The sequence below is a fragment of the Lacerta agilis genome, chromosome 12 (genome assembly GCF_009819535.1).
Source record: "Lacerta agilis isolate rLacAgi1 chromosome 12, rLacAgi1.pri, whole genome shotgun sequence".
NCBI classification, from domain to species: Eukaryota; Metazoa; Chordata; class Lepidosauria; order Squamata; family Lacertidae; genus Lacerta; species Lacerta agilis.
This window is the reverse complement of record NC_046323.1, coordinates 2,762,586-2,834,674: the sequence shown is the minus strand read 5'-3', so window position 1 is coordinate 2,834,674 and position 72,089 is coordinate 2,762,586. Positions and strand designations below refer to the sequence as shown.

The 72,089-nt window shown below is 42.6% G+C and overlaps 1 protein-coding gene across 1 annotated transcript; it reads left to right on the top strand.

Moving 5' to 3' along the window:
- The first annotated feature begins 22,550 nt into the window (after nucleotides 1-22,550).
- VOPP1 (VOPP1 WW domain binding protein) lies at nucleotides 22,551-58,345 on the top strand. Its single transcript, XM_033165511.1, has 5 exons — nucleotides 22,551-22,626; nucleotides 50,637-50,695; nucleotides 54,111-54,188; nucleotides 56,516-56,652; nucleotides 57,340-58,345. The coding sequence occupies exons 1-5, from the start codon at nucleotides 22,576-22,578 to the stop codon at nucleotides 57,513-57,515; spliced, it is 501 nt and encodes a 166-aa protein (XP_033021402.1). The 5' UTR covers nucleotides 22,551-22,575; the 3' UTR covers nucleotides 57,516-58,345.
- Nucleotides 58,346-72,089: the final 13,744 nt, after the last annotated feature.

Below are 72,089 nucleotides of genomic sequence, written 5' to 3'. Positions count from 1 at the left end.
TCTGTTTCAGATGCAATGGCCCCAATACCAATCCTACTGTGTAGGATAGTAAATATGTGAGTTGCTGCATGCTCTGTCTACATTCTCTCTACAGCAAAAGAAAGGGGAAGGCATTCTAGGAAAATATGAACTAAGTTTAATATGAGTTGATGCACTTTGTTTCTGAAGGCCTGAAATACAAGTGAATCATTTCTCCAAAGGCCAAAAATGGTTCTTTGCAATATAGCACTGGGTCAGCAGAAGTCATTCAGAATTATGAGAGATGAATGCCTTCCTTTCCCATGGGCAGAACCAGCAAAATTCATATTCCATTCCATTAAATGCTAGGGAGATGAGGGTGATAGTGCATTAGCTTTTAGAGTATTACTTATTCATTTCATACTCATCATATTTTAAACTAGTTAATGAGCCTCTCGGAATTTATGCAACAAATGGGTCACATACTTTTCAAAAACTGCCTAAGTGTGTCTTAAAAGTTGTTTTCTGAATGTTCTGCGCCAGCAACATTTAAAATAGGTCCATATTAGAATCGTTTGGGAGGGCTCAGAGATAACCTCAAGTGTTGCTTCTCAGTCTTCCTTTCATTATGAGCATCTCCCTAACTGGCTTAATTCCTAAACTCTATTATATCTGGGGAGATAAACTAAGCTTAGGGAACCAGCACATACAGCATCAACAATGCAAAGAGGCGCGTGCAAACCCTTAAAAAACCCAAATACTTTCCTCCCTACAGTGTCCTTAGTGCACTCAAACCATCCAAGGCCGTTTACTGGTGGGCCACCGCAGAGCCTTGACAAAAGGAAGCTCCACGCTGGAAGCCATGAGAAACATTCTATACGTACCAGCAGTACCTTGCCATGTACCTGCTTAGCCAGTGTCTCCAGGCTCCTGTATGTGCGTGCATGGCCCCCCCCTCCATTACCTCCATAAAGGCTGCAAAACTGCACAAGCTGGCAGAGCAATACACGCACCTGAGCAGGAAGCAACTACTTGAAGCAGAACTGCAGCCTCTTCTTCATTTTTTAAGGAAGAGCAGTCAGATAGCCTGAGGTGCCTATGGGGTGGGGTGTAAGACAAGACCCCGGAAGTTCCTCACTTTCTGCCATCAAGGTTGTATCATCAGCATATCTGAGGTTGTTGATATTTTTTCCGGCAATCTTAATTCCGGTTTGGGATTCATCCAGCCCAGCCTTTCACATGATGAATTCTGCATATAAGTTAAATAAGCAGGGAGACAATATACAGCCTTGTCGTACTCCTTTCCCAATTTTGAACCAATCAGTTATTCCATATCCAGTTCTAACTGTAGCTTCTTGTCCCACATAGAGATTTCTCAGGAGACAGATGAGGTGATCAGGCAATCCCATTTCTTTAAGAACTTGCCATAGCCTTTTATTTGTGCAATCAACTGCTCATTTGATTACTCCTGGTCTTGTTACTAACTTTCCCATACTAGAAAAGTCCACTTCTCCCTACAGTGCATTGTGACCATTGGCTCAAGCTTGTTTCTCTTGGCAGGTGGGAACACAGCATAACCTTTTGAGGACAACTTTTGAGGGGATTCTGCATATCCAATGCAGGGCTCTATTGTTTCTAATGAAGGCCACAGGAATAAAACTGCAGGAGACCCAGGGCAGTTCTACACTCATGGTTTTTAATGTTAAGAAAGGGTAAAGGAATGGTTTTGATAACTATATGGACACATGACATCCTACTTTTAATATTCATAATGCATTACAGTGGTACTTCGGGTTACAAACACTTCAGGTTACAAACGCTTCAGGTTACAAACTCCACTAACCCGGAAGTAGTTGCTCCGGTTGCGAACTTTGCCCCAGGATGAGAATGGAAATTGTGCACCAGCGGCGCGGCGGCAGCGGGAGGCCCCATTAGCGAAAGTGCGCCTCAGGTTAAGAACAGACCTCCGGAACGAATTAAGTTCGTAACCCGAGGTACCACTGTATTAAAATGTGACACCAGAGGATGCTGCAGAGCAACTAGCAACCAGCAGTAGGGAGACAATATTTTGATAGGAAGAAAGGTAAAAAAAACAAACCCCACTTTAATTTACAAGTATGCCCCCTAAAATACCTTTAGAGCTGAAATGCACAATACAATATACCACATTGCACTACTCCGTGATGGTGAACATTTAGAACAGGGGTCAGCAAAGTTTTTCAGCAGGGGGCTGGTCCACTGTCCCTCAGACCTTGTAGGGGGGCAGACTATATTTTTTTTGGGGGGGGGATGAACGAATTCCTATGCCCCACAAATAACCCAGAGATGCATTTTAAATAAAAGCGCACATTCTACTCATGTAAAAACATGCCAATTCCCAGACGGTCTGCGGGCCAGATTGAGAAGGCGATTGGGCCGGATCCGGCCTCGGGCCTTAGTTTGCCTACCCATGATTTAGAATGCAGTTGGGATAGGAAATATTTGGATGCCGTCTATATTAAAAAACAACAACACTCTGCATATAGAAAGCTAGCACTTCCAGGGGAAGGCTTTCATTTCGTCTTCTTTCTGATATGCTAGTCATGAACATTCATGGAGTTCTTTATCAGAAGGAAATTCAAATATTCAACCACACACACCCTGCCATGGTACAACACAGAGGTTTTCAACCTTTTTGAGTCCATGGCTCCCTTCTTTCAGCGGCTCCCTGCAGGGTCAAGAGCCCAGTTATGCCACTCCTTGCCTGCTGAGTTGGCAGCCCCTCGCAGCTTTTCCAACATCCTTGTAAAGTGTTCCCTCAGCCTCCTCTCCTCTCCTCTCCTCTCCCCACTCCTTGGGAGTCCTCCGGGCAGCTGCTGCCACCGCCCTGGTCTCTGAAATGACAAAGAGAGATGCCTCCTCACTCACACTGGGATGCCCCCAGCCTTAGTGGCGCAACAGAGTCCTGCCAAAGGCCAGCACCTTGGGAGGCAGCAGCAGGCACTGCCAGGACAGCATGGCGGAAAGGCTCCCCTTCAGCACCAGACACTCAGCTCCCAGGCAGGCAGCACATGAAAGGCCAGCACAGCGCCTCCCTGCCGGCCTGCCCTCCCACTTGTCCATCCATTCCCAACAACAAGGTATGGTAGACTGGCTGGCTGGGCTCCCTCACCCGCTTGCTTGCTCTGAGGCTGCCTCAGCTCCTGGCAACCAGCTCCCCTGGCCAGCCCCAGAGGCATCATTCGCTGGCGGAGCTTGTTAGCCAGGGCTGCTGCAACAGCTGTGTGTGCAAGCCTTCGGGAAGCAGAAATGTGAGAGGGCATCAGAGGAGGGAAGGAAAGAGGAACAGAGGCCAGTGTTGCCCGTGGCACACCTGGACTATCATTCAAGGCACCCCAGGGTGCCATGGCATACTGGTTGAAAATCACTGCAGTAACAGATACTGGCTCTGCCAGTCAAAGGAGAAGACCTGGGTGTTGAATGTGATTGGGAAAGAGGGTATCCCCAGTTCTCAACTGATTTCTTAGGCCAGAGATATCAATGTTTCTGTTGCCCAAGCCAGTGAAAGGGATTGAGAGAAGTTATTTGTTTGTAGCGTGTGAGTAGACAAGGCTCTAGAATTAAAAGGAACAGAGAGTAACAGCTTTAGATTAATTTACAGTACAATCCTATGTCTACTCAGAGGCAAGTCCCATGAAATTCAATGGGGTTACTGGACTGTAGCCTAAATTGCTTAGATAAAACAGAAGTAAAGTCATTATCAAGGAAACTACCCTGGGAGCAGAATCAAATGAAATTGTTCCAGTGGAAAAGAGTCAGAAAATACGAATGGAATCTCCACTTAAATTGCAGTCCAATCAGCTCTTGTTTTTCATCCTCTGTCCCTGCTGGATGAAAAGTAGAGATGGTTCTGTGCCAGTTTAAAAAATGGCAGCTCATATTTTGGGAGCAAATGTTAGATCAGATTATATATAAACGTCTTTCTATTACAGAGAGAGGAGATGGGATGATTAATGTCACTCAGGTGGCTAATTGAAAGCATCTGAAAAGCATGACATGAAGGGGGATCATTCTCGATCCTGGCTGAGTCAGAAACACAGCTGTTCACCACACATTAGTTGCCTGGCAATTGATGTGAAACCTCCTCCTTCTGTGTTTGCCTACAGCATCCTCCGATCTAAGGGAGATGACAACAATTAGCACTCATGTAGAACTAAGTGTCTTTCCAAGGAAGGACAATGCCCTTTTCTTTGCTTCTTTTGTGCCTCTGCAATGAGTGTCCCAGATCTTACTTGGAAAAACTGGACACCTTCCACATTCTGAAGGCAATGAGTGGTGGAGCCACTTCCTCCTCCTGCCTGCCTGCCTGCCTTTCGGATCTTAAAAGTGACAGTTTGAGGTCTGGCAGGGTGTGCAAGGTCCTGCATATTGTGCTGGTGCTACTGTAGTCATTGCCTCCAGGGCCAGCACAACCCCATGGAAAAGCTCTCTAAATGCCTGCCTGAAATGTTAGAATTCACAAGGGCGATTAAGAAAGCCTACTGGAGAGAGAGTTTTGGGGAAAAGATCCTTACTCTTTCATAGCAGCAAAATGGTGATTGCTCCAAGCACATTAATACTTGGTTAGAATTTGCATCTGCCCTCATCCACCTTTAAATAAATGTTCCCTGTGAAAATACTTAGGCTAGAATAAATCAGACACTTAGCTTTGCAAATAAGTGAATGGTTTTACCAACAGTTTCCAAAAGTTACAGTAAACAAGTCTCCATCTGCTGGCAGTACAATAAAGATAAAAAACGATTTCAAATGACTAAAAGGGGGGGAAATTTGGTTTCCTTTCAAAAAGGATCATGCAATATTTGGGTTAGCAAAGATGCAGGCTATAAAACCACCTTTTCACTTGCAAGGAGCCATGAATTGTTCAAGTTAATACAAAGAGAAGAATGAGAAAGGGGGAGCAGAGGCTGCTGAGAGCTTACAAAGCCACACCCACTTGCAACCTAAGGTCTGGGATCATGTTAACTCTTTAATTCAGTTACTGTATATTACAATAAAGCTTTCATGGGCAGGGGGATATAATGTGTCCCTCCACATTCCAGGCCTTAGGAACAAAACACCCTTGAGCAAAAACATGCTCCACATGCCCTCCAAACACTGTTTCCCTGGTGGTGAATTCTGTGACCTGTATAAATTAAACGGAACAATTCCGTATAATTCCCTTATTTTGCATAATTTACTTTGTGATTTATTTATTCATTTATTTACTTATTATACTGCATAGTGATGGGGGGCAGGACACTGAATCCCAAGGACAAAATTATTCTCCAAGCATTAGAAGTATTATTCACCCACCCTTATCCAGCCACTTTGGCACAGGTTTTCCGTACATTTTCAATTTCAAGCATATAAGGATTTTTCAGTACTCCAGCTTACCGGTAATCAGTCCACACACAGTCCTTATTATTGTTAAATTTATCTTTCCTACAGATCTGTGTCAATACTTTTCATCCTGCTCCAACCCGCCATGAGTCTTGTGGTAAGGATTTCTTTCATCTGCTACCTTTAAAATGATGAGTTAAAAATCTGTGGGATTTCATGATAGAAAGGTCACAAGACACTGAGCTTTTCAGTCCTCCAAAATGCTTTCATTTCTTTTTTATGCCGTTTTCCATTTTAATCAAAGCTTAGAGGGTTTTTTCCAGAGTTCACGTGATTTCTTCCCTCCCTTCTAGGTAGAAACACAACCATCTGCTGATGGGGAGATAAAGAGCTTAACTGGAATTTGTCAGAAATGTATTCCCAATTTGATTGTTGCCATGAATTATTTAGAACAAACAGAGGGATGGCTTCATTTCTTTCTTTAATTTGATAATTATGTCAATATGTCCAGGCCAATGACATTGTGCAAAACCACTCCAATCTGGTTGATGTACTAAAATCAATGGCACCAAGTGACTTAAATAAGGTCTCAGTTTAAATAAATCATTGCTGCTGGAGTCAGACAGTACCGTAATTTTGTTCAAGGAGCAGAAGATAAGGGAATGGAAAACACCACTGCTCATGTGCGCACAGTGAAAAGTTGATGGCAGCTGAAGGAGGGCCAACCATTTACAGTACTGGGATCCAGAGATGGTTGAGAGACCCACCACCAGACCCTGCTACCATGTTCCTGCCATTATCTTTCTGGCTAGTGTTGCCACATGGACAGTGATTTCCCATGCACACTAGGGCAAATTAGGTAGGCACCTAAAGAAACTGCGAGTGAAGGAAGAGACATTAAGTACAGAAGAACAACTCAATGCAGTTAGAGCACCTGGCTAACCCTAAGTATATTCAGAACTGTAGTTTGTTAAGGGTGCTGGGAATTGTATTTCTGTGAGGAAGCAAACTACAGTTCCCATGATTATTTGGGGGAAGCCATGTGCTTTGAATGTGTGGTGTAGATGCAATGGTAGTAGTAATTCATAGCAGAAGCTTTAAAATGTAAAGACAAACTAGCACTGCTATAACTAGGATATCATGTTTTTGCAGCACTCATGATGCAATATTGATTTCCTGGGGAAATGTAGCTTTCCCCAACAAAACAGCAACAGTGAATGATGTTTGCATTAGTGCTGTAAGAACATATTGGTTGGCATCAATGTTGCCACAATCCATGCAGGTTTGATCAGTGTCATTCCAGCCACATTAAAAAACATCTTGTGGTTGTTTTGAGATAGTATGGGACCTGGAAAGGAGCCTTCTCCAAATATCTTAAGGCATGAGCTGGCTAGTATTATAGGGCGGGGCTAGATAGTCCAAGCTATCACATTGGCTGAGCAAGCAGTATCCAATGCTTCACTGCCTCAAGCACAATACAGTAAGATCCAGTGTGGTGTAATGGTTAGAGCATTGGTTGACCTGGGAGACCAGGGTTCGAATCCCCATTCAGCCATGAAGCTCACTGAGTGACCCTAGGCCAGTATCCATCTCTCAGAACAATCTACCTCACATGGTTATTGTGAAAATGAACTGGGGAGGAAGAGAACCATGTACACCAACTTGAGTTCCTTTGAAGAAAAATGGTTAATTAATTAAGCAAGCAAGCACGCATAGAGTGGCTAAAGGGAATAATAGAAGGTAGGTGCAAGGATTGTGAACAAGGTCACCCCCTCCTGCTCTCATGACAGACTAACTTTCTGTTTTGTTTACAGGTGGGTAGCCGTGCTGGTCTGCCATAGTCGAAACAAAATAGAAAATTCTTTCCAGTAGCACCTTAGAGACCAACTGAGTTTGTTCTTGGTATGAGCTTTCGTGTGCATGCACACTTCTTCAGATACACTGGAAGTGTGCATGCACACGAAAGTGTGCATGCACACAAAAGCTCATACCAAGAACAAATTCAGTTGGTCTCGAAGGTGCTACTGGAAAGAATTTTCTATTTTGTTTCTGTTTTGTGCTCAAGACAGGTGCTGTAGTTCCAGCTCATTAGTCAAAGGTTGAATTCAGAATCAATCTTTTTCTCTTGTTTTCTCTCACACATGTAGAACTGATTACACTTAAGCTGGATCTACACAGACATTAAAAAACACTATGAAAATGCTATAAAATATATTTGAAATTTGCCATTAAGCTCTACAGCGCCAGCTGGTGTCACATTTTTATAACACACTTATAATGTTATAATTGCAGCTGTGCAGATGAGTCCTTAGGCAATCTTTTGCTGCTAGAATAATTAGCTAAATGAGAGAGAAAACTCAAAGCGGGTTTAAGTGCAACAGCTGAATACACTCCAGTATGTTTCACAAAACAACAAGCAAATGTTGGAGAAAGCACTGGAGCACAGTGCACGGAAGGAGAAGCTGACGTAATAGCCAAAGGTGTGTTCTGCCCTGGTTCTAGCAGCAGGAGCTTCACATGTTATGTAATTGAATTATAAGTTGTCTAGCTCTGTTACCGTTTACATTTCTGCACAAAAGCCAGGAGCAAAAATTCTTGCCAGGATTCATAATGGTAATGGCACTGAACTAGACAGTGGCATGTTGAATGACACGGCTCATTCAATTCAGGAAAAAACAGTTTAATAAAAAGCACTGGAAGTTAAATGCAATGCATCCTCATTTTTGCTTTAGGATTCATGGAAATCCACTGGATATAAACACAGTTGAAACCCCACATCTGAATCAAAAAACAATGGGAGCATGACATAGGTTATGAAATAAACTCTACCCAATGAACTAAACTGTGATCTAAACCATCCTTAAAATCCATCTCAGCCGAAAAGAAGGGAAATCACTTTGAAGCTAATCTATAGGTGGTACCTAACCTCATGGAAGTGGGTGCTGATACACCCAGCAACCTCACCAAAATGCCGAGGATGTTGCACCTCTACAGGCACATACCTCCACATGTGGTGGGATTGTCCAAAAATTCAACCCTTTTGGACATCAATCCTACAATAAACATTCAAAGTAACAAAACAGGTACCAGACGCCACTCCAGAACTGTCCTTACTAAATATCTTCCAAGACAATAACACATGCGCTCACACTGCAAATAACACATACGCCACCTACTCTCAGTAACCAGCATCATAACTAGACACTTGAGAGACCTGTCAGGAGTAAACATTGACCACTGGTACCAAACTGTATGGAAAACAGCCCTCCTAGAAAAGCTAACCAACAAATTGAAACTAGCACAGGGAAAACCAAATAGGACACTTTCACACTATAGGCAGGCAACCATGCCCTAGGCCCCCCAATCTCCCTCACTGCCAATGAAAACTAATAAAGAGAACCTACCCATGTGATGCTGACACAAAACCTTACAACCTACGTAGAAGAATGAAAGTTTACTATCCCCTTCTCTCCCCTCCCACTCTCTCTCCCCTCTTCTCTTCCCCCACAACTTTATACTGTCTATAACATTATTGTCTCACATCAAATATGAACAATTTGTAGAAATAATTCTATTAACCGAAAGCAGAGACACTGTGTGTACTTTTATAACCCAAGAAAATTTTTAATACATTTTAATTTTAAAAGTTGAATAAAATGAATAATACATTCAACAGATGAACCACCTGTTTTTACTACTACTATTACTATTTATTAAATTTAAATACTGCCCTTCATCATAAGATCTCAGGGTGGTTCACAGAATAAAAAGCCTTGTTTCTGTACCCGGGCACACAGAAAGTTAGTCCCACTCATAACTCCACTCACTGCCTAACAAGACCTGCGACCAATTTTCTGCAGTTCTATTTTTGATCTGAAAAAGTCCCAAGGTAGAACTAAGAAAAGTGTGAAGGTTATGTAATTAAAACATTACTTAAGTAATTAAAACACAATGAACTTTGACAATGCTTAACTTTTTCTTTCTTTCTATGCTGCCATTTCAAAGTGCCCACTCCCCCTATGTTTTCCCCCAAAAGACAATAGTGTCACACCCCATGCCAGGAAAGAAAGTTCCTAAGCCCCACTAGCTTCAGACAAAACAAGTGACAGCTGACAGCCCCTGCGTCAGTTAGAGAACTGGAGTCACTCAGTGGTTGTAAGACAGGATGAAAATGCTGTAAAAGCAAGTAAGGGCACCTTCTAGCTACTATTAAAAAGAAACTAGCAAGTATATCTCTTCCTGCCACATCCTTGAATTCAAAGCAACTCTTTGATATTTGCTTAGTGCTTTGAAATTCATATTAAATTACCATCATACTCATCAGCACACTAATTTATGAATTCAAGCTCTGAATATATAATTTAGTATATTGTTATGTCAATTATCTGTTACATATGTATGCATTCTTATGTTAATTAATTGCTTTATTAACAGCCCAGTCCAACACACATTTAATAATAGTAAATGAATACACTTAACAAGGATACAATAATAATTAGCATAGATATTTAGGGTACAAATACGTTTATTACAGAGTGGGTGGCAAAATGTCAGAATGTTGTCATGTCCCTTAGATCAGCGATGACTGTTAGTTTGGAATTTGTTTGGGGCAACTGGGTTCATAGAAGCTGTGCTTCTGTATTTTATACATTGGTCAGCTTGCTGTAATAAACATCTGACTGACAGAGTGAGTGTTCAAAGCCCCTCGCATAGGAGCCCACAGTGGTCTTTACAGGAAAACACGTAAGACAATATGGCTGTGTTGCACATGGCAGGCTCTGAGGATGAAAGACAGTGACTTGGCCAACACCAGTGCTCCAGACAAAGTACACAGGAGTCCTGCTGGACTAGGCCAACGGCCCATCTATCCTAGCATCCAGCAGGAAGCCTGGAAGCAGGTCCCCGAGTGCAACAGCATCTCCCTGCTTACAATTCTTAGCAACTGGCATTCAGAGACATGCTGTTCAGAGCTATGAGGGGGACAAGAAAGTTCTGCTCCTCTTTTGGGTCAGCCTTCTAAATTACTGTTGTTACAGCAGCAGCCGTGGTTTGGCTAAAACTGGAAGAGTGTTTGTAGATTTTATTAAGCCTCCTCAAAGTTCCCCCATAATTAATGTAATCTAGTGTGGTGAGATTTGAACCAGACATTGTATAGGCTCAGTCTATTAGCAGCTGCACCAAATCATACCTCTTCCTCTGAATTCAATGGCACGGAACTCCCACCCTATTGTTAAGAGGGACTCAGGTATTATGTTTCTGTTAATTCACAGGATAGGTTCCCAGGTATGAGCAGCCCTCAGCAAAGCATTATTGGGTCCATTCATCCCTGGCGCCAGTAGCCTTCCTTTGGGCAGGCTTACTGGTGGCAGGGGGCAGCACTGCCATGTTATCCATGTTGAGCCACCCACCATTTCCATTACTAACAAGGCCTGGACATCGTGTTACTCCAGGAAATCTTAAATGAGGAGTGGCTTCCCAGATGCTGCTTCCAGATAGGCTCAAGCCTAGAGGAATGGACAAATAAAGGACCAGACATCTGTGCTGGTGAGCCATTCAAGGCCTCCAGCTACTGACATGGGCTTTGTTCACTCACCAGCAGCCTGAATCCCGGCCTTCAAAACAACTCCCAGGGTGAAGGCTTGGTTAAAATTAAGTTCTGCTACTATTCCTTGTTTATATTGGGCTGTCAGATCCAGACCTTGAGATGTCTTCCATACTTCCAAGATGGGCATCACAGACAAAAACAGGAGGGAGATTTACTGGTGAGTTTAAAGGTAAAATGCACACCCCTGGGTTTCAACCTGACAGCCCAACTCCTGACCTACAAGCCCGTGAAACACTTCTGCATTCTTCAAACATAGAGTCAGGGCAAGCCCATGATGTTTTGCCGCTTGAGGCAAAGCAGAAAATGGCAGACCTCTCATGTCTGCCATGCCACCCACTGCTGCTGCCTGAGGCAACTGGAGGTGGCCTGGGAGAGCCTTGGCACACTGAAGGAGGCCAGAGAGGAGCAGGCGGCGCTGGGGGTGGCAGTGGCAGAGTGGGCAGTCAGTGGCATGCTCTTTGGGGCGCAGATCTGCTGCCCCTCACAGTTGTGCCCAGTCTGCCGCCTGAGGTGACTGCCTCACCACACCTCATAGGTGGGCCAGCGCTGTGTGGAGTGCTATGAAAAGGGTTTCTGCCCTGAATACCTCACTGGTGACTGGCTGAGTACTAAGATGAGAAGTATGCTTCCCCAAATCAGATCACTCCCTCTAAAAGTGGACTCAGGTGGTGAGGAGCGACAGGCACCCTTGCAAAAAGCACTCAGAACCAATGCTCCCCCCCCCTCCGAAATATAGGTGCTGGTACTCACCATGAAGTTGTTACAGTAAGCGTCACACTTTTTTAACAACAGAAAATAGGTGCTGGTACTGTGTCCCCTTGAGTACTCCCTGAAAAAAGCACTGCTTAGAACCAAGACAGAAGTACCATCATGGTTGGAAGAACCAGTTTTTCATAAATACAAAAAAAAACCTTTAGAGAAAAATCAAAGCTGGGTAGGGGGCATTATGTACAGTTCCCCCCCCCCCCAAGTTGGGTAGAAAACAATAATACGTGGCATTTAAGATACTTGTCAGCAAAGCTGTACTCTATTGTCTCTGTCCATCACCAGTGACTGCATTTACCGGTAGATTGTATATTTCTCATGAAGGGACCTATATTTTACTTACATTATTCTGCAATTGTCCATGTATGCTGATTTCACAATAAAGTAACAGTAGCAAGCACTCTGGTTGATTACTGCAGATTTTGTTGGCATTTTCCTAAAACCTGCCCTGTCTGCTTTAATAATGCTAGCATATTATGTTATCTTGACTTGGCAGAGTGATTTTTGGCCATGATTTCATAACTGTGCTGACCTGATTAAAAGTAAAGGTCATCAGCCCAGAGCAGATTAATTTGGTCTGGTTATCTGATGAAGATTCATTTTGCATGCTGTGCTCTGTGTGTGTGTGTGTGTGTGTGTTGAACATCCATTTGTAACAATGGCTAAGAGAACATGCTAACATTTATAAATATAGGGTTTAAGATATATAATTACACCCCCCTTTGTTTATTAAAGTGCAAGGGAGACTGGTTATTTCTGTTAGAGTGGTTATAAAGAGGAGTTTCAAAATATCACATATCAGGCTTTTGAATTCATTCCAGTGGAAGAATATTAAGACATTCAACTTGGAGCCAATAACCTATCTTACTTACATTTCATAAAGTTATTCCCACCACCACTTGCCCCATACTCTTGTAGTTTTGAGATGACCATATCAGGCCAAATTTCAAGCAGGCAAAAGCCTTTTTTTCTCCCCTCCTGCCCAAACCCAAGAAAAAAATCAGCTGCTAAAGTTACTGCCTGTCATGCAGCTGTTTAATACTGTGGCCTGGTTCACATGACATGGGTCATGGCCTGATCCAAGGTGGGTTGCAACAGGCATACTTACCACCATGCAAGTACAGTGGTGCCCTGCTAGACGAAAATAATTCGTTCCATGAATTTTTTCGTCTAGCGGTTTTTTCGTCTAGCGAAGCGGCAATGACAGCCGTGCTCCGCTAAACGGAAAAAAAGACGAAAATTTTTCGTCTTGCGAAGCAGCCCCATTGACTTTTTCGTCTTGCGGGGCAGCTTCCGCTAGACGAATGCCGTTCGTCTAGCGAGTTTTTCGTCTAGCGAGGCATTCGTCTAGCGGGGCACCACTGTATATGGTAAAAGATAAAGAAGTGGGTCCCCAAGTGCATGTTTGGGTAAGTGAGTCCTGGGTATGAAAAGATTGGAGACTACCTGTTTAGTGAGACTGTGGAAACATGCTGTTGCCTAGAGAGGAGCTTGCAACCACTTCACACCTTGCTGGTCCTTTTTTTACTGCCACACCACATTGAGCCATGCCAGGGTCGGCTACAAGGTTGAGTAATTTGCCTATCCTGGATGGGGTCGTGCTCTCAATGAAAAAGCAGGTGTGTAGTTTGGAGATGTTCCTGGATTAGGATTGAGATCATGGCAGAGATGGAGGCAAGTCTAACCTTGCCCCTCACTGTGCTACGATCTCAATGAAAAACACCTGTCATTTGCTGCTTGCTTGGAGGCAGGTATTCTCTCCAGGACAGGAGTGGCAAAAAGAGTTAACTCTCTCCCTGTGAGCTACAATCCTGAACCTGATCAAGCCTGACCACCCCACATCTCAGCTACTTAAAAAAAGCCAACACATTTAATGTGATTATGCATGTAACGTGTCTAAGACTGTAAACACTACACTTTTAAAGGACATTCAAAGCATATACTTTCCCTCAAAGAATTATGCACACTGTAGCCTAGTCTGGTCCTCAGGAATTAACAATTTCAACTTTGGGGTTTTCATCAGCAGTACGCCATAATCATCACAATTATAACAAACAAAGGCTTGACATATCTCACTTTGCATGTCACGAGTCTATCTCATATATTAAACTCCAGTAGCTAATGAAAACAATTGCTTACATAAATGGACTTTTCCACGATATTCTTATTTTTTGAGTTTCACCTGTATATTGTGGAGTGATTCACAGAGGACTGTAGCCTAAAGTCCTTTTTTCCTTGCCAGAATTGATGTCTGAGATTACATGTAATTATTCATATTAGGGACATTCTTGAAGCAATAAATAAGAGGGGAGAATGATACATAATTCACATTATCAGAGAGCACATTTCACAACAGCCTCTACAAAACGCTTTACAGTAGTGGCCAGAAGAGAAAAATCTACAATCCTGACAAGTCTGTATATTGATATTCACCCAGCAGCTGCAAAGGGATTCAACACACTTTCATTTGCCATGTTACGCAATTTTAAAAAGAGTTTCAAAATAATCTATTACTACCATGCAGTCAGTTACAATGACCCAAGTGGCTGTTCACTGTAAGAAGTAGACAGCAACTTTAATTCTAGGGAAATTGCAACTGTGATCAAGGGGTTTGCTAACCAAGTTAAAGTAGCGCCTGATCATAGTTGCAACTTCCCACAAACTGAAGTTGTCTTATTTTTGTTTTACAAATCCAAAGCTTTTCAGCAATTTCATGTGCTGGTTTCTGTGTTGCCAGCTTTGTATCTTCAGATGTTGAGGCACCATGAATTCATTTCTTCAGTTCACTTCTATCTTCTGGTTCAATAAATTTAAAAAAGTTGCAGTTTCCTTGGAGACATGAGCTAAGGTATTGGCTTCCAACATCCAGAAAACTGATGAATTTTCCAACCGTATTTTTGGTGCAATCTTAAACTTGCTTACCTGAGAGTACTACTAAACTCAGTGGCACACACATGCTTTTCAGGTGTCATGTACAGTATCAGATTGCACTACTGTATACAATAGCTAAAGGACCTAGAGGAGATTTTGTGGAGGATACCTAGATGGCAAGAGACAATGAGACTCATGATAAATCGGAGGAAATCAGCCCTATTTTAAATGAGGAGCTGTCTAATTAGAAAGTTTACTTTAAAAGAAAGAGGCAGGGATTGAGATCTAGATGTTCCTCTCATGCCTTTTTTATTCCTCTTGCAGCTTCATTGATTCCATTTGGGTTAATGGTGATTTACTGCAGTGTGAAAAGAAACAAGCCCTGAATCTAATTGCACCACTCCATAATTGAAAGTCTTGTAGGCTGCTGCATTTTACAATTGTGCATGGGCTTACAAAACTGATATAAAGTGAAAACCAGGAGAAATGTGGTAGAATAATGAGATTTCTCTGTCTCTTCCTATACATGCTCCCTGTAAGACTAGCTCTGCTGCTACATAGTGCAAATCTATAATCCCTTTTCTAGCAGAATTATGTTTCAAGGGTTTTCCAATTTCATTCTGTTTCTTTGCTATATTAAAGGAGTGCGCACACATCTTCTCACACATAGGAAGGGAGTTGCGTGTCAAGGGGTCTGGCTGGTTAACCCCACCGTGTTTGCAGTTATGTCCTCCACCAACCACATATTTAGCAGGTATGTGACATGCCCCTCTGCATGTCCTGATGCAGCTGTGCAGGATTCTTTCATGTGGGGGTAATTCTGAGCCACTTAAGATTCCCCATCACACAGGGCAGCCAGCCTACACCTGTGCTTCATGCAGCTGCCATTTGAACAGTCAGCAGGGGGCATGGCCAGTGGACATGTTGTCATAGCAGGAGGGGCTAAGCTGGTGTGACCCTGCAACCTCTGACGTATGCATTCAGTGTTGAGGGAGGTTGTGTGAATCTATTTAATTCTAAGCTAAAACCCACCTCACTATGCATATCAGAGAAATTATTATTAGTATTATCACTAGAATTATAATTAGAATTTATATACCGCCCTATACCTGGAGGTCTCAGGGCAATTCACAGAAATGTTCAGCTGATCATATTTGCCACTACATGGTACATATTTAGGGGGAAATCAATCAATGGTTATTTAAAATTGAGGGTGATTTTAATCGGTGGATATGGCTTGTGAAGCGTACACGTATCTCACATTTGCATCTGGTAAGGTTTCGGTACAGTTGCCGTACACAGGCCTATGCTCCAACTGCCCTTATTTACCAGGGGCAGACCACGTTATTTGGAAGCCTAAATCACTTTCCCTGTCTGGAATACAGTAATGTTTGTAAATTGCAGTTGCTCCAAAATATAACAGCTTGATTACTGACTGCAACCAGGCATATTACGACACCATTGAAACAGCTACAGTGGCATCCAGCACATTTATGGGGACAATCAAAAGTGTTGACCTATGCATCTTAAGACTCAATCACCTCAGGGATGCCCGCCTCGCCTCCCATGTAAACCTGTCCACAGTTTACCCTAAGGTTTCCAGATTTTTTTCAACGAATCTGGGGACACTTTTCAACTTCCTACTAAACAGATGGATTTTGTCAGGGGACTGATTTGTAAATCCGGGGACTGTCCCTGGGAAATGGGGGTGTCTGGTAACCTTAGTTTATCCTTTTCAGAGACTCACTTCCGTGACCAACTGCTATCAGTTGAGGTGCATGGCGGTGCCCAGAGACAGGGCCTATTTTGTGGTAGCATCTTGGCTTTGCAAGTTCTCACCAGAACTCACTTAGGGCTGAGTTTGTTGTCTTTTTGACTTACTCATTTTCCCAGCTCTTTTAGATTGTAGAGGTTTTTTTCAAACAAACAAAAACCACAAGTTTTTATGTTATTATGCTTTGCCTATTATTTATTAGTTCTTAACTTCGTTGCTCTTTTTAATTTTATTCTGAAAGCCACACTCAGAAATTATATTGAAGAGTGGGATATTAAATATCACAAATAAATAAAAGGTCCCCTAATCGCAAAATGTGAGAAAGGAGGACCCATGTCGGGTACAAACAATATTGAAAGGCAGACTTATCAGGAAACATCATCCAGCATGTCATGGAGCAAGTTCCAAGTTTAGATTTCCCCCTCTGTATTACACATAGCTTGGAAAGGGAACTAACAGCACTGAACAAACAGCATTTACTTTTCAATATCTATCAGGTTGTTACTTACTTATTCAATTTATCAACCAACAAACAAAAAAGTTATCTGGGTGACATAAAAGCAAAAACAAATTAGAATTGCAATGAGACAAGTAAGGAAACTATAAAATCAAAACAAATCACTTTATCACAGAGATCAAGAGATTAAAACATTGCAGCAACCATCAGTTAGATCAGAGCTGCGGAGTGGGAGAGGAAATATAAATTTCGCAGAAGTAAGTAATTATGGTAAAATCAAACCAAGGTTCCAATAAAGCAACACTTAGGTATTTATGAGTCATGGGCAATGGAAGGTATCCTTTTTCTTACAGTGCCATATTTATTCAGCTCCCCGGAGACTACTGTTGTGAAGTCTGCTGGTGGAGACTCGAGGACAGTAAGATACCGGTTGTGCAGTCATTATAAATCGACTACCAACAGGATAGTTCAGTCAGTTTATGGCATTATCAGAGCTGAGATATGCATTTATAACAGAAAACCTTTCTAATAATTGCACTGTGATTACTTTTTAATTAGTATTATTTTTGCCTTTGTAATTATAATTGTTTGTAATTTTGCAAACCATAGTTATTAATATTATTATTGGATTAGAGGTCCAACTATTCAGTTTCTGTCTGCATGGGGCACTTGAGAGGTAGAATCTCTTGAGATTTTTTACTTGTTGGAGCACTTCTGCCTTTTTAAAATGTGGCTTTATTTTTAAATGCCTTTGGAGACTGAAATCAGGAATAGAGGACCAAGATGAGCTGGGGAAGTGTATTGCAGGTGCTTGATCTTTCTTGGTTGCCCTCTCCCAGGTACTTGACCCCATACTCTTCCTTCTTTTGACTGAAAAAGCAGCCTCTTTCTGATCAGGATTTTCTGGGATGGTTTTTGTTTTCTATCATTGGAATAGTGTTGGATATTCACAGTGATAGAATTATATTTCAGGCTTAGTTGAGTGGTGGGTTTTCTCCCCTAGTTTTTATGTTCATAACATAAGCTTGCATATGCATTTCTTTTTTTAAAAAAAATGCAAGTCACATAAAGAGATTCCTTATGTATTACCAAAGCATTAGATATTCCACTGACAATGAGATTCAATGTCCTTTTGCCCAGATTGAATTGATGTAATAAAAACTGGTTGAACAAGAAGTTTAAAATAATGAATTATTAAGGTTGAAGCCTTCCTAGACACACATACCAAAGCATACGGCTGAGAGCCAACTGTGATGAATTAATATTTACTTTTATATATATATTCCACCTAACATCAAGGAACCCAAGGTTGATATACATCTGATTCTAGAAGATTCTGCATACAGGCCTGCTCAGGTGATGGTTGCCTTCAGGCCATACTTTAGAATCCTGCAGATGCCAGTAGTGAAACATATTCAGAGTACTAGTTTTGAGCCCTGTCTAAAGCAGAACCTTCCTTTATTACCTTGTTAAAACTGGTCCAGGGCATTTTATTCTGCTGTCTTTTTCACTCTGTTCTCAAGCTTGCTAGCTTACTTACTTACTTCGCCAAACCTTTATTAGGCATTACAAATATAGGCCATCATGACTTCCGGCTTCCGGCAATGAGATATGGTGGCCTCCCAAGGGATCGGACATCCAGTCGTGCCAGTAATTCAGGGTTAAATGAGGGTAATTAACCCTGTTCACCCCCCCCCCCGAGTGGGGGGGGGCTGCACCACCTGCAGATTGTCTGTTTTCTACGCTCCGCAACAAGGTGTGGAGGCAGGGACACTGGGTGATGTCCAAGGCATGAATTTGGCAACTCTCCAAAGTCAGTCTCATCAGCCAGGAGTCCCTGTTTTCTAAAAATTAAAAAGATTTGGTAAAAAAACAGGCATGTTCTGGACAGAAGGAGTTAAAAGAAAAATCTGCTAAACTACACAGTCACTGGAGGCCAAGTTTCGGACTTCAAAAAGACTTCAAAATCTTGTCATCTTGGTGAATGAGGTGAGAGGCTCCCGTGTTTTTGTATTCGTTATATCTGCTATTTCATGATTTGGCAAACCTCACCAAGAAAGAATTAATTACCCAAAGGAAATGCAGGAGGCATAAATTAAATGGACGTATTGGCATCATCGCAGTCCTCGGCGGAGAGCCCTGATCAAAATTGGCATAGTAAGATCAGATATGATCAAATCAGCTCGGGCTGATGAGGGAGGGTGGCCAGGGCCATCTTAAGTAAATCCGGTGCCCTGGCGCGAAGATCCTTCCATTGCCCCTCACGCTCCGCTGGGCAAGGCCAGGTGCAGCGGGCAGCCAGAGGGCGCAGAGGGGCGGGTGGGGACGCTGCCAGCTGTGCTCTGCCACTGCCTGCTCGGCCAAAGTGGTGGTGCGTGCTGCTGTCCAGGGAGCCCTGGCTGCAGCGCTGACGGGAGGCTCGCTGACGGCCTCCCCACATCTGTAGCCCGAGAACAGGTGGGCGAGAGCGGCGCTGCAGCCGGGCTGGAGGGTGCAGGCGCCCTCCTCAGGCTGTGGCGCCATGGCGCCTCGCGCCAGTAGCCTCAATGGCTAAGATGTCCCTGAAGGTGGCGACGGTAAAAGCTCTGATGCAGAAAGAAAAAGGATATGATCAGGAAAAGTCTCCTTTAATGGGGGGGGGAGAGAGATTGGAGATTTTTTAATTGGAATTACGAAAGGGAATTACGAAAGGAATTACTCTACAGAGGATGCATTTGCTTGCATGAAATATTATCATAGTGACGGTAAACTTGGGATGCCTGCCAACTGTCCGAGGGCCCTGGAGAGCTGGCGTGGGTTTTTATGGGGAAACTGAAACAATCTTTGTGTAGCTTACTGATTGTCAAGTACACCCCTACAGTACATTTGAAACAACGGCTGGTTTGGAAAGATCAAAGACAGTGTGAAGTCGCTCATTAACTTCAACTTTGGATGGAAGCCCGGAGCCTATTAGAGCAACAATCAGCAGAAAAAGGAGGGGTCATCGAAGGAGGACTGTGCTTCAAAATATTAAGACTGAGAACAATATGGAAAAAGCACCCTGCGTGATTATGGAAATAAGGAATGGTTAAATAAAACAAGATAGAGAGTTATACCAGCGACTGACTGACTGATTGAGGAGATTGTCAATATCATGATTAGAAAATTGTGAAGTAACAAAGAAGATAACAGGAAGATAAAGGATGGACATTTAGCTCTTGAAATCCAGAACATGGGAAGTCTCATTGAAATTAATTAATTCAGACTCTATAACTGGCTGTATTGTTTTTTGTTTTTGAATGTGGTAAGATTTTGCTTGATTTGTTATTAATATGAATGTGTGTTTTTTTTCTTTATTGGAAAATGAATAAAAATTATTAACATCACAAATATAGGCCATCATGAAACATCCACATATTTTTAAAAAATATGTATACACATAAACAGCTATGTAAAATATGTAATAACAAGGATTTTCAATGGAATTTCTTCCTGCTAAATAGTGCTATTCGCCACTGTAATAGATACTATTGACAAAAACTCAGTCAACCTTGCAGTTACTTCCAGGTTAATGTCAGACAGATAGAATCTGAAATTTTCATTGTGCTGTGATGTTAGGCTACTCAAAAAAGGGGATAGCACAACACATTTGCGTAGCTGTTGTGGACAGTAGAAAAGAATATGTTCTACAGCATCCGGCACATTCGAATAACATTCACAATGTCTAACATTTCTGGGGATGTTTAAATATCTGCCCTTGACAAAAGCTGAGGGGAAAACGTTCAGTCAGGCTATCTGTTCCCAAGCATCTGTTTGATCATAGCTGTATTTAGGAAGCCTACATCTATACTTGCAAGCATAACACTGCAACAGAGATGAAGGTTACCAGTTTTGAATGTATACCTATATAAACAAACAACGCTTCCTGAAAGTAGAAAATAAAGATACTAGCGGGGCACCACTGTACTAAGAGTGGGCTTGTCCCCCCCCCCCCCCCCGCTTTTCTTTTTAAAGAACAGTTTATTAGGACTAACAACAACAACAACAATTTGCACCACACCCATCTGACTGGGTTGCCCCAGCCACTCTGGATGGCTTTCAGCATATAGAAAAAACATTATTATTATTATTATTATTATTAAACATTAAAAACTTCCCTATACAGGGCTGCCTTCAGATGTCTTCTAAAGGTTGTATAAATGTATCAAACTTATATCAAAGAGAAGCTGTCAAAGAAAAAATAAAAACTTGAAGCACGCACATAGACATGTGATTATAGCAGACATAAGAACAAAACAAGCAGACAAGAGAAAATCTCCCACAAATATACAGTTCAATCATGCTCTTTGACCCAAACATATTTAGAAAACCATTTCACTGGAAATATATTTCTCTCTCTCCTTGGAATCTTTCTTTCCTTCAATTGACAACCAAGTTTTTCCATAAGGGCCATGAACCAAATCCGAGAATACAATTCCTCGATCAAATTAGGGGTGACTAATTTCCAGCTTCAGGCTACATTCTAAAATGTACCTACCTTCCAGAGCCCCTCCAGTAATTTGGGCTAGTACTGTGAGTTTCGCTACTCAAGAGTGTGCACAGACACTTTATGCTCGATGTGCTAGCCTTCACTTTGCAAGATGTCTTCTTCTCAGTGGAAGGCCGTTCAAACATAACAAGAAACTCTTGCTTTACAGCCAACGCTGCAACCTCATTCTTACTGATAAATAGATAGATAGATATTATTATGGCCATTGGCCCATCACTGCAACCTCATTCTTACTGCTGTATGTGTTGACAAGCAGGAGAAGATACTCTGCTGCTTACCTACACATACAGTATAGCAATAAGAATGAGTAACCTCTTCCTCACAGTTTCTGTAGCCTGTGTGTTGTTGAAATAGGCAGCTCATGCCCATTTGTAATTAAAGACGTCCTGGAAGGCTGTACAGAATTCAGGCTTTAATTTATTTATTTTTAACCCACCTTTTCAAGCGAGTTAGGACGTGGCTGCTTCATTTCTTACTAGAATTAAACCATGTTAGGAATCCTGTAGCAGCAGCAGCTCCCAGTCCTCACTAGACTGGAGCTGCTTATAGGGAACACATGACTCCTTTGCTACAACAGGCAGCATTAATCAGGAGCAAATCGAACTGTGCTGATTATGACCTGGAAGGAAGGCCTCCTTCTCGCCGCGCCCCGCGCGCTTCTTCCCCTGCCTGCAGTGGCCGCGCCGATCCCCGGCTGGCTGGGCGGGGGAAGGCGGGCGGGCGGGGGAAGGCGGGCGGGCGGTGCTAAGCGGAGTCCGTGGGGCGGGCCGGGGCGGGCCTTCCCAGCCCGGTCGTTCTGCCGCCGCCGCCGCCGCCGCTTCGGCCTCCTCCTCCTCTTTGTGCGCCCTCGCTGGCGCTCGCGTCCGGAGACCCTCCTGTCGCCGCTCCCCGGGAATAGCCGCCCCCTGGAACAGCGCCCGCGCCCGGGGGAGACCCAACCTGAGGGGGCGCGACCCCAGCAGCTGCTTACCACGGGCGGACCCTTCCCGGAAAGTCACTGTTCTCTGGTCACTTCGGAAATAAACGGTCTCGCATCCGAGAAAGGGGAGAATCCGAGGATACCGCTCCTCCCTCCGCCTTCATTTTTTTGTCCTTTCCCTCCCCTCCGCGCCGGGAGATTTGGCACCCCTGTTGGCACCGGCGCGCTCGGGTGCCTTCGCCTTCTTCCTGGCGCCCAGAGGGAGCGAGATGCCACTGCTGTTCGCTGCTTCTGAGCGGCGCATGTGAGGAAAACGGGCACCGGCTGGAGAAAGGGAGAAATGAGCCATTTTCAGCAGGGGGTAATACTGCTGCTCTTCCTGCTCCTGGAGGTAAGACAGATGACATTATTATTATGAATTGCTATTGCTATTATTATTATCATGATAGATGCTTGGGGTTTGAGAATGTTCTGCCATCCACAATGTACTCCTATACATTTGAGATTTAATGGACTGGTACACCCGGACGATTATAGGCCATATAACATAGGCAGGGAATAATAACCTACCGGTAATTCTTACTGAGATTATGGTAAAATGTATTATTGTCAAGCTATGCTTCTTCAGAGTAGCAGCATTCAGTCGTGTGCAAACCCTCGCTTCCAATCTTCCAGCCTGCAGACAGGTTTGCCACCTCTGGCTGGATGTCACAGGTATGTGTATATAATTTTCCACCACACTGTGACACACTCTCTTTATGAAAAGCTACCTTAGGGAGGCTGGGAACTTGAGCAAAGTGAAGGTGGAGCAGGACTGCTTAGTTAACCCTTTTCCTTCAGGGCATTTCCCTCCCCTTCCCCTGCAGGGAACAAGATTCATGACCACTTTTCCTTTTAACTGTAGAGACAGGGGCGTAGCAAGGTAAATTGGTACCCGGGGGCAAAAAATCTTTTATCACCCCCCCCCCCCAGGCATGGGAATGGCAGGTGGTACCCGGTGCGGGAAATTTCTTGTCAACCCCCCCCATTGATCCCCCCCCCAAAATGGTTTTAAGTTATTTCATATTTTCTTACAAAGGAATAATAACAAGTAATAATAATAAAAAACTTTTACTTATATCCCACCCTCCCCGGCGGAAGTCAGGTTCAGGGTGGCTAACATCAGATACATAACATTGGTATAAAATCAAACAATAATTAAATTACCTCCTAAAAACATCTCAAAATCAAATTAAATTCTAATTAGATGGCTTTCCACAGGGTTAGGGTTGGGAACAGTAAGTGTTCTCTGAACTGAAATTTCAGCCTTCATGACATAGGAAAACAGCCAAGTAAACAGCTATTTTGGTGGAAGAGGGTCAAGATATTAACCGATATGCATGGAATTTCATATATAGCTATATAATCCCTAGTATAGTAAGATAAGACCTTCGGAGCAGGCATTAAAAAAAAAAATCAAATTTTTTTTTCTCCCCCCCAAAATTGTTCCTTGATGATTTGTCACCCCCTCCATTATGGAACTCGGGGCGGCCTGCCGCACCCCCACCCCCCTTGCTACGCCCCTGTGTAGAGATAAAAATATATTGGGAGGGAGAGGGATTTTGAGCAGAAAAATGATTTGGGGAAAACAGTTAAGCCTTACACTCTGCCCATGCAGAGCTCAAGGTTCTAGCCCCCCATGACAGTTTTTTATTTTATTTTAATTCATTTTATTTTAATGTTGCATGCAGTTGGACGTGGAGAAATAGGCCTAACTGGTTTGTAGATTTGAAGGCATATGTTCATAGATAGGATTGAGGACTCTTACCTTTATTACTAACTGCTGATGTTAACTCCGCAGGGAACTAAATGTGATGTCGATACACAGATTTGATACATCTTAGGTGCATTTTCATTTTCAATCAGCTGTGAAGGTTTTACACATTTTTGATGGCACGGGCCTTGTTTCTTCCTCATCCTCACCAATATGAGTTTTTATTTATAGAGAAATATCTGAAATCACTAGCTTCCTGTGCATTGCAAATAAATATAATATAAATTTTATTAATCACCAGGAATCATTTGTATTGCAAAATAATTACTGTTCTTTTTCATTAAAGTACTTTCTTATTACGGGACATGGGTGGCGCTGTGGATTAAACCACAGAGCCTAGGGCTCGCCAATCAGCGACGGGGTGAGCTTCCGTTGCTCGGTCCCTGCTCCTGCCAACCTAGAAGTTCAAAAGCACGTCAAAAGTGCAAGTAGATAAATAGGTACCGCTCCAGCGGGAAGGTAAATGGCGTTTCCGTGCGCTGCTCTGGTTTGCCAGAAGCGGCTTAGTCATGCTGGCCACATGACCCGGAAGCTGTACTCCCTCGGCCAGTAAAGCGAAATGAGTGCCGCAACCCCAGAGTCGTCCATGCCTGGACCTAATGGTCAGGGGTCCCTTTAGCTTCTTGTTATTGCTTTGTGAGTTAGGAAGAGAGCAGAGAGAGAATTGTAGCAGATCCTTTACATCCCGGGCATCATCTGCTTGATTTACTTGCATCTGGACGTCGCTACAGGACTTCATATAAAAAATCGGCCAGGCACAAGAATAGTTTTTTTTCCTTGTGCCATTAAATTGTTAAATTCGTAGTTGTATAGCTGAAGGGGAGGTAAATTGTGGGTGTGGTTTCTTTGCTTCTTTGTATTGCGAGAGGAACAGTGTCTGTATGTTTACATTGCAATGTAGCCGAAACAAATTCCAAGTATGTTGGAAAATGTACTTGGCCAATAATAAATTATTCCTATTCCTATTCCTATTCCTATTCCTACTTACCTAGGTCTTTCTGCCTGCTAGGGAAGTGCCACCCCCCACCCCCTGGTAAGTAAGGGTAGGCTGTGGCTACCCAAATAGTGATTGAAACATACTCAAAGACAGTTCTTATTTACATTTTCCAGAATCAAGAATGGATGGGCTCTGTTGGTACAATCCAAGATTGAGCGGCTACTCAGTTAGCTTGGTGACAGGGCCTAACTGGACATTGTGTGCCAATATCTGTATTATAATCCCGATACTAGAGTGTTGTTGTTTTAAGGAAAGCTGTTGAAAGAGGACCACCAGGAATGGAGAAGTAATGTAAGAGGAGCCACTGCTGTCTGACTTTCCTCACTCCAGGTGGCCTCACAGTCTTCTCTCCATATTGGGGGGTGGGGAGGGAACCAGCCTAGTTGTCTGGGAGAGATTCTTATTTGTCAAGTTACAAGTCAAGTTACAGGTGCTTTAAAAACCCAGTGAGTGGCGATTTCAGGGGGAGCAAAGGGGCAAAGGACTCAGTGAATGCGCCACTGGGTGATGGTGGATTGGCTCAGTAAAAGCCCAGCCCCAGCATTCAAGCAGGTTGTACTGTCTGAAACCTGACTCAGTTGAGCTGGTGGCAGCACTTCCTTGTTTCATGAGCAGCGAGTTGATCCAAAGAAAAAATAGGAAAAGAAGTTTTCACTGCAAGGCCCGTCCAGGTGCCTTTATTTAGCCATGCCAGGAAAGATTCACTTTTGTTTGAGAGAGTAATTTTCATTAATCTTCTTTGGCTACATCATCATGCTGTTTTGCTTTGTTTTACTCAAAGAGGGTTTAGATTGTTTGCAGCTGGGTCTCTTCTCTTTGGCCTGTTTGCCTTCGTAAAGCACTTAAGGCATTTTCCTAGATTTGGCACTGCTTAATTTTTCATAATGGAAGCAGTGTGCAAATGAAATAAAAACCCCACCTCCTTTGATTAGGTAGTACAACCCGCAGCATCACCACCACAACCTATTCATATCATAGGGTGGCTTAGGAGAATTCTTCCTCCTTCATAAATGGGGTCTGTCTGTCTTAGATCTCTATCTTTGATTGATCTGTAAAGACGAATAACCATAAGGACTGTATTGCTGGAAGGATTTTTTATTTTTTTAATTTAAGCCTGGTATTTCACCCATGCCCCTTGATTTTGACAGAATCTGTACTGTATTGTGTTGTAATATATGAAACCACCTCTCGGAAGTTCTTTGTGGGCTGTGATTTGACACAATGGCTCCTAGGTAGAGGTCAACTACCCTAACATTGAACTGCATTGATTCATGAGGCAGTGAATCTCCCCAATAATTTTGCAAACAGTGTGTTTACACTCCTTCTTTGCCCTATCATAGAAGGTATCCAGGAACATGAATGTCTTCTTTCTGTTAGTTAGGGGATTTCAGATTGTATTTCATTGAATGATCAAAACATATGGATCACTCCATATTAAGGAGTCATCATGAACACACTTGATAGTGCAGATTTCTAGATTGTTCGACTGCAAACATTTTTTGTACTCTGAGCTGGGGGTATTGCCAGCTTGATGTGTGTATTGTGGGGGGTGGGGGTGGAGGAAGAAGCAATTTGAGCTCTTTCATCATTATCATGGGAAACTGGATTTGCACATATGACCTGAGTGGCTTTCTAGTGGCTTTTCACATGCAAGGTGTGTGAAAAGTCAAAGAAGAAATGGTAGCTTTGCCCCACTTCCTCTCATTGCAGAAGCTGTCCACATGGGTGGGTGGTGTGAGATAGACCCAAGTTCTGTTTCTTTTGCCTCTGGAAATCAGTGGTGGTTTGTGGTGATCCCTTTTCTGAAATGCACAAGGGTATTTCTAGTCTTAATCTTTCTGACCTCAAGTTCCCTATGTAATAGAGCAGAGAAACGGATAAATATTCTGTCCATGGAAGCATTTACTGTAGCCTGGCTCCAAAGACTCCTCCAAGTCCACTAGGAACTTAATAACTGTCAATCACCCCCTGCTTCCCCCACCCCAAGGAACGTAATCAGAATGTACAACAGTGATTGCACAGCAAACCACACGACAGCACAATAGAAGATTAAGCTTTCAATGTTCAACCCATTTAGGAGAAGCCCTGCAGTATTCCTTGTAAGCTTTAATTGACTTTATAAACAGGGTGTTTCAGCATAAGTTGTTAATGCTTCATGTACATGTTTTGCTTTTTATTGGCTGCTAGACCAGAATTTCCTTTGATCTAAGCATTTAGGGCCTCAACACATCTGGAGTTTTCAGGGAGTGTGCTAAGGTAGGAGAGCGTGGCTTCTAGGAAGACTCAGACCTTCTTTTATAATGGATTTTTGGACTTTAGCGCCCCCCCTTTTTTTAAAGAAACAAACACTCATTTATCATTGACTGGGTTGTGTTGTATATATGTTCATTATATTCTTCCCATATGAGCCTTTCTGTGTCTGAGGCCCTCCTCAAAGTGCTGTGTTTGCTGTATTTGCAGCACCGAGGTGACCTCTCTGGAGCCCAAGCCTGGGCAGTATGTATGGAGCTCCTGGGCTGAACCCAACAAAAATACCTCCCTCTCAGCCTTGCTGATGTACTCCAAAGGAAAGGAAAGCAATATATTTGGCACCAGCCTGACTGCAAAAGTTGCCAGAAAGAGGCATACAAGCAGTGTTCAAAATTAGCCAGGCACGAGGTACATTTTTGCACCTGGCTTTTGACCACTTGTGACCAAGTGAAGATGCCTGGATGCCAGGATGGTGCCTAATATCTCCACCACCTGGAGGTGCATGCCTAGGGATCATTGGATCTGGACTGTTTTTAGACACTAATACCCCATCCTGTGCAGGTGGCCTAGGGCTTGCTGATCAGAAGGTCGGCGGTTCGAATCCCCGCGATGGGGTGAGCTCCCGTTGCTTGGTCCCAGCTCCTGCCTTCCTAGCAGTTCGAAAACACGTCAAAGTGCAAGTAGATAAATAGGTACCGCTCCGGCGGGAAGGTAAACGGCGTTTCCGTGCGCTGCTCTGGTTCGCCAGAAGTGGCTTAGTCATGCTGGCCACATGACCAGGAAGCTGTACGCTGGCTCCCTCGGCCAGTAAAGCGAGTTGAGCGCCGCAACCCCAGAGTCATCATCCGCGACTGGACCTAATGGTCAGGGGTCCCTTTACCTTTACCTTTTAACCCATCCTGTAGAATTCTATCAGTTATATTTTATGTGCACAATCAGAATGAATTTTAGGAACCAAAATGCTTTTTCTGTATAGCCTGAGCAGGCACCATTAGGAAAGAGAGGTAGGATCAGGCCAATATATATGTGGGCTGTCCCTGGATCTTTTAAGTACTTCTTTAAGTTCTCAAAGCTGTTAACCTAGCTTAAGGTTGTCACCTTAAATTGCCAGACGTTTAACTGACAATCAATCACAGTCAGTTCATCATTTAATAAATAATAATAATAAATTTTTATTTACACCCTGCCCTCCCCAGCCAAGACCGGGCTCAGGGTGGCTAACACCAAATATAAATACAGTAAAAACATTCAAAACAAAACAAAACAAAAAATAAACCAAACAAACAGTTGATTAAAATATAAGTTAGAATACAGTTTAAAATGCAGCCTCGTTTTAGTGGTAGCCTATAGATCAGAGCCATAAAGGGGGGGGGAACGTCAAATATTCAGTGAGGCCAACTATCCATGCTGGTCCTACAGGGAGGGGGGAAAGTATTTGGTCCCCTGCTAAATTTGCCCATTTGCCCTCTGATGAAGAAATGACCAGTCCATAATTTTAATGGTAGGTTTATTGTAGCTGTGAGAGACAGAATAACAACAGGAAAACCCCCAGAAATCCAGAAGGCTATATTTATCTATCTATATATAAAATAAAAAGTATATAGAAAACCCCTTTGAGAGGAGGGAATTATTATTTACTTATTTATTATAGATAGATAGATATAGATATATACACTTTAAAGAGAAAAAGGAAAGAGAAAGAAGGAAAATAATAGCAATAACAATAAAGTGGAAGAAAAAGTTTTTTGGGGGGGAAGAGAGGTGATGATAATAATGGGAGGGCAGGGAGGGAGAGAGAAAAAGACTGTCTGATTTCCCCCCACCCCCATTTAATTAAAAAGAATAAAAAATAGACAAAAAGTGTTGGAAGTGTGAAGTCAAAGAAGGAAATTTTATACATATGTGGTGGCACTGCGATAAAATAAAACAATATTGGGATAATGTTTACAATGAACTAAAAAAGATCTATAGATATAACTTTAAAAAAGTACCTGAAGCATTCCTATTAGGAATGGTAGGGGAAGACATTGAGAAAAACGATGTAAGAATATTTCTTTATGCGACGACAGGAGCAAGAATTTTGCTGGCTCAAGTTTGGAGACAGCAACGGACTCCTACCATAGAAAAATGGCGTCAAAAGATGGTTGAATATATGGAAATAGCAAAATTAACATCAAAGATTCGGCAACAAGGAGGTGAAAACTTTGGAAAAGAATGGGACAAATTTAGGATATATCTGAATAAGCTGTATGGAATATGAGAAAAAAAGAAAACGTAACACTCATAGTTTTTCAAAAAAAATTCTTTATTGGAATATGAAGGAGAACATAAAACAATAATAAGATTTAAAGGGTACAAATAGAACATGATCATACTATCCAATACGGCTATGTATAAAAGAAAATCGTTATTAATGAAAGGAAAGGTGTACAGAAATAAAGTGGAAGGGGGGTTTTACAATATGGGACTAGAGCATAATAGATGGCAGATGACAAATACAATAAAGAAGTGTAAAACCGTGGAAGCAGATGACAAAATAAAACAGAAGAAGTATGGGGGGGAAGCAGAAGGGGGGATTATGTTTTGTTGTTGTTGTTGTTTTTTGTTGTTTTTTTTTAAAATCTGTTTAAGCTGTGTGTAAGTTATGTAAATGCAAAAGTAATAAGTATTAGTGTATATATAATATACAGAATGGTGTATAAGTTATGTATATGATATAAGTTTAAGAGCATTTTTCTTTTATTCATATACATTTGTATATACATATATAAGATATAAATATTGTATATTATTGTTTAAATTATTTTACGAGAAACTTAATAAAAAATAATAATAATAAAAAAGAATAAAAATAAAAAAAGAAGAGGGATCAGGGCTGAAGCTGTGGTCCCAGGAAGTGGCCTGTGTTTATGGGCACCGTCATTTTAATTCTTGAGAGTTACAATGAATGAATGAAAAATGTATTTTTTTAAAAAAATTAAGAAACGAAATTTTTTGGATCCTGTGTCCATTTCCATCCACCAGTGGCACCCCTCTGCCGGCAGGGGAGGGCCCGCACAGTGCCTGTCTTCTCCCGGGCAATACCTTGGGTTGGGGCCAGGTTTGGACTGGGCTGCACACTTTTATGCAGCCTCCCTGGCTCTCCTGGTCCCCTCCTACCTCTCTCTCTCTCTCAATGGCTGCAGTAGCGCCTGGTGAGTGTTCAGCTTGGCGGGGGGGGGGGGGGCTCCGTCGAGTTGTCTGCTCAGCTCCGGAAGCCACCAGACCTCCGAGCTCTGCTGGATCACTTATGGGGCGATCCCAGTCCTGGTGGATTTGAGGTCATAGTGGGTTGGGGGCTCCACACAGCCCTCTCGACCTTCACGTTGGGCCCCCTGGCTCCCCCCTGCTTGCGGCAGCATTCGCGTTGGCAGTGCAGGGACCGGCCAGAGAACCCTGTTGGTCTTGGTGGTCCCTATGAGCTCGGCACGGCTGTTGCACTCACCATCTTGCTTAACCCATGCCTCTGTTATGGCTTTGAAGGCCAAATGGGAGAGGGAGCAAGTTCTTAAGGCCCAATGCTTTCCATCTAGAATCACAGGGTTAGAAGGGACCCTGAGGATCATTTAGTCAAACCCCCTGCAATGCAGGAATATGCAGGGATCAAACCTGCTACCTTGGCGTTATCAGCACTATGCTCTAAGGCTTCCTCAACCTCAGCCCTCCAGATGTTTTTGGCCTACAACTCCCATGATTCCTAGCTAGCAGGACCAGTGGCCAGGGATGATGGGAATTGTAGTCTCAAATCATCTGGAGGGCCGAGGTTGAGGAAGCCTGCACTAACCAATTGAGTTATCCAGGCTGACAATTGTTCCATTGTAACCTGTTCCATTGTTCATTCTAATTAAAACCAATGGTTACAGGAAGAGGTAATGGCCAGAATTTAGTAACGGTTAAGAATGCTCAAACAGGAAGTGACAGCCACTATATTGGCATACGGAGAGCAGGAGAAAAAATAATTTGGTTGCCTAGGTGATGTAGAAGGAAATACAAATACAAAGCAGTCGGGCTTTGCTGATTTCTGAAATGGAGTCTTGCTCTTTTGGAAATGGTGATAGCTATAGTAATTGAAATAGGCCAGCCTCTTTGCTGTTGGGGCAATGCATGCATGCGCACTAGATTAATTTTACTTTCAAACATTGCCATCTCCAAGATTTTGGAAGTGCACATCTGCATATATTTTCAGAACTGAAGATAACAATGAAAAGAGGGCAACACTGAATCAGTCTCTGTGCTTGTGAAGAATTTTTTTTGCGAAGGCAGAAAAGATTAAACTGAATGTTCACTTGATTTACTTCAGATAAAGAGGTGGTTTATCAATATTTTCCAAAGAGTTTTCCCCAGATGTCCCCCCCACCATTCCCATATTGTATTAATATTAATTAATTAATATTAATTACAGTCTGCTGCTGTAATTGAATGTTTTCTATTCTATCCTGTGTGATAAAGTGAGAAAAATTTGATCAAGCTGGTCTAAAACTGGTCAGAGGCTGTATTAAGAATAGAGAAATGCAAAATTCTGAGAGCAGTGGGACTGGTTTCTCATAGCATCCAATACAAACATAGCATTTGTTGTCTCAAAGTGAGCTCTGGAAAAAAACAATTCTGCAAATGCCCAGCATGGTTCAGCTGAAACAGGGCAAAATTAACTGTGGATGGTGCACATTGGCTAGCACACTTGATTTCACTAGCCCCAGCCCAGAACATCTTTGAAAATGTGTTTGCAGATTTATTTATCTTTTAGAAACAAAAACGAAACAGGACTTTTATGTCTGAGTATATACATGCTGCTCCAAAATGTTAAAACAAGGCAAGAAAGCCTTCCTGAAGCCTGAAAGGAAGGGGGTGAGATCAATGGCTGAACCTGTGCTATAATTCTGGTGGGCATGGGTGCAAAACTGGGACCACCCTGTAGTTGAAGTACAACATGGGGAATTCTTGCAGGTTTGTATGGTAGTCACTGGGAAGCAAGGGCATGATGAGCTTCATGGCAGCCAGCCGCTGAAATTAGCAGCCCAACATCTTGTTTTGTCCTTCTCCTTGGGTAGTACAGTACGACTGCAACTTACGCACATCTAACATATGCGGTTTCAGCTTTATTCGGTTGAAGGCCAGCCAATTAGACTCACACAAATTAAATGCACAGAAGGCAGGCATCCTAAAGGCCTTTTGGATGCCCAGTCAGCCTCCTACCGTATTTTTTGCTCCATAAGACGCACTTTTTTCCTCCTGAAAAGTAAGGGGAAATGTCTGTGCGTCTTATGGAGCGAATGCATGGTCCCTGGAGCCAAATTGCCCAGGGAGGAAAGGCAGATCCTGCTTTTTCTGTTTTAGAAAGAGCTAAAGGCTAACAAGAGGGAAAGAGAGTGTTGAAAAGAACCCGCTCAACAGCTGATTGCAGGAGATCGGGGAGGGAGATAAGGGAGCTAGCTCCCTTCCTGCCCCGCCCAGGCCCCTTGCAGAGTAGGATCCTGGGAAATTGAGGATCCTGGGAAATTGAGTTTTTCAGCCATTTGGGGCTGTTACTTTTCCTCTTGCTTTCTATTACTTGCTGATGCTTACTGGTTTGCTTTCTTCTTGCTTCCTATTACCTACTGGTGCTTACTGGTTTGTACTGGTTTGCTTTCCTCTTGCTTTGTATTACTTGCTGGTGCTTACTGGTCTGTACTGGTGCTTACTGGTTTGTACTGGTTTACTTTCCTCTTGCTTCCTATTACCTGCTGGTGCTTACTGGTCTGTACTGGTTCGCTTTCCTCTTGCTTCCTATTGCTTGCTGGTGCGTACTGGTTTGTACTGGTGCTTACTGGTCTGTACTGGTTTGTACTGGTGCTTACTGGTTTGTACTGGTTCGTGTTCCTCTTGCTTCCTATTGCTTGCTGGTGCGTACTGGTTTCTACTGATGCTTACTGGTCTGTACTGGTTTGTACTGGTGCTTACTGGTTTGTACTGGTTTGTGTTCCTCTTGCTTCCTATTGCTTGCTGGTGTGTACTGGTTTGTACTGGTGCTTACTGGTCTGTACTGGTTTGTACTGGTGCTTACTGGTTTATACTGGTTCTTGTTCCTCTTGCTTCCTATTGCTTGCTGGTGCGTACTGGTTTGTACTGGTGCTTACTGGTCTGTACTGGTTTGTACTGGTGCTTACTGGTTTGTACTGGTTCGTGTTCCTCTTGCTTCCTATTGCTTGCTGGTGTGTACTGGTTTGTACTGGTGCTTACTGGTCTGTACTGGTTTGTACTGGTGCTTACTGGTTTCTACTGGTTTGCGTTCCTCTTGCTTCCTACTGCTTGCTGGTGCGTACTGGTTTGTACTGGTGCTTACTGGTCTGTACTGGTTTGTACTGGTGCTTACTGGTTTGTACTGGTTCGTGTTCCTCTTGCTTCCTATTGCTTGCTGGTGTGTACTGGCTTCTACTGGTGCTTACTGGTCTGTACTGGTGCTTACTGTTTTGTAAGCAATGCTTTTCCCCCTTTGCAAAAACTGCACAAATCTGAACTGATCCTTTGCAAAAAAAAAAAAAGCTGTAAAACTTTGAGCTGATTCTCAAAAAAAACCCATGGGTTTTAGAGGAGGAAAACCAGAAAAATATTTTTTCCCTTGTTTCCTCCTCTAAAAACGAGGTGCGCCCTATGGTCCGAAGCGTCCTATGGCGCGAAAAATACGGTACCTAGTGTTAATAAGTGGAAGGAAGTTGCAACACACAAGCTAGATCACCTAATATTTTCAGTCAACTGCATGTCAAAAGTTTTTAATTATCAAAGATAAGATGAGGGTGGTTTAGGATGAAATGTGGTGTTTATAAACTGAAGAATCAAAAAAAGTTGTGGATTTGGAAAAGATTGTGCAAAATAACTGATCAAAACATTTCAGTACCAATGGGTTTTTTTTGTGGGAGGGTTGCCATGTGTCTGGAATTTCCCAGACATACCTGGAATACTGCAGTCAGTGTCCGGACATATGGCAACCCATTGTCGTTTTTGCCAATTTTCCTCAATAACTTTGGGCAAAACTAAAACAAAAATCAACAACTTTGCCAAAAAAAACTCAGGCAATCCTAAGCTAGTGGCAATGGTAGGTCTGCCAAGTATTCTAGTTTTCTTATAGATAGCTCTTCTTAATTCCGTTTTTGTGGCTGTAGCTTTATTGAAGTGCATCACTGAGTTAATGGGTCAATTTATTCTTCTGTTACAGCTGATAGATTATTATGGGTACACTAAACATTTAAGCTAGAAATAATGTACATTTGTGGTATCTTTCATGCAGAAATCTTAGTGCACTGTGGAATGTTGATTAAAACTGATTACATGGAAATTGCATGCATGAGTAGCTTTAGAGTGGAGGCACAGAGCAAAGCAGGATTATAAGCAATTTACAGTGGTACTTCGGGTTACAGACGCTTCAGGTTACAGACGCTTCAGGTTATAGACTCCGCTAACCCAGAAGTAGTACCTCTGGTTAAGAACTTTCTTAAGGATGAGAACAGAAATCGCACGGCGGCAGCAGCAGCAGGAGGCCCCATTAGCTAAAGTCGTACCTCAGGTTAAGAACGGTTTCAGGTTAAGAACGGACCTCCAGAACAAATTAAGTTCTTAACCCGAGGTACCACTGTACTTGAGAGAAAGTGTGTGGAGGGGAAGGAAGATATGCAGAGGCTACCTGCGCAGTTAGATTTGGGCAGTCATTCTAGTGTTTTCATAGTCATTATTTTTGTAACATTGCCAATGCCTTGTCTTTATTGATTACATTTCTTTTAATGTCTTATGAAATTCAATCCAGTCACAGAGCCATCTTTCTGGGCTGGTTCTTGAGGTCAGTATGGCTATGTTTTTGCCAATGCTCAGCAGTCAGAAAGGGACTTTGCCCAAGTAAAATGGAGGCAGTGCAAGTGTGTGGTGCTTCTTCTAACTTTCCAGCAGTCAGTTTAACATGAGTGAGTGTCCTCCTCTAGTGAAGTCTTTCATGTGCAGACAGCTTGAGGGATGTGTGAAGGCAGAGGACATGATATGCACCAGATAGCCAGAGTCTCATGCAAGGGTACATCCCAGAGGGAAGTCTGGGCCACTCTATCAGTTTATGGGCCTTGCCTTGGGAGGGGTCTCAAAACCATAGAGCCAGCTCTAGGTTCATCTGGTTTCTACTTTGATGATGATGACTTACTAATATTTATTAAATTTGTATACTGTCCTTCATCTGCAGATCTCAGGGTGATTCACAAGATAAGAACACAAAATACATAAGAAAAACAAGAACAAAAACCAATAACTCCCCCCACGCCTCAAGAACACATTTAAAAGGCCATAGATTGTTTAATCAGCTGAAGGCCCTGGTTATAGAGAAATGTTTTTGGCTGGTGCCTAAAGATATGCAATGAAGGTGCCAGGCGAGCCTCCCTGGGGAGAACATCCCACAAGCAGGGAGCCACTGCAGAAAAGGCCCATTCTCATGGCTGCCACCCTCCAGACCTCTCATGGAGGAGGCACACGAAGAAGGGACTCAGGTGGTGATTGCACGCTCCAGGTGATCCTTGGCTCCAGGGCGTATTCTGGCCACATCGACAATTCTGAAGTGCATGTGTATTGCCTTTAGTTAAACAAGTTCCTAGTCCACGATATCTAATTGCTAGAATGCGGTTCCAACTTTTAGTGGTGTCAAGTTTTATTAATGCATATTACTTTTAGCGCCCTGTTATACTCATCAGCAGACTGGCTAAATAAAAGTATTCATTACACTCCATGCCCAAATGTGAAGCTAGTTCTTCCTGAAATTCTAGAACATTTTCCCCAGTTTCTTTCTGACTTCATCTGCCCTTGGTTATCTGTATGGACCATGGGATGCTGTCTGACTGTTGGGACTATTGGGAGGCAGGCAGGCAGGCAGGCAGAAAACCAAGAGGGGCGAGGAGCAGAATGATGTGTCCTAGAAGAGGGCATGGCTGGCTGGCTGGAAGAGAGGAAGGGAACACTTCACACTGTGACAGTTTGTTGCAAGTCTCATTTGTGTTTTTGTTGCTCAAGCCTCCTTAGTCTTGGTTTCATTTAGTAGTTCATAGAAGATACTATTTTGCCCCAGAGCTCCTTTGTATTGTATAAGGATGTGTATATCATGTCTGGCAAGGAAAATAATGGTGTATTTAAAACCTGTTCCTCTACCTGAGATGCATATGCTTATTTGGTTGTTGAACTGCAGAAATGAAGATGCTATCTATCTAAATGTCATCTTTCTAAATAAGCATCACAGATGCATGGCAGAACACAGTAGCACTGATAAAGGCAAAATATTGTAGTCACAGTGGTGCAGTTTTATTATCTGGCTCTTGCTAATTGTTTCTCATTGTGAAGCTCAGTTTCAACATTTTGCAGAAAATGTAATAATAGATCCAATAAAACTTCCACTCTTTACCTGTTGGGACTAGTAGGGGAAATACTAATGAGAGTTCTGTCTGATTTGGGGGAGATTGAAATATAAAACGGCCATTGTTATATACATTGTTTTATAGAGCGCTGTAACAAACTCCTGCCTCAGTAAGACAACAGAGAAAGGAAGATGGAAGAATATATGCAAGTACAGTTACAAATATTTAGACCAGATTCTGTAGGGGAGAGGGCTAAGGCCTTATGGCAAAGGATTTGCAGAAAAGGTGGGTTTTGAGGAGGGATTCAAAGACAGAGAATGAGGTGATTCCATGCCTCATAGGTGTTCTGTGGAAGCAGGAAGTTAAAACAGAATTCCCCCCTCTTCAAGTTGGCATAGTTTTCAGCATAGTGTCAAGCTGCATTTCTGCCACTGTGGAACTGAGACAAGTAGTATACAAGTCAGAGGTGACACAAAACATGGCTTTCCATCAGTATTTTTTCCAGATGAAAAGCCACATCCTTTATTGAAGACTCAGACTGTACATTTAGTAGAGTGGGACAGTTATTTTAAACAACCAACCCTCCCTAGTTGTATTTAATGTTGTGTAAGGAGATTTGCACGGTAGAGATTATGTAAAACAGAGATTATGTAACAAAAGTGCTTCTGTAAATCTGTTCCCTGCAGAGGCTTGCAGTGGGTGAGAATGTTTCCTTGAGCGCAGTGTGACAAACCCAGTATGTATACAGTTGGGAGGTCAGATTAATGAGCAATATAAACTGTGTCCAAATAAGGAAGATTTAACTTCAGTGCTTTGCTAAAGTGCCAAACATTCCAGGATGTGGAAGATGCCAGTTTGGTTGGGTGTAGCTGTATCTGCAAGACTGTGTTTAGCTGGTATAGCTGAAAAATCGCCCTTCCCGTTAGATACTGCTTGTTTTCTTAATTACACCAGAGTGCCAGTATTTACTTGACAGGTGTTAGCCACGTGGCCATTTGCAGGTGTAGCATGCCCAGTCTCCTAGCCAACAGGAGATCAGTAGCACACTGTAACTTTCTCAGTTTCCCCTTCCACTCTCATAAGCAAATTTCCTCTGTCTCTTCCATGTTTTGCTTTAGCCCTAGTGTATAGTGTATTATTAGGGACGTGGGTGGCATTGTGGTCTAAATCACTGAGCCAATCAGAAGGTTGGCAGTTCAAATCCCCATGATGGGTTGAGCTTCTGTTGCTCTGTTCCAGCTCCTGCCAGCCTAGCAGTTCAAAAGCATACCAGTGCAAGTAGTTAAACAGGTACCACTGCAGCACTCTGGCTTCCATCACGGTGTTCCGTTGCGCCAGAAGTGGTTTAGTCATGCCGTCCACATGACCCAGAAAGCTGTCTGTGGACAAACGCCAGCTCCCTCGGCCTGAATTGAGGTGAGCGCTGCATCCCATAGTCACCTTTAACTGGACTTAACTGTCCAGGGGGGTTGTACAGTGTATTATTATTATTATTATTATTAATTATACTAAGTCTCTCTCAGGGCCACGTTTACATATTATTTCATGGCAGCACCACATTGCTGCACTAACCCCATAGAAACATTTGTGTTACAATTTTATCTCTTGCCAGTTTTAATCAGGGTTTTCTCTTAAGCTGATTTGTGGTTCTGCTCATGTTCCCGCACCATACAACTCAATTTCTTAGCCCCTCATCAAACTTTCTTTTCTCTGTCTGTACCACAATAGGTTTTGAGTGTACTCCTGGATACTGCCCTGAACCTGGGTTCCCAGGTTTTGGTGGTGGCCAGGAGTGTGTTTGTACCATTATGTCTCATGCACCAACAGCACCCTTGAGGTGTTGGATCTCTCCACAGAGATGCATGCCTTTGTTACATCCTGATTGGACTACTGATACAAGCTCCACATGGAGCAGCCTTTGAAAAGTGTTCAGAAGCTTCAGAGGTTCCAAAATGCTGCAGTGACACTACTGACTGGTAGGGCTTGGCAATGTATCAATACATCATCCAACACCAGTTTGTAGACCACATCATGAGAACCGTTTCAAAATAATTGAGCTGGCAATGTATTGCAAAGCACAGCCTTTAAAAAATCCAGGGGGCAGTGTAATTGTGAGCCCTCTGGCTGGCTGCCTGCCTGCCTGCCTGCCTGCCTTCCCTTTTGGCTCCCTTTCCCCTCTGATGGCAGAACAGTTCCACACCCAGCCTCAACTGTGGTATCTCTACCCAGTGCAGGAATCGTAGCTGGCTGCTTCGTCCTTCTCCATCTCTCTGTCTAGGGAGGAGCGGAAGGAGTTCGCTCTCTAAACGCAAGGGCTCGCTTTCCTTTGAGAGGAGGAATCTACAGTGCAGATAGCACATACCTATTAAGCTCCTTGACTGCTCCTTTGCCCAATCTCCCCCTCCCACCAGCGTGAACACGAAGGACAGCTCCTTTGCCCAATCTCTACCCCTCCCACCCTTCATAGTTCCATGTTTTTAACCTTTATATATAACACTGCACATCACGATGTTTAGCTGGTGATAAATCATGTTGTTGAAAACAGATATCACCCAACCCTGATTATGTCCTATAACACCCTATATGGCTTTGGCTCGCAGTTCCTGGGTGTTAAAATCCTTGGATGAGCACCTTCTTGGATGAGGTCCATCAACATGGGAGGCATGGTTGGTGGTGACATGAGAGAGAGCCTTTTCTGTGGAATTTCCTCCCAGAGGTTAGACTGGCTCCCTCTTTGCTATTCTTCTACCAGCAGGCTAAGGCTTTCCTATTCAGACAGGACTTTGAAAACTAAGGTGCAAACAATGCTGACCACTGGGCTGCTGCCAGGGCAAACTGCACTTTAATGCTAGTTTTAAATGCATTTTGGTGTATTTTGACTACTCTTTTTAACTAGTTTGTTTTTATTACTTTGTATTTTATAATCATGTGTTTGAATGTTGAATCCCCACTGTGGTAAGAATTTACCTCTACATCACCTGTTCTTGCCCAAGTGAGGGAGCACTGTTAAATAAAACATGGAACCAGAACTGGGTGGATAAAAATCAATGATTTTTTTAAATAAAAAAAAATTCAATTTTTTTTATTTAAATCAGATTTTTTTATTTAAATCGGATTTTTTAAAATAAAATGCTTTTTGAGTTAAATATATTACCATCCAAAGGTTATTCAATCATGAAATAAAGATTAGTTTTTTAATTATGTAGAATAAGGCTGTATATGTTTAAATTTTTTTTGGTAAATAAATTCCATTAATCCATTCACAATGTCATTTATGCTCTTCCAGAGGTTTTTGTAAGATTATTGGGCAGTTTCTCTGCCTACAAGATATTATCACAGATGCTTGGTTTACTTTTGCAGTTCTCAAAACTGAATTTGACTCAGCAGAGATCACATGCCTCTTCTTTACAGCAAAAATGTTATAACATGAACAGAATTGACAAAAAGACCTTAATCCTATTGTTCTACAAACCTATGAACACAGAATCAACCCCTTCAGTGCTAAGTTTCAAGAAGTTCAGTGAATAGAATAGAAACAATATTTTTCTGATTGTTTGGAGTGGAATGGATCTAATAAATCTATTTAAATTGTTATTATTAAGGTAATGATTATTTTTCTCCTTCCTAAGTACAACAGAAAAGTTGTCCAAATATGAATGATTAACCTATTAAACTGGGGATAAAAAAAAACTAATATGAAAAGTTGTTATTCTAAAAATTATCATCTATTTGCATATTAAAGTTCTACCAGCAAGAATTAGTCAAGAAAACTATGATTTAAATTGAGCCTTACTGACTAGTGATTTAAATCGTGATTTAAATCAGTTTGATTTAAATCAAATCCACCCTGAACCAGAAGAAAAATAGCAAGCTTAGTGGTCCAGGGACCAAGTTTATTAATACTACTGTGTAATAGGACAGCCCAGCTTAACGTGGTTGTTCTGAATGAACCGCCAATTAGGAAGGACTGTCCAGAAGAGATAGGTAAAAGGTAAAGGCAAAGGACCCCAGACGGTTAACTCCAGTCGAAATCAACTATGGGGTGTAGCATTCATCTCTGCTTTCAGGTTGAGGGAGCCAGCATTTGTCTGCAGACAGCTTTCTGGGTCATGTGGTCAGCATGACTAAACCGCGTCTGGTGCAATGGGACACTATGATGGAAATCAGAGCGCATGGAAATGCTGTTTACCTTCCCACTGCTATTGATCTACTCACACTGGAATGCTTTCAGAATTTGATTGGAGCTAACTGTCCAGGGGTCCTTTACTTTTTTTCTAACCTTTATATATAACACTGCACATAAAGAGCCATAAAACATCCTTCTACATACATCAGTAAAGGTTACAAATTATGGGATGTATACATGCATGGCTCCATACTGATATCAGCTTCCCACATTTACATTGGGGTGCTCCAAGCCATTTGGTCTCAACTATCACACCTTAACCTAGTTGCCTTGGCAACCAGACCTTCATTGAGAATGGAAGAGGGTCTCCCATCTCCTCTTTCTAGGCCTCAGATAGCTTCAAGGGGAAATGCTAGTTGTCACCCAGATGCTAATCCAACAAATAACTTTTAGCAAAGCATCATTTGCCCCTCCAGGGTCAGATAAGGCAAGAAGTCTGGTATGCAATGTTTACACAGAAATACACAGTATAGGAGGAAGGCATGAAGGTTACAAAATGCAGGCACACAGGAATCATTCATTGATGCATTCTATCTAAAAGGTTAAATGCAATAAATATTCAAACCATTAAAGGTAAAGGTACCCCCGACCGTTGGGTCCAATCGTGGACGACTCTGGCGTTGCGATGCTCATCTCGCTCTATAGGCCTCAGACAGCTTCCAGGTCATGTGGCCAGCATGACTAAGCCGCTTCTGGCGAACCAGAGCAGCTCACAGAAACGCACACAGAAACCATTAAGCAAGATCAAAATCTAGATCTAAGGCCGGATCAATCATATCATCACCAATTTGGGAGAAAGGCAAGCTATAAATGCATAATAACAAACGTGTTGAATGGCTCAGAACTGTACTACCTCAAGGACCTTCTGTCCCCATATGAACCAACTCAGATCCTGCAATCAACATCTAATGTCCTTCTTCGTATGCCATCTTAAGGAGAGGTCTGGCAGGTGGAAACACAGGAACAGGCCTTTTCTGTAGTGGCTCCCAGTTTGTGAAATGGTCTTCCCAGGGAGGGAATTTTTCATTGATCATTTCAACTAATTCATTGACATCAAGGAGGTGAGATTTAATCCTTAGTCACAATTCTGCTAAACTAGCCCCTCCCCATGTCATAGTTAGCACCAACGGGAACATTTTTTTAAAAAAATAGCAATTGCAGCAAAGGGCAATTTTCAGTACAATTGTGACTGGGACGGTAAAGTTAAATCTCCCCTCCCCATCTGCCGCTGTCCTAATAAAAACAATGCCCTCTGTACCAAAATGTAAACCATGCAGATATTTATGTTTTATTAAAGTAATAAATACGCAGTATTAAAAATAATAAATAAAAACATGAACATGTTCAGATTCATCAGGTATTTAAGCTGGACCATTTCACTCCTCCTGATCTTTGATATATTCTATCTATAGAAAATGGTTCTATTTAAGCACATAAAGCTTATTAAGATAAGACAAACCAATCATAAAGATGTTTCTGTGTTAAGCAGTGTTGCACCTGGAGAAAATTGTGCTAGCTAAACCTGCTTCTAGCCAAGGTGACAAACTCTGGTTTGGAGCTAGCCAAGACCATTGTCGGAACCAAAAGTCGCAGGTGCATTCACATAATGGGAACTAATAGGTGCTCCTGATGTCTTGTGTATACCTGGTTTTACATCTGCATTTCCCTAGCACTAAAATTTATTAAAACTGGTTCTTGATGCAATGCAAATAAAATAAAATAGACAGTAGGTCTTATCCTCCTGCCTGTGAATATTTGTAAATGCCGTACATAGCAATTAGAGTGATAGCTGTAATTACGTTGTCAAGTGTGCATTTTTCCCATAGCAGCAATGAAATAGATATAATAAAAGCTATATTTTACAACATGAGGTGGGCACAGATTCTGTTTTGAAACACACCCAAGTGCATAGGGGTCGTTCTGTTGCACATTTTGGGAAGCCTTTCCCACTGAAATGAGGGTCAGACCTTGCATATTTCCCCACCCTACCCCCACTCCTGATTTTAGTTGAATGGAAATCTCACTATTTTTTAATTTTGTAATGTGTTTATGCATTACAGAGCCTTTAAGAAAAACTGTTACAATTGCTCCTGAGTTCCCCCACAATTCATGCTTCTATATATTTTGGAACGTGGTTTTTCTTTCTGTCCTTTTTTTTCTTTTTTCTCTTTTGTTCTCTATACATTTGGACGCCTCTCAAGGTATTGGCAACAAACTTGGCATAAAGTTTCCGGGGGCAGGGGGCGTTCTTCGTTGATGTTTGGACACCAGTCGCCATTTTGAATATTGCCTGTTAAGATATTGTCATGAAACTTGACATAAGGATTCCCAAGGTGAGGAACAACAATCTTCATTGCTTATTGAACACTTGGCGCCATTTTGAATCAAGATGATAGACCAAAACATAACTTAGTTGCTTGTGATCTACCATTTTTTTTTGCATAGGTTTGGCCACTTCATGAGATATTGTTTCCAAATTTCCTTCTTAATTTCACCATCTGCAAGTAGGGTGGAGAATATTTGAGTGGGCCTTTTTGCTCAAATTCTATAGAAAATTGTCTGTTTGGGTTAAGACAGTGATAAAATGTTTGGTTAGTGATCTACCCCATCTGCTATCCCAAAATATAGTTAATATAGTGCAATGATGGAATGAATATTAAAACATGTTTATGTCTGTAATATAGATGTTCTCTTTGGTTTTAGTCTAGTCCTAGGCAACAAGATTGGTTCCCAACAAGCATGAGATCTCTAGAAGTGGAAATATGGTTTGGAGTAATGTTCATAGTGTGTATGCATTTCTTAGTTAGTAATTTTAGTTTGTATTGTATGTAAACATAGAACAGTGCTTTATGCTGGGTCCCAAAATATAGTCTAGCTAGTTCAGTATTATCTTCGCTGATTGACATTAGCTCTCTAGCAGTTCCTAGTTGTTGTTTGTTTAGTCGTTTAGTCGTGTCCGACTCTTTGTGACCCCATGGACCAGAGCACGGCAGGCACTCCTGTCTTCCACTGCCTCCCACAGTTGGGTCAGACTCATGTTGGTAGCTTCAAGAACACTGTCCAACCATCTCGTCCTCTGTCATCCCCTTCTCCTTGTGCCCTCAATTCCAGGGATTGAGGCCGGGAACTTTTTGCATGCAAAGTGTGTGCTCTACCACATCTTTGCAAACTGTCTGGGAGCTCTGCCAAAAGGCAGTATATCCATCATTTAAATTAACAAATAAGATGCCACTGGGCTACAGTTCCCTTGAAAGTAGTTTGTAAACTAAAGTTAATACAAAATATAGCAGCTAGATTACTAACTGGGCCAGGAAGTATAGAATGCACCTCACCAATTTTAAAACTACACTGTCTCCTCATTTGTTTCTTAGTCCAAATTTTGGTCTTAACCTTAAAATCCCTAAATGTCTTGGGGATAGTCTACCTTAAGAGTAGAACCCATGAGTAGCTCTACAGTTTCTAGACTAATTCCAGGAAGCCTGGAAGTCATGCCCTCTGACCTGGAAGTATTGTCCTCTGTTCAAAGTGTGTATGTGCCAAGCTATTGTACTTAAAGCAGATTTTAGCTACAAACTCTGTTCGAGTTGTGGCTCCCATTAAATTCTGAACTTTCTGTAGTGTGTTTTCAGGAGTGGTGATTGAGACCTAATTCCAGAATCTGGCTGCATTAACTAGTTTAAAAATGTGGATTACTACATTGCTTTAAAGGGGGGGGGGGGTTGCAATGTGGAAATGATAAAGGCTTGTCACACGCAAGCCTCCTTCCCTGTCATATGAACATGAGATGCAGACTGTATTCAAGTCTTTAATGGAAAATGCATGACAGACTCATCAGCTGTGCTGATAAGAAGCATGCTTTGTTCACAAGATGCTGAATGTGGTCTAATCCCTGTCTCTCTGTTTCTTTTCTTTGCTCATTGTCCTGCATTTACAGTAACCTATTGAGAGCCTTGGAAGTAGTTTAAAGGCCTCTTGGGCAGCGCTGGGCTCCATGCTGTGGATGCTGCTGTGTTAGAACAAATGTTCCTTGGTCTTAGCTTTGTGGGTGGAATAATAAGCACTTAAACAACTGCAAGTGGAGGAACGGAGAGCATTTAGCCTAATGGCAAGAACATTGAAAGGGATAGGCTGAGAACTAGGAAGATGTATTGTTTGTGTTTTGCCTTCAGGACTTGACTGTTGCAATATGCACCCTTGCAGAACGAAACTTCCTGCCTCTTGATCAGGGATGAGTTTCCTGGGGAACACAGAGCATCAGTGCTCCAGCATCTGTGATGGCTTTCTGCAGCATTCAAGGCAGCATCATTCAAAACTCTGGTTTTAATCTCTGAAGCTCTTAAGTAGTTGGCAGAACCACAAGCAACTGGGTTTGTGCCCTGGAAAGGCCCCAACTAGGGTGCCCATGATATTTTAAACTTTAAATCCCTTCTTTTGAATTGATGCAAGGAATCCTACCATAAACAATTATGCGGTTTATATTTTGTTCCCCTGCTTGAGAGCCCATGCTAGCTCGCCCTAGAACAATTCTTTTGTACAGCTTCCTTGCCTGATAATCTGGATCACTAAGGCAGAGCTGGAAAGCATGGGCTATAGTGCAGGAAATTTGGTTTGGAATCCTCTTCTTCCAGCTTCCAGTTGAAGTAAACATGTTCTTTGTGCAAATACTCACTTTTGCTAAGCATTGAAGCTTAGATAGGAAGACCGTGTTGAGTGTCTTAGGAGAGTATTCAGACAGGAGTGAACTGGAGGGCTGAGTTTGGGCAGGAGAAGTAGAAGCTGTGAGGATCAAGTCTCCTTGGGTCTCCTTCCAGTCAGGAGGGGAGAGATCTTCTAGATAGAGAAGACTCCCAAGCCTGTTAAGAGGGGTGTGGGGACCCCCTGGGTCTGTTAGACTATTTGGAAATGCCTTAGGAGTGGGATTGTTAAGAAGCTGGGTAACTGACAAAAAGTGGCTCTTGCTCATGAACAAAGTTTTAAGCTATGAAGGAAGCTGTGCTGTGTCAAAGTATTTACTGGTAACTATAACACCTGATCTGGAGTCTTAGGCAGAAGCTGAACAAAAACAACATTGACCCAACTTTGTTTTGTAAATAAAACCTTTCTTATTTGTTCAGCTTCTGCCTAAGACTGCAGATCGCTAAGTTTTCCCTCACACAAGAACCCAAAATGTTAGCCTGTGGGAATTTAGAAATGTAATTATTTGGCATACCGTGCGGTAGGTTCACTACAGGTTTAACTGGGGGCTGTTAGTGGTGAGATCCGCTACATTTAATTGGACTTAGCAGTAGGTCCATTGCACCTTGATTCAGGGAACAGCACAACCCTGTAAAAAGTTGAAGGCAGTTTTAAACACAAAGTATAAATGAATTTTAATATAGTTTAGAACAAACACCAGAGACACAGGGAGTTTGAAGTAAAAAAAAAAAAAAAATCAGTCCTTACAACCCCAGAGGTAAGTTTGGCAGGGTATATAGTCTGGTGAAACTTAGAAACCACAAGTGATCAGTGATTCAGTGCTGAAGGATGCAGTTTTATTGCTCTGTATATATGCTTGTGCTTCTCTATGACGAAGCAAAACCAAAATACATTATATGCAAGAAGCGCATAATTGCATGATTTTTATAGGTGCAGGATTGCCATCAGTTTGGATTGTCTTAGTGGAGAAATTTTATTTATTATTATTATTCATAGTAGTAGTAGTGTGACAGCATAATGCACATGGCCTTGCCTTAAATATATACCAGGTAGTTGCGCAGCTGTGTGGAATTCCAAGGATTCCAGGTACTTGCCCAGCATCAGCGTTTGCTTTTGGAAATAAGGCACAGCAGAGACTGTGGTGTCCTTATGATGTACGTTTTGTTCACACATATATACAACCTGAGTGTACGATGGAGGGGCTCACATCGCTGCAGCCTTGCATTCAAATAGTCGACCCACATTGTGCTCTGACTCCCCTCCCCAGCTTGCCACTACTTACAGACTGAAACAAAACTGTTATCCTTAAAACAGCAAAGCTCACTCTGCTTTGTCTCTGCTAATTCACACAGAGCTGGAGGAGTTCCCTCTCTCTGGCCTTCCTGATGGCCCATTATCTTCCAATTGTCTTTAGTTAATGGCTGATCTCCCAGCCATGAACATGGGAATCTGAACATGGGAATCTGAACATGGGAATCTGAACATGAGAATCTGGTTTGACCTGTATTTTAACTAAATCCAATGTCTGGCACCCAGGAATTAGAAAGGGTGTCCAGGAATTAGAAGTAGGGTCCAGGCTCCCCACAGACTTGTAACAATATCATATGCCCTTTGCCCTTCTGCCCGTTATTTGTCAAGCTTTCTGTGATTTTTATCTTTTTTCTTGCAAGGGCAAAAGTATTGCCTGTCAGAACTTTGAAGCTACAAAGGGGCTTGTGATTTCATAACTGGCATTCCAGAATAAACACTCTAGAAAAACCTCCTGAGATAAACATTTTCTCTTTGGCCCTGAAAGAAGTATTGAGCAAGTATGGCTAATGCTGGGGATAATATACAGTGGGGGCAAAGATACTATAGAACACACAATCACATCATGGTTTTTGCTTTCTCCCATGGGGGGGGAGAGAGAGAGAGAACATGAACATGAACATGAATAGAACATGAATGGGACAAAGTCTTTGAAGTCCTCTACTCAGGCCTTTCTGATTCCTTAAGAAACATCAAAGAAATCTTTCCACTGCCACCCCACTTAACCTTTTGGGGATTGTGACACCACAGCTAGCACTCAGGGTCTTGTGGCTTTTCAGATGATGCTTTCAGCTCAGTGGTTCTGCTGCAAAAGGTCAGAGAATCAGAGAGAATATCAAGAGACATATCAGTGTATTTGAGGGCAGTTTTCTTTATCCTTTTGGTTTCTCCTTTGTGTACTTTAAAGGGTAATCCTTGAGGACTTAGATGAAATGCTGAAGGACAGTCCATGCTTGTTCTTGTGGTGTTGAAGGAAAAAAATACTGTGATATTTAGTTAAGCATATCAGCTAAATTGTGTGCCTGTTTACATGAACTGAATTCTGACATTGTAAATTTAGTTACTTTACAAGTACAGGCAGTGACCATTTTAGGCATGTCCAGTTGACCTCTTGTCACTGATGTTTGGGTCCTTTTGGACCTGGGAGAGGGTGGAACGGGGTTGGGCACACTTATACGCACTCTGCTGGAACACGTGGAGACTGGGAATGGAACCCGCCTATATTGTTTTTCTTTCGAAAAGGAACCACCCAAGTCTACTTCAGAAATGATCCATAGTAATCAGATTAATTTGTTTGACATTTGCTGAATATCTGAAAATTAGTCTGAGCTAATTAGGTTGGGCCTTGGTGTTTGTTGGTAACTTAATTGCCAGATGCCAGAACCCAGTGAGCTGTGTGGTGCTCCTCAAAGTTAAATGCCAGTTTTAGTTGATTCATCTATTAATTGTGTTTGCAAACCTTAATTGGTTTAATTAAAACTAGTTGAGCTTTTTGAATGTCTGTGGTAACCTTGGGAAAGGAGCAGGGGAGAGAATCTCAGTCCTGACTCCATATAAACTCATCCCTAAATTCTCATATTTTTCAGTAGTGGTCCTTTTGTGCCAGATCAAAAACTTGGAAGCTTTGATGGTTCTGCTCTGGGTATGGAATGTATCACAACAGTGGCATGAATATGCAGTCCCTGCTTTCTGTGATCTTTTGTAGCTATCTAGTGTACCTGAGCTATTCAGTTAAAGTATGTTATTGGTAGTTCTTAAATATATATTTTTAGCTTTATTTTAGTAAATAAAGTACAGGAATTTGCTGCACCATTGTCTATACCAGTGTTAGAAACTCAGATATACAAGCTACATGCCAGATGACTCCTTAAACCAGGTTGCAGTCACCAAAACGGAATGTCTAGTACTCTTTACAATACCAAGTTCACATTTTATTAGAGCTATTTGATGTGATCAGAATTTGGGCTTATCTCATTCAATACTATTACTCTTCTTCTTTCTATATTTAATATTCATATGGCCCATAGATTGCATGTGTTGACTGCCATAAGCACACATCAGCAGCATTGTTGCAATGAACCAAGTGCGGGAATTCATGTGGCCAAATATCATAACAGCTGGTTCACATGGTCAGTTCACCACAAGCATGAACTGGTGAAATGAATCTTCGTAAATTGATCATGAAGCTTTATGCATAAGTGCATTAGGCCTAATCCCTAACAAGTCACATAGTCAATGAGTATCAGATCTAGCGGTAGCCACTAGTGGTTGCAAAGTTAAGCAATTGGAACATCACCAGGATTGTCTATTTTAATATGTAAATAATAATACACAGCATTTATATGTGCTTTTGGTGCTTAACATATGTTAGATTAGTAATCCTAACACAAAAACTCATACCAAGAACAAACTTAGTTGGTCTCTAAGGTGCTACTGGAAGGATTTTATTTTATTGTCCTAACAACATGCTGTGAGATGTCAGAATTATTATCCCCGTGTTGGAGATGGACAGTGAGACTAAGAGAATACTGATTTCTTGTAGGTTGGGGGTGGGAATCCTGTATATTTCCAGATGTTGTTGGACTACAACTCCCATCTCTCAGACCTTTCAAAACAAGCAATCAGCCAAGGCTGGCAATATTTCTTTGTGCTCTGTGCTGCTGTCCAGGGTCCTGATTGCTTTGCTATCTCATCATCTCAAAGTCCCTGTGCTGACCCAGAAGAAATAGACTTAACGGTAATTGGGTGGGAAGCAGCCATTGACACAATTTTTGTGTGTGCAAGTCAGCTGTTGCATCAGTTGTGTGTGAAGGCACAGTATGGTGGTCCATTCTAGGAGGAACAACAATGGGAGTGCAACGATCCCTTATAGGCCCTCTAGCCACTTAACAGTGAATTGTGAGTTTGTTTACAGCAGACATGTTTCCCTTAAACTGAAGCTGAAGCAAACTGTGTTTCTTCCCACTTTTATTCATTTTTGCATATCTGCTGATTGCCTTAGATACTACCTATTCACAATGTAATTTTTTTTAACTTAGCTTGGTAAATATGAATACCTTTTCTTTCTGGAAAGGTGAGAAAGGCATTATGCTCAATCATAGCCCCATTGCTTTAGGTCAAAAATGTATTCACCATCTGCTGTGTAATAACATAGAGCAGTGCTTTTAATCTATGTTATTTAAATAGGTCTAATAGACCAGGCTATTTTGACAGGAGCAGATTGTCAAATAGGCAATCAAGCTGCCTCTGCTGTAATTCCCTCTCCTCTGCAACAGTTAGAACCATGTTTCCCTCTTATTTATTGATTACACTTGTCAATATCCTTCTGGGATAAAACTCCTCCTAAGACTGCTTCTAACAACAGGAGCAGGAAAGCATTCGCAGCAGAGAGTCAATGGGCCTTTCCCAGCCTACATATTCTTCCTTGCAGAGATTCCCAAGTCATTTTGGACTCCCCTTTCCTGGGAACCAGCCTCTGCAACTGGAAGAACCTTGAGGGGGGTGTGAGGATTTGCAAAGTTGAGTCAGCATGTCTAGGAGGGATGAAGCACCAACCAACCCTGCAAGCGCCCAGTCCCTGCAAACCCCATTGTCACACTTGGGACTGTGGCTCTCACTTTGCTTCTAGGATAACTATTCATCTGTGAACTGAAGGGATATTTTCTGTTAAAACTTCTAGTAGATATAGTTGTTAAATGCTTTGTATAACTCGCAGGTTCTGCTTTACATGATGAACAATGTCCTCTTTTCCCTTTCTTTTCAGTACTCAGAGGCCAAAAAGCAGTGCTGGTACTTTGAAGGGGTGTATCCTACATATTATATGTAAGTGATCCTCCTTTTCTCTGTCTGTTCATTTGTGAATGTGTGTGTGTGTGTGTGTGTGTGTGTGTGTTTACAATGTTGGGAGATAGATTTAAGCCATGGGTAGGCAAACTAAGGCCCGGGGGCCAGATCCAGCCCAATCACCTTCTAAATCTGGCCCGCAGCTGGACCAGGAATCAGCCTGTTTTTACATAAGTAGAATGCGTGCTTTTATTTAAAATGCATCTCTGGCTTATTTGTGGGGCATAGGAATTTGTTCACCCCCAAAAAAAAAATATCTGGTCAGGTCCCCCACAAGGTCTGAGGGACAGTGGACTGGCCCCCAGCTGAAAAAGTTTGCTGACCCCTGTATATCTTTATATTAGCACTTATTCTAGAGCAGTCATTCCCAATTAGCTAATTACTGAGGACCCTCTATTTTTCAAAAGCCAAACCATGGACCCCCTACTTTTGATATTTTTGATAACTGTATGGTAGTTACCTATGCAAAGCATTTTTTTGAAGAAAATGTTGGGTGGCCCATAATAAGCAAAGGTGTACTAAAAAACAATAGCCAAACCATAAAATTTGTGATATTACCACAAATTGCCTATCCCCAGACAGGAGGAAAACACTGTCTCCATTGCTCCATACAACTGGTCAGGGCTTGATAAAGTATTGGTGAAGACTGAGTAGAAAACAGCTGGGATTTCATCATGTTGGTAACAGTAGTAGTAGTAGTAGTAGTAGTAGTAGTAGTAGTAGTAGTAATTTTTATTATTTAGTCCTCCTGTGTCCAAGTTTCATCCCTGGCTTAAAGAGATTAATTCGTTTTTATTCTTGCTGATTACCCAATCGGAACAACCAATTTTTGAATTTATTAGGATTCTGCCATACATATGTTTCCTCCCATCCCAAAATGTAGCCACATAGCTTCCCACAGAAAACAAGAAAACAACATCCGCACAGGCTGCCTTTTGCACTAAATAGGCCTGGGCGATGTATTGTAAGTAAGCATGCCATCCATAAACTAGGTCAAATCCTTCCAGATCCAAAATAGTTGGATTTTTCAGCTCCACCCAGCACAAACACGCTGCCTCATAATACATTTTCAAATCTGGAACCCTCCTCTACTCTTTGCATCAATTAGAATTTTATATTTAATTTGGGGGGTGGGGGTTCCCCTTGCCAGATGATTTCAGTTATATCCTTTCTCCATTGCTGGAAGCAATCAGTACCATTTATCACAGGTAACGCTTGAAACAAAAAGATCATCTCTGGTAAAATATTCATTTTGATTGCCAATATTCTTCCAGGCAGCAAAAGCTTCATGTGGTATCAGTATCATTTTACTGTAATTATCTTGAAATAAGTTCAAATTTCTAGGCACCAGCCAAACTTCCAAATATTTGACTTTCTTTTCTGCTTTAAATCCAGAAATCTTTTCCAAATTTTATTTTGCCTACTTCCCCAGATTTTTAATTATTATTTTGGTATTTTCTTTATTGATGTACAACCCAGCCAGGCTGCCAAACGCTGTTAGGGCCTCCAGGACTTTGGGAACACTTTCAAGAGGAGATCTGGTCTTGTTCTGTTGTGTTAGCATCTAATCTATAAACATTGGGTGAATGAGCTGTCATAATGAAGATTTTCCTCTCGCTTTTGTGCTTCTGTTATGTCTAACCAGTGACATATTGAGATCTGATATTCTCCAACTCATTAAACACATTGTATGCTTGGTCATTGTTCAAAGCCTATTACTTTTACAAAGAGAAACGAAGTGTTCTTAACATGTTTTTCCCCCTGCAAGTACATGTGGGAGAGGGAGACATCCCAAACCTCTGTAGTCCTAATACATCTTTTCTTGGCTTTGTATTATTTGATTTATGTTCATACTCGAATAGTATCTGCTGGTTTCTTTGTGTTGCTTTCTGAGAACTCTGTATTGCATGAACAGATGCTTTTTAAACTAGCCTAGTGTCAGGGACTCTGGGGCTTGAACTGGCTGGGATCCAGTCTAGTGTGCCATTGTATTCTAAGGCTTCAGAGCTCACATCAGGAACAGAAAGGGTTCCTGTGATTGAAAGAAAATACTCAACTTCTGGATTGACCATAGCCTGATTATAACCAGATCTTTGTGTGCATTTTGTTTGTGTATTTTCTGGAATAATATCCCTGCAATGCTCACACAATAATATGGTTTAAACATTGCTGAAACATCCATTGTTCTCCATCCGTTCCAGTTTTAATGGCATTAAGACTAGAAAGAAATATTTTATTTCAGATATAACTTTTGGATTTATTTTCCAGCTCAGCATTATTTTGTTTCTCCCCTGAGTCCCCAGGATGACACCACTTCAGTGCTGCACAGCTTTCCTTTTCACTTACCTTGTTTTCTTTCCTGTTTCTTTGATTTCCCTCCAAAGAAAGCGTTGCTTATGTTAATCTCTTCTTTTACTGCATTTGATTCATGGACATTTCCTAGCTGCCTTCAATCCTGTTAAAAGGCAGGATATGTTGAACAACCAGCATTGAAGTTTCTTTCTACATTGACTCCTGGTGAAGAGCTTAGTGAAAATGGGTCCAGTGATCCGTCAGCCATGACTGAGTTCAGCCATCTTAAAACTGGAAATTCACCAAATTTAATTTGCTTTTGGCAGTATATCAGATTAAATAAGGATTTTCATGCAGGCATTTTGTGACTAGCTGGTATAGTCATTTATAGTACAGTCTGCTAAAATACATTACAATATACAACTGAAATTTTGCATATTATTAACATTGATCTGATTTTGTAATTATTTCCACTAATTGTTGTTTCTGGTGTTTTTCACCTTTCATAGTCTATACCTTTTCATTTTTATTTTGGTTGACCTGTATTCACACATACAAGTATCTGCTTGATGTTGCAATCGTGTGTGAGAACCACTCCAGAGTTACCTCCTGTTTTAGAAACTATAGGAAAATAATTTGAAGCTGTGTGTGTATTTCTTTTTATCTCCTGGAGCACCCCAAGTGTAACACCATGAATATGATTGAAATGGAAATCAGTTGCATGCAGAGCTTCTCTGTATTAGTGACTACAATTGTAGGGCATTAGCAATGTTGCCTTCTTTACAGGCGCAAATTAGCACTGCTATCGAGTCTCAAGGGAGCATCCCAGCTGTGTCTTGTGCAACCATAGCAACATGGTGCAGCTACGGTACAGCCTCCAGATGTATGATGTCACAAATGACATTCTTAGATCTCTCTGCATTGGAATTGCTAGATCTTCCACGTCTGTTCTTCAGCTAATGTGTTGACAGCTAAAACCACGAGGCTTGACAGAATCTTAGCCCACTGAGGTTGTTTTCCTTTCCTGTCAATGCCTTATTCTGCAAGGCTGCATCTTGGCTTTGCAATCTCCAAATGTCCTCCGCTTTGTATTCTTATGCAGATGCCGCTCCTATGAAGATTGCTGTGGTTCAAGATGCTGCATAAGGACTCTGTCTATCCAGCGACTATGGTATTTTTGGTAAGGCAGTGATAACTATTGATAAAGTTTAGGGTTGCATCCGCTAATTGAATTCTCTAAGGCATGGGTAGGCAAACTAAGGCCCGGGGGCCGGATCCAGCCCAATCACCTTCTAAATCCTGCCCACGGACGGTCCGGGAATCAGCGTGTTTTTACATGAGTAGAATGTGTGCTTTTATTTAAAATGCCTCTCTGGGTTATTTGTGGGGTATAGGAATTGGTTCTTCCCCCCCCTTCAAAATATAGTCTGGCCCCCCACAAGGTTTGAGGGACAGTGGATTGGCCCCCTGCTGAAAAAGTTTGCTGACCCCTGCTCTAAGGCTATATCTACACTACAAATTTATATCAGTTTTAATTTGAATGTAACAATAATTAGGTTCCCCTTGAGAATCCTGGAAATAGGTTCTGGGCAAGTGTGGTGGGTCTCTCTGCTGGAGATCCTCAGCAATTACTTTTGTCTATAAGCTGCCTTGTGTCCCTGTCAGGGGGGAAAGCAAGGTATAAACTAACTAACTAACTAACTACTACTGCTACTACTAATAATAATACTTGATAAGGAAAAGTATCATAGAATGAACAGACAGATTTATTATTTGAACATATTGTGCACAGGGATGTTTTTGCCTGTAGGGAAGGCAGTCACGGCTAGGCAGGAAATAATTAATATTTTCCTCCCCAGCTTTGGCTCCACACCACCTATTACCTAAAGTAGGTACCGTATTTTTCGGCCCATAAGACGCATCGGACTGTAAGTCGCACCAATTTTTTAAAGGGGGAAAACCAGAATTTTCCCCCCTGGTTTTCCTCCTCTGAAACGCTGGAGGGGGGCGCTGGAGGGGGGGGCAGAGGATGCAGCGGCAACAGAGGGACCAGTCCCTTGCCTCCCCCGCCCCTGCCGAAACCGGTGAAAGTGGGGCGGAGAAAGGGGAAGCCCGGTAGCGATGCTGTCAGGCTTCCCCTTTCTCCACCCCACTTTCGCCGGTGTCAGGGGAAAAACCTGCTTTTGGGATGGGCGGGCGGCGCGGAGGTTGGCGGGGGGCAACCAGCAACATCTTCTCTGCTGCCGGCTGCCTCCGCCGTGTTCAGTGAGAAGCGGCGGGCAGCGGAGAAGATGTTGCTGGTTGCCCCCCGCCAACCCCAATCGCTGCAACATCCAGCAACATCGCCGCCTCCGCCTCCCGCCGAACGCAGCAGAGGGGTGGGGGGAGGCAGCAGGGAGCGAAGCAGATGTTGCTGGATCCCCCCCCCCAGCCTCCGTTCGCAGAAACAAGCCTGTTTCTGCGAGCGGAGGTGCGGGGAGGATCCAGCAACATCTCCGCTTCCGCCCCCACCTCCTGCCAAATGCAGCAGAGGGGTGGGGGGAGGCAGCAGGGAGCGAAGCAGATGTTGCTGGATCCCCCCCCCAGCCTCCGTTCGCAGAAACAAGCCTGTTTCTGCGAGCGGAGGTGCGGGGAGGATCCAGCAACATCTCCGCTTCCGCCCCCACCTCCTGCCAAATGCAGCGGGGGGTGGGGGGAGACAGCAGGGAGCAAAGCCTTCGCTCCATAAGACACATCAACATTTTCCCTTCCTTTTCAGGAGGGAAAAAGTGTGTCTTATGGAGCGAAAAATATTACAATCTAAGGTTTCTTTCAGACCTATGTGATCTAGGGGTGTTTTTGATGTCGATGATCATCATGGGTGGGGGGAGTTACCTTTTTCTCTCCCCAGGTATGACCCCCCCCCAAAAAAAAAATCACTCCCTATCCTTCAGGTAGCCTTGGAGAAAAGCCTTCTGTTGGCCACAGAATATTTCTGGGCCCAATTCTGGGTGTTCACACCAGTGTTTAAAGCCCTAAATAGATACCTGAAAGAGTGCTTGCTTCCCTACAAGACTCTGTTGGGTGTCAAGCTGGGCAGAGAGGGACCTCTTTATAGTTCTGCCACCCTCAGAAGTTGTGGCAGGGCCTTCTCTGTGGTAGTCCCTAGGTTGCGGAACACCCCTCCCCACAGAGGTGCATCTATCAACTTCACTGTACCATTTTCAGTGAATGCCAAAGACGCCCCTCTTTACCCTGACCTTCGACACATGAGATATATATATTTTTAGGACCCACCTTATTTCTGTGATTGTAAGTTGATTTAGTTTGTTTGTAATGCTGTGTTTTCATTGCTATAATCTACCCTGAGACTTTAGGATGAGGGGTGGGGTAAATAATAATAATAATAATTAATAAAAAACAAAAAACTTGGCTCTGCAATTAGCTACTGAGTAAATCTTCAGGGTTTTTTACAAATTGTGCAAACTCTGGTTAAATTTGTTCATTCTCTCCTTCCCTTTTGCTCAGGTTCCTTCTGATGATGGGAGTTTTGTTCTGTTGTGGGGCGGGTTTTTTTATCCGAAGGCGGATGTATCCTCCACCGCTGGTTGATGAGACAACATACAACGTGTCGTATACCCGGCCACCTAACCCCCCTGCAGCAGGTCAGAAATTGTATCCTGCTACTAGTACTGCTATGTGAGACAATAATTATTGGCTACAGACTACTGTTGTGATTGATCTGAGGATAATATAATCAGACTCTTAGCATGCAAGCATTTATCTAGGCAGACCAGTGAGTAGCTTATTCTGTAGCCGTTTCTGAATGCTGAAAACCAGGAAGTCGGCCGTATGTGTTTGGCCAAGTGATCACTTAAAACCGCATTATACTTTATAATTATCTCCTGCTGGTTTTTCTCTTTCCCTGTGCCTGCTGCTTCCTGTGACAGGAAATATGGAACAGAACAGCAAGTACCAGGCTGTTCCTATGCAACAACCTGCATCACACCCCTCTGTGGCAATGGGACCTTGATCTGTAAATTGTGGATCCCAAGATACTTATGGATTCATGTTGATGGCATATATTTACAGTTGAATGGTGTGCCTATCTATTATTATGTTTGAGATTTATATTACATTTGTTTATATGTGCATTTGATGAGAATTGTGATTATTCATCAGCCAGTTACGACCTTTGTGTGTTTGGCATTACGTCAGTCGTGACCTTGGTTCTTTTGGGTGTTTTTTGCTAGTGAACAAGTTGGTGCCTTGAAAATCATCTGTGACTCCTTTCAAATATTGACAACACAGACCAATGCCCGGCATTACTCTTTTGTGTCTCCCACGTTTAGGAGCCCAGCAGCCAGGGATGGCGTACTACACAGACCCAGAAGGAGCTATGGTGAACCCCATGACTTACCATGTCCAACCTAAGTCCCCACAAGTGAACCCAGTTTACCCTCCTCTCCCTTCTTACTGCAATACCCCACCACCACCATACGAGCAGGCAGTGAAATCCTCCACTTAACCTCTCTTCTCTGCAGTGAACATTGACTTGAGCAGAAGAGAGCAGGCTTGGGAGCAGCAGAAGACTTGCTAGTGCTCTGTTTACCTTTGCTCTCCTCCTAGTTAGCACTGTTTGGACATTGATGGATGTGCAGCCCCAGGGGGGATTCTTTTCTAATGTCTTCAAAGCAAGAATGAAAGTTTTTATAGTGCTTTTTATTGGAAGCCTATATTTAAATCCCATACACTTTAAAAAAAAATGTCTTTGTGATTTTAAGACATGTATTGACATATTGATGCAGCACAGTATGGTAATAAGCACAAAACAATGTATACCAGCCTAAGAACTTTGGAGTCACTTGTATTTTAAATATGGGAAACCAGGAGCACAGGACAGGAGGTAATGGTAGAAGAAAGTGAAAGATGTGAGATGAGTGATGTTTGTTCATAAAGGAAGCAACTGGATCATGCCGACTCCAAGGAACTGTGGTAAGATAAAGTGTGGGAAATGGTTCCAGGGCGGAAAAAGATCCACCGCCCTGCTTCACTTGAACAAACACTGGGTGGAACAGGATTATAGCAGCTGTGCCTGTGGTCCAACCCTACCATCTTAAATCTGGCTCCCTTTATTTTTTGCTGACAGTTGTTTTTAGGAGGAAAGGAGTGTCTTGCTGCCAGGAACTAAAATTGTGATGTACTGTTGATGGTGTGAATATCATAGCAGTTGTGTGGAAGGTAAAAATGTTCAGCGCCAACAATGATAAGCAGAGGTCTAGCAACAAAAAAACTGATTGCCTAGGAGATATTTATTCTCTAAAGAGAATTCATAAAATAAAATGGGTAGTCTTTGAATCAGAGTTTTCCTATTGACTTTGGGGCCCCTTTGCATGAAATTATTTAGGCGTACATTGAAGATATTCATTGTATGCATCTGAAAATGTGTGACAGATGTGAATTGCACAAATACACTCAGCAGAGCTCCAGGAATGGTTGCAGTAGCCTGTTGAATATACACTTGATGGTTTTGCCTTTCTTTGTGTGATGTGTCAGATGACCCATAGGTAATATTTGGATGTTTAGTATTCCTTCTCCACATTCCTCTGGGGCCTGAGTCTTTCATTTTCAACATGGTAAAGTTACTTCAAGGTGACTTTTACTCATTGTTTTTGATGTGGTGACTGATTTATTTAAAATGAACTTCATAGGAGATGTAAGAGTTACCAAATACTAGGGAATGGTTGCAGTTTTCCAGGATATGATGAAGAAATGATGTAGAAATTAAGACCACTAGAAAACAACAGATTCATTCCATATCATGTTGAGTTTATCATGTAAAAAAAATGAATACTGGAATTTTCCATGGTTTCTGCTTGCGATAAATGCCCTTCATTTGTCTTCCATTGTTATGCCCTTCTGGGTTTGGATTACAAAGATTCCACCTGCACTTGCTTCTCAGTCTCTTGTTATGTTGTAATTGCAGAGCAGATGAGACCTTGCTTAAGGTGGCCAGGTTGCAGATTTCCCCATTGCTTGGTTCCTGCTCCTGAACTGGGAGGCCAGGCAGTGGCCATTTCTCCCATATTCGTCACCCACTTTCCTTTTGTTCCCTCTCCTCCTTCACCTGCTGTATCAACCAGGCCCCTCAGGCGACACACCAAAGTATCGGGCGGAGACCCCAGGTGTAGGCAGGTTAAGGGAAAGTGGGAATCAGTATGCAATTATGTTTAAGGGACTTGAGAGGGGGGCTTTTCTCTATCTTAGAAAAGTATCTTACAGTTATTATTGAATGTGATCATAGAATCATAGAATTGTAGAGTTGGAAGGTACTACAAGGGTCATCTAGTCCAACCCCCTGCGAGGCAGGAATTTTTTGCCTAACGTGGGACTCGAATCCACAACCCTGAGATTAAGAGTCTCATATTCTTCTTGCTGAGCTATAATGGGAAATATTATGAAAGCAATACCAAATTTTGGTTTTAATATACTCAGAGCCTTGAATGAGTTCTAGTGTTGTGCAGTAATCAAACAAATACATTTTGAAGAAATGTCTCACTGACAATTTCTTTTCCCAGAAGGTGGAAGAAGCAACAAGGGGATCATCTGTCTTGGACTTGATCCTCACCAACAGGGAGGAACTGATCAACAAAGTGGGAGCACTTGTAAACTTGGAAGTGATCATGTCCTCCTGGGTTTCATGATACAGAGGCAAGGGAAAACTGAGTGTAGCCGGACACACACTCTGGACTTTAAGAAAGCCAATTTTGAAAAGCTGAAGGAGGTACTGGGTTTGATCCCACAGTCAGAAAAGCTCAAAGAGAAAGGAGTCCAAGCTGAATAGGAGTTCTCATCATCCTGAAAAAAAGTGACAAGTGGGGTGCCACAGGGTTTTGTCCTGGGCCCGTTGTTGTTCAATGTCTTCATAAATGACTTGGATGAAGGAACTGAGGGGGTGCTCATCAAATTTCCAGATGACACCAAATTGGAAGGGGTAGCTAATCCCACAGAAGACAGAATCAGGATTCAGAATAACTTCAACAGCTTGGAGAACTGGGCCCAAACTAACAAAATGAATTTCAATAGGGACAGATGTAAGGTTCTGCACTTAGGCAGGAAGAACCAGATGCACAAATATAAGATGGGAGACACCTGGCTTACTAGCAGTTCATGTGAAAAGGATTTAGGTGGACCATAAGCTTAAAATGAGTCAACAGTGTGATGCAGCAGCAGAAAAAATACACCCCAAACTGGTGCTATTTTCAAATGCATCAACAGAAATGTAGTGTCTAGATCAAGAGAAGTAATGGTACCACTCTATTCTGCCTTGGTCAGACCACACCTGGAATACTGTGTCCAGTTCTGGGCGCCACAATTTAAGGAGGATGTTGACAAGCTGGAAGGTGTGCAGAGAAGGGCAGCCAAGATGATCAAGGGTCTGGAAACCAAGCCTTATGAGGAATGGTTGAAGGAGCTGGGTATGTATAGCCTGGAAAAGAGAAGGCTGAGAGGAGATATATGATAGCCATCTTCAAATATCTTAAGGGCTGTCACGTGGATGATGGAGCAAGCTTGTATTCTCCAGCTCTGGAGGGTAGGACTCGAACCAATGACCTCAAGTTACTAGAAATAAGATTCTGAAAGTAATCTCATTTCTGACAGCAAGAGCTGTTTGACTGTGGAATGGATTCCCTCAGGAGGTTGAAACTCTCCTTCTTTGGAGGTTTTTAAGCAGAGGTTGGATGGCCATCTGACATGGATGCTTTAGTTGAGATTCCTGCATTGCAGGAGGTTGGACTAGATGACCCTTGGGATCCATTCCAGCTCTCTGGTTCTATGAAAATAAAGACTTTTAACACATTAGATTCTTAGATATATACCTAGGCTGTTTAAGTGTGTACCTACAAATCTAGAATGTGTGTGCTCTGAACGTGTCATTGCAGACACTTATACAGGAGCATTCACAAAAAAAGGCAGAATTGTCTGACACATGTAATATGAAATGGCCCTAAGGCTGTAATCTTAAATACGTAAACTAGGATATGGAGAGGGGTTATTGCTTTGTTTTTGTATCTGTTTTTATTATGTATTTTGTGTTCTCATTTTTATGTTCTGAACTGCCCTGTGATCTTTGGTTGAACAGCGGTATACAAATTTAATAAATAATAATAATAAATAACGTGTTTAGGTTTGTGCAGTAAATACTAAATTCTAGATTTGATCTCTGTTGTTTTGAAATCAGCTTTCAATGTTACTCAGACTGAACTGGAGTAATGTGTAAGATTCACCTTTCATTTGCACATGTGGCCCATGCAGATCACTTGAACACACAATGCACAGCTTCTCTGATCGAACCTTTAATTGAAAATGGCTGCTTTATATTATTCCCAACATGTCTTTGATGGATCTAGTAACAGTGCCAATTTTTAAGAAAAAGAAAATATGCTGTAAGCATTAAACCAAGTATAGCCAATATCATCAGATGTTGTTTGACAACTCTTCTTTTAAAAAAGAGGGGTGTGTGCCCATACTCGCAATGAAGTTGTTACAGTTAGTGCCACACTTTTAACCAGTGTTTAAAAAATGGTGCTGGTACTGCGCACCCTTGTTTACCCCCAGAAAAAAGCACTGGCTCTCATTATCCCTTCCCATAACAATTCGGTGTGTCTTAAGAACTGACAATTTGTTTTTTAACCTTGGGTTGAACCCACTTTGACCATCACCTCTAAAATGTGGTTGTTCATGTTATTGATAGTGGATCATACTACCTCTTTTAATGAAGCCAGACTGCTGGTCTAGTGAAAGTGTTTGGTACTCAATTGGATAAAAAGAAGCGCAGTCTCGCTGTCATCTCGGCTAGTTCCATAAAGTCTATCATTTTCAATTGCCAGTCTTCCACCGTTGGAACTTCCTGGTTCTTCCAGTTCTTTGCAATTAGTAGTCTAGCTTCTGTTGTGGCATACAAAAAGAAAATATTGTCCTTTTGGGGGATTTCATCCCCTATAATTCCCAAAAGGAAGGCTTCTGGTTGCTTTAAGAAGGTGTCTTTTAACACCTTTTTCATTTCATTATAAATCCTTTCCCAGAAGTCCTTTATTTTGGGGCACGTCCACCACATATGAAAGAAGGTTCCTTCTTTCTCCTTGCATTTACAACATTTGTTATCTGATGCATGATACATTTTTGCAAGTTTGACCGGAATTAGATACCATCTATACATCATTTTCATCATATTTTCTTTCAAAGCAGTACAGGCAGTAAATTTGATACCTTTTTTCATGGCCGCCGGTTAGGAGAGGCTTAGGAAAGGCAAGAAGAGAATGGCGAACTGATGGAGCAAACCACCCCCTGACCTTCTCGTGACATCTCTGCCTTGAATTTCCTCCATTCTGTGTCTGGACCCTGGTGGATGCTGGTGCACAGGAGAGGCTTTTTGGTGGGTGATTTGCCGAGGAAGGTCTCTGGCCCTCTAGGGAGAAAACTCTGGAAGAAGAGAGTCTGTCGGAAGAAATGAAAACAGGAGGCCATTGGTCCCTGTTCGGACAGCCATCGCTGACACTCACCGAATGAGTGGTGATGCCTTTCCCTAACCTGGCGGCCTCTAGAATTTGGACTACAAGTCACATCAGCCACAGCACTGAATTAGTAAATATACTATTGGTATATTTGTCATTCAGTCATGTCCGACTCTTCGTGATCCCATGGACCAGAGCACGCCAGGCACGCCTATCCTCCACTGCGTCCCGCAGTTTGGCCAAACTCATGCCAGTCGCTTCGAGAACACTGTCCAACCATCTCATCCTCTGTCGTCCCCTTCTCCTTGTGCCCTCCATCTTTCCCAACATCAGGGTCTTTTCCAGGGAGTCTTCTCTTCTCATGAGGTGGCCAAAGTACTGGTATATAAAGACCTTAAAACTTGGGACCGGTTTGCCTGCAAGATCCCTTTACCCCATAGACACCCACTCAGCAGCTTCAATTGGAGGAACTGGCAGTTACAGGCGCTCTGAAAAAGCCCATTTCACATTTGCTAAAATTTGATGGTTTGTAGCGTGACCTCTGGAACTCCCTGCCTATTGATATCTAGGCAGCAGACTTCACGGTACTCTTTTCGGCGCCTGGGAAAATCAATCTGGTGCTTTAAAAAATGGGTGACAGGCCACCCAGGCCCATTTTTTTCTAAGGCTTGAGAGACTCCCTGCCACCTCCCAAGCCTCTCCCACCTAATCTTCCTTTCCTTCACTTTTTTCCTCCTCTTTTTCCAGCCACGGCTCAGGAGGCCTTCCGCTTCAGCAACCCTTGTGCCCGGGACTCTTCCGCCCCAGCCTCTGCGTCAGAATACAAGCAGAGAAACAAGATTTCAGAGATTTTACTTACCAAGCAAAACTGAATCATATAAATTTAACAAAAATATTTTAATTAAAGTTTTTAATTGTACCTTCTGAAAATAAACTATAAAATATTATCAGTATATACTATAAGTACTTGGCAGTCCTTTTTAATGTTTTCTATGCAATTTTACACACTTTTTACGTACCAAGCGAAAGTGAAATATATTAATTTAGCCAAAATATCTTTCGAACTCTCAAGTGATGTTACAACTTTTTAGCACCCCTCATTTTTTGGAAGTCAACTCACCCTTACCTGACGGCGCTTCCAAGGCGCTTCCTGCTCGTACCAACCTGGGATTTGGGAATCCTGCCTGTCTCCCGCAGTGGCGCTGGCCGGTGTGCCAGGATGACTGGGCACGCCCAGGGTGACGGGCTCTGCCATATCTCCCTGCCATCCAAAAGGATGCAAGCTTTCCTGTGGAACTTCTATTTTAACTGCAAGAACGAAGCAAATTGACGGATCAGGACCTTGTCGAAGGGCCCCGTTGGATGATATATGGATCCCGAAGGGATCCTTCCCTGGAACATGACAGGGAGAGCTGACAGCAGGGTCCGATTCTGCCTTGGTCAGACCACACCTGGAGTCCTGTGTCCAGCTCTGGGTACCACAATTTAACAAGGATTTTAATAAACTAGAAACGTGTGCAGAGTGTGGGATATGTCAGTCAATTCAACATTCCATGAGATGACTAACTGTCAGTTAGGTCCGTTGGTCAGGTTTTTGCTGCTGCTGCTGGTTGTAGATTCTTTGATGGAGTCTCTCAGTTTATATAGTTTATATCTTTTGTTTTGTAACCTAAATATGTACATGAATGAATCTGTCAGTAAATTGGTTTATTTTGGTTATTAATCAGATTCATGTGTATCTTTATTTTAAGAGGAATAAAGGGATTGACAATCAAGAAAGGACGAAGGACTCAAACAAGTCAGCAATCCGTTTGCCGCTGTGCAGGTTTAAATAAGGAACGTTTAACTCTGCAACCATATTATATAAACGTTCTGGCACAGAGGAGGGTGACCAAGATGATGAAAGGTCTGGAAACCAAGCCTGATGAGGAATGGTTGAAGGAGCTGGGCGTGTTTAGCCTGGAGAAGAGGAGACTGAGAGGAGATATGAGAGCCATCTTCCAATATCTCAAAGGCTATCCCCTGGAAGAGGGAGCAAGCTTGTTTTCTCCAGCTCTGGAGGGGTAGGATTGGAACCCATGGCTTCAAGTTACAAGAAAGTTGCAACTAAACATCAGTAAGAATTTTCTGCCAGTTGGATTTTTGAACAGTCTCCCTGGGAAGGTTGTGGACTCTCCTTTCTTGGAGGATGATGGAGCAAGCTTGTTTTCTCCTGCCCTGGAGGGTAGGACTCGAACCAATGACCTCAAGTTACTAGAAATAAGATTCTGACAGTAATCTCATTTCTGACAGTAAGAGCTGTTTGACTGTGGAAGTTGTTAAGCAGAGGCTGGATGGCCATCTGTCATGGATGCTTTAGCTAAGATTCCTGCATTGCAGGGGGCTGGACTAGATGACCCCTGGGAGTCCCTTCCAACTCTATGACTGTAAGATTCTGTGAATTCACTCACCACTGCAGGTCAGCACCTCCTTGGCAGGAACCTCGGCTTTGACGGCATCTAGGGTGAGGTCTCCGGCAGCCTTCGTGTGTCCGTAGAGAAACTCTGGGATTTCCTCCACCAGCTTGATGAGAGCACAAAGGTGGAGGATGCTGGGAGGATGTTTGGGAAGCAGAGAGAAAATAATTCTGCCATTTATTTCCACAGACAGGGAAAATGAAGTCCTCTTCAATCAGGTACACACAGCTGTGACTGGCTAGCAGCAAATTTTGATGCTGGATCTGAAAATGAGAGCTGCTTTACAATTGAGCTCTATTTATGGGGGTGAAATAGGGATTTTCCACCAAGCTGGCCGTGATAGGGATTATTTCCCCATGCAGCTTGGCTCACTCACACAAGCCACCTACAACACTTTCTCCATCAAGTTAAAGTAACCTGTTCTGGACACCCCAGTTTAAGAAGGATGTTGACAAGCTGGAACGTGTGCAGAGGAGGGTAACCAGGATCTGGAAACAGAGCCTGATGAGGAGCAGTTGAAGGAGCGGAGGATGTTTAGCCTGGAAAAGCAGAGATAGGAGAGCCATCTTCAAATATCTCAAGGGCTGTCACATGGAAGATGGAGCAAGCTTGTTTTCTCCTGCTATGGAGGGTAGGACTCGAACTCATGGCTTCAAGTTACAAGAAAGGAAATCCCAACTAAACATCAGGAAAAACTGAAGTTAAGATGCATTTGATGGTGGAATGGACTCCCTCAGAAGGCAGCCGACTCTATTTCACTTGAGGTTTTTAAGCGTGAGGTTCTGTGATTCCAACACTCCATTTCTTTTCCCTTCCCAGTTGCTAGCTGGGGTCAGGCACCTCTCTCCCTCCTCATTGATGTCCTCCGGGTCCCAGGGTTCCTCCAGCTCTGATGCACCCTCTGAAAAAAGGAACGGTTCCCCTAAAGCAGAAAAGAAAGCCAAGGGGTGTGGAAGTTTTTAATGAAGATTGAAAACTGAAGCCTACTAAATGGTGCCCTCACGTTTCTTCTGCGTCTCTCTTGTTTACTGGCTTATAAAACGTAGCAGAGTTTCTTCCTGCACAGCAGTCTTTAAACGCAGCGTTTTAGCAGCTTCTCTGTGTGGAAATTTCTCAGCAATAAAACGCTGACACAGTTTCTTCCAAACTGTTAACATTTATTAATAAAATAATAAGCTTCCAGGGAGCTTTCTGTCATTGCTTTCTCCTGGCTTAAAGCAACACACACAGGTTAGACAGTAACGGTTCCCAACTGCCATATAGCAGAGCTGTTAACTCTTTAAGCTCTGGTACCATTCACAAGGGGGGCGTCCCCCAACCTGGTGTTTTGGACTGCAGTTCCCATGGCACCAATCTGAGAGGCCCCCTCTATGTCTGTCCTTCCTACCTGGTGGAGGTGGTGGGGGGGGAAGGCTTTAAAAATAATGCTAGCACCATTTTGCTTTTTTTTTTTTAAAAAAAGTAATAAAATAAAAATATAATGAGGGGATGTATTTGTAACTCAAGTCTTCCCCCGCTGCCATCCGGCTTGGCAAAGAACCCGGGGCTGGTTCCCAGAAAAAGCTCTCGAAAGGGAAATCACCCACAAATCCCCTCCAGGATGGACTGAGCTATAATTAAACTATGGAACTCGCTGCCACTGGAGGGAGCGATGACGAATATGGATGGCTTTAAAATAGGACTCTTCCTATGTTCCTATGTTAACCTGCAAACTATGGGTGTTTTTTTTATTTGAGCCTGAAATGGACCTTTGCTCTCCGGGGCTTACTTGCAAGTAGGCATTATAGATGGATGTGGCGTTCACACAGAGCCCCCAGTCGTTCCATGGAATATTGACCCTGTGCCACCACATCTATGGGTTTCCGCTGCCACCAACCAGGTCTTCCTGGTAATATATTCAGACTCGGGTTGTATTAACAAAGAATCCAGTTTATTATGATCACAGACAATTTTTAAACACTGTAATCCGGTTCACTCTCTCTGTCTCCCCTCTGTCTCTAACCCACTCTGACTCCTATGCCTCCCAACTTCCAACTGTCTTCCCCCAACAAGAAACCAACCAAACCAAACTGCCCAAACCCCTGGGTTGAGCCTTAAACACAGTTAGGCTCCGCTCCTGGGCTTTTGTATTGGTCAGCCTATTAACCCTTTCTCTCTCTCCCCCCCCCCGGTACGACATCTCCATAATGAGTGGGCAAACACCACAACGGACCTTGGCCACGGACTGTTGAAATAATGCTAGTAGGTTTTTAATCTCTTGCCAGAAAATAGTGGAAAAACAACACCTTGGCACTGTTAAAGGGTTCTGATGTTGTCTGTATTGTATTTTCTTCCACCACGGAAAATGATTTCTTACCGCTGGCTGTGTTCTCCCCAACAGCCCCATCAAGTTTCTGGTCCTCAATATTTCCTTCTTGCTGATAGATGAAGAATGACAACTCCACTGGAGAAACAGAACAGCTTGTTTGCAAAGCAGAAAGGGGGGACCTAAGTTTGAAACTGGGAGCTCAAAGCCAAGCTATACCTGAGGGTGCCAATAAAGTTTTCTGGGGCCAGGAACAATGCACGTCCACTGAGGGCTCTCTGACCCACTCACAAAAGGGGACATTGCAGGCGGTTTGAGTAGATGACCCTTTCTTCCCTCCTCAGCATCCCCGAGAAGCTCACCCTGGGAAGCGGTTCAAGCTGGTTGCTCCAAGCTCAGACCGCATGGCTCTCACAAACCACTCTTGAGTCCCTACACCAATAACTTAGGCATCTGATGGGCCGCTGTGAGGACACGTTCCTATCGTAGGAAACAAAAAATTAGGATTGCTGCCTCCAACTGTGGTGGCAGGCCATGGCCATCGCAGCTAGCAGCCGTCACTAGCCCTCTCCTCCATTAATTTATCTATTTTTTTTTAGAAGATTTTATTATTTTCCAAATATTAACAAAGAAAAAACAATACAAAAATACACAATAAACAATAAACACCAACAATAACAATAACAACAATAAACATAAGAAAAAGCACATATACATACCTAAACATACACCTAATTCAATCCTCTTCTATTTTCTATCTTCTTTACATACACTGCGACTTCCCCCGTTCCCTCCACTGCATTCAAAATTAATATATAATTGGGTAGCTTTGTATCTTTTTCTATATACCTTTACCATATCTCTCAATAAACTTTGAATTAATTAAACAAATATAATTTCTTACTTAAACTCAATATCTTTAAATACTCTTAAACTTTTATAACATACATCTAAACTTCTTCTGCACTATTTTATCTAACATAAACACGCTAAAACCGATTCTTCTAGCTAATTCTGCTCAGATATTCAATTTTACACACTTAAATAAATAATCCTTGAATTTCTTCCAATCCTGCGACACCTTCTCCTCCCTCTGGTCTCGGATTCTCGCGGTCAGTTCGGCGAGCTCCATAAAGTCCATTAATTTCATCTGCCATTCTTCCACTGTCAGAATCTCTTCACCTTTCCAATTTCTTGCCAGTAAAATTCTAGCAGCTGTTGTGGCATACATAAAGAATACTCTATCCTGACTGGGTATCTCTTCGTTGGTCATGCTCAAAAGAAATGCCTCTGGTTTCTTACCTCCATTAATTTATCTAATCCTAAAGTTACCTAGCTTGGTGGCCATCACTGCCTCCTGTGGGAGGAAGTCCCACAGTTTAACAATGAAGAAAGACGTCCTTTTGTCCTTCCTGACTCTTCCAACTGCCAGCTTCATTGGCTGCCCACGTGTTCTAGTGCTAGGAGAGAGCAAGAAAAACTTATCTCTCTGTCCGTTTTCTCTATTCCAGGCATCCGAGCGTCCAATGTAGGCACACCCAGAGTAGTACAAACACAAATTTATATCCCATGCGCAAGAACACTCCTCCCCTATTCCCTATTGGGTGGGAAATTACCCCTATGTAATTATTTGCTAAGCCAAGCAAAAGAAAATACCTGGAAATAAATGTGCCTATTCTATATTCTTGAGCCACTGGTAGGTGCCAGCAAGCTCTATATCTGCTGACGCTTGCTGATTCATCTTTCCTTATAAAACTATCTGGCATTACAACCAGCCTTATAGCGCACGGAAGAAGGAAAGCTACATTTTGCCAGAGTCTTGCATCTATGGCCTCGAGCAAGGGAACATTCTGCTCCTTAGCAACATTATGCCTTAGAGCAGGCACGTTTAACTTTCAATAGACTATGATCCACTCCCACTACCGGTATAAATAAACTGGCAGTGATCTACCATTGAATTGACTGGAGTTGTTGAGCTTTTCGGGGGGAGGCTTCATCACAGTTGTTGAGTTTTTTTTGGGGGGGGGGGAGTTTGATCAGGATCCCGCAATTGACCATGATCGACCACAGAGATCTCGCGATCAACCAGTGGATCGCGATTGACCTGTTGGACATGCCTGCCTTAGAACAATCTAGTAACTGCTGCCTTGTGATTTTTACTACGTTTTCATTTCCCACCATCCATATTTCTTATTTATTCAAGCAATAAAGCCTAACCACCAGCGGATGTGAATGATCTTGCACATCCGTCAAAACATACAATAGAAGCATTCTGATTCACAGTTTGCAATCCTTCTACTCAGATTCAACTTTTCTGAGACCCTTTGCTTTTATGAAAAAAAGTGACATTTTCCTTTCTTACAACTTCTACCATGTCGCCTCTTTGAATTGGGCGTCACATGGCTACTCTTGTGTAATCGTGGAGCTTTTTGGCCTGGGGCTTATTCCAAGTCCCCTCCCTAGTTGCTGCCCTTCATCCTAAGGTCCCCGTTTGGGATACAACATTAAAACGCAGTATTAAAACAACCTACAACCGTAAAAATGAGCCGGGTCCTAAAAACATACACCTCAGGCGTCAGAAGCCAGGATCGAGAGGTGTGTCTTTAGCACCCTCGGGAAGCTGTGAAAAGGTGCCAGGCGTACCTCTTTTGGAAGGGAGTTCCACAGTTTGGGGGCCGCGACAGTGAAGGCCCTGCCCTGGGGAGGATGTCCTACCGCGAGCCTCTGAGGCAGGAGGAATTGCCGAGAGGCAGCACCCAAGAGAGAGGTCTGTAAGGAAGGAAGATGCTGGAGGACGATGCCTGCATCACTTTGCTTCAGAGAATGAAGCCCACCTGAGCGTTCCATTCTCACAAAGTTCCATAACTGCCACCTTAGGGAAAGCATCGTTTAATTGGTTCCACAGCAACTGGCAAAGGCGAAGGAGGCCGGAACGTTTTACCACATGAATCAAATTACTCTTTTTATTTGGTTTTTCAAATTAAAATTTTACAATCATAAACATACAACATAAAAACAAGATTCCAAGGAATCTCCTGGACTTTCCTCCACCCCTTTGTGGGTCCTATTAATCATTTCCTCCTGCATCTTTATAACAATTGGTGGGGGTGACAATAAATTTTCCACGCTGGGTACCACCTGTCCTTGCTATGCCACTGAGCTGGGGTCACTAGTGTGGTGCCGGGGGGCACACCAGTGCCTTTGAGGGTTTCCCCTTCCTGTCCATGAAACATCTCTGGGCCACTCAAGGGCCCCTTCATCATTGTGGGAAATGGCAGTCAAAGATGACTATGTATGAGGGGTTAAGATCATTGAGTTAGATTCCTAGACTCAGCTAGGTCATGCCCCCTCTTCTCCAATTAGGGAGGAAGTGAAGCCTTCTCTTCCTGCTCTCTCCACGCCACCTAAACCACCAGGGAGGACATGTGCAATCTTTGCTCCAAGCTTAGAGCATGTGTTTGAAGCTATCTTTCTGTATTTTCTGCCTGTGGTCTCCTTGCTGTTGCTTGGATGAATGCATGAATCTGATCTTTCGAGACATTTTGAAGTAAAGGATCTTAAACTTAACAGGGTGTGTGGTCCATTCATTGGAAGAGGGGTGGAACGAAAGGAGTGCTGGTTGCAAGCAGATTAAACAGCATTAAAGGGCCTAACAACCTATATTCCTAATGCTATATTGCTGCTTGACGTTTGTGTGTTTAGACTCTGCTACTGGGGAATCTCTCCTGCTGGAGAGTGTGCAAAGGCCCACGTTTTGAATCCAGGCACATGGCCGGTTCTTGTTATTTGCACACATCCCCCATACACACACACCTGGGTCAGAGAGATTCGTATTTCCCTCCACAATCATGACGTTGTGCGGCTGATGGCCTCCCTCGCTCCTGCTCCTTTCAAAATGTGTAGCACTGAAGGAGGACATAGGAAGAATTCTCTCCTGCTTTCTTTCAGCTGTATGTGCTTTTCTTCTTCTTTTCTTTTTTGGAAATCATTTTTATTTGATCTTTTCGATACAAATTTATAAAAATTCAAATACATATCCATATGCAGAGATTCCTCCGAATCTCAGGACTTCCCCCCACCCCTCCCATAGAGTCCCATTTTAAACATTTAAAACTGCACCTTTCCCCAAACTCTTAACATTAAATCAATCCATATTATCCATGGTAATTGCTACACTACAGGTGAAATCAAAATCTTGCCAATGTTTCCATCTGCTTACAGTGGTCTCTTAAATAACTTATAATTTCCCCCCATTCTTCTGTAAAGTTTTTGTCCTCTTGGTTCCTGAGTTTTCCAGTCAGCTTTGCCATTTCAGCATAGTCCGCCATCTTGGTTTGCCATTCCTCTCTGGTAGGGACCTTTCTTCTTTCCATCTCTGGGCTAGTAACATCCGGGCGGCTGTTGTTCTGTACATAAAAAGTCTTTTCTGATCCTTTGGAATTTCAGTACCTGTAATTCCTAGTAAAAAAAGCTTCTGGTTTTTAAACAAAAGTTATTTAAAACATTTTTTTTTCAATTTATCATGTATCTCCCAGAAAGCTTTTACCACCTTACAGGTCCACCACATATGATAAGAAGTACCTTCTTTTTCTTTACATTTCCAGCAGGCATTTATACTTGTCCTATACGTTTTTACTAGCTTAATAGGAGTCAAATACCAGCGGTACATCATTTTCATAACAAAATCAAAAATTCTTTCCTTGCCATATCGAAGTCCCACAGCCAGCTCCTCTCATCATTTTTCAGTCTACAACTGAATTATGGATTACGTGCTTTAATTCTCGTGGAGGGCATTGGCATGCAGGCAGCAGTTACCTGAACTGCCA

What these genes read in the sequence shown, in the direction of transcription:
- VOPP1 (XM_033165511.1), top strand. Translation starts at nt 22,576, where the DNA reads ATGAGCCATTTTCAGCAGGGGGTAATACTGCTGCTCTTCCTGCTCCTG. An exon ending in TGCTCTTCCTGCTCCTGGAG is followed by an intron (nt 22,627 to 50,636) that starts GTAAGACAGATG and finishes CTTTCTTTTCAG; the next exon opens with TACTCAGAGGCCAAAAAGCA. An exon ending in GTGTATCCTACATATTATAT is followed by an intron (nt 50,696 to 54,110) that starts GTAAGTGATCCT and finishes ATTCTTATGCAG; the next exon opens with ATGCCGCTCCTATGAAGATT.